This window comes from Papaver somniferum, unplaced genomic scaffold (genome assembly GCF_003573695.1).
Source record: "Papaver somniferum cultivar HN1 unplaced genomic scaffold, ASM357369v1 unplaced-scaffold_10, whole genome shotgun sequence".
Classification (NCBI taxonomy): Eukaryota; Viridiplantae; Streptophyta; class Magnoliopsida; order Ranunculales; family Papaveraceae; genus Papaver; species Papaver somniferum.
Genome location: NW_020618825.1, coordinates 1430048 through 1502136, shown reverse-complemented (window position 1 = coordinate 1502136; position 72089 = coordinate 1430048). Strand labels below are relative to the sequence as shown.

Sequence of the window (72089 nt, the reverse complement as noted above, 5' to 3'; positions counted from 1 at the left end):
GACGCACTTTATTTCCTTTACCAACTTTGAACTGGATATGTTTGAAAAAGTCATCAGCCACTTTTGAGACATTTCTCCACACGCCAACTCCATGAGCAGCAGAAGGAGTTATGGTTCTCCAACCTAAATCAGCGCAGCCGTGCTTTTGGAACATTATTTTTGCCCAAAGAGAATTTTTTTTCTCTTCCTAACCTCCCCCACCATTTCATGAGCAAAGCTCTATTCATAGTTTTGATGTTGCGTATGCCCAACCCCCCTCTGTCCAATATGGTTTGCGCGATTTTTTCCACCCAACCCAATGAATACTTTTCTTCTCAGCCGAATTATGCCACGAAAAATCTCTAATAATTTTTTCTATCTTTTGAATCACAGAGGAGGGAGCCATAAAGATAGAGAAGTAATAAATAGGTAAACTTAGAAGCACGCTCTTTGATTAGAGTAAGTTTACCAGCCTTAGATAAAGAGCTTCTTTTCCAGCTAGCAAGTCTGGATTTACACTTCTCAACTACCCTATCCCATTTTGAACTTGAAAGAGCATGTTCTCCTAGAGGAAGACCGAGGTAAATGGAAGGAAAAGAGTCACAGGTACAACCCAGCACATCGGCAAGAGTATCAAAGTTATTAACTTCTCCAACAGCAAAAAGGCTACACTCACTGAAGTTATAGTGGATAAGCCAGAAGCAAACTCGAACGATAAGAGCAAATACTTCAGAAATCTGACTTGCTCCAAATCAGCGTCCAAAAACAATAGTCCTGTTAGGATTAGGACGCGAATATTATGTTTTTTCTTTTTGTATTTACATAAGTAGGAATTGAGTATTAAAATAAATCAAAATGCGTTCTGCCAGACTTTGTAAAATTGCGACTACACAAACTTCAAACGTCGATTGATTCACTGCACAAAATTTTTGTATATCTTGATATTTTATAAGACTAAGAGAAAAAAAGAATGGGATGAGACTGCGAGGTTATCTCTTTTCTGCATCTGCTAGGCTCTTTCCTTCAATCAAATTTGCTCTGTTAGCCAAACGTACTGATTTTTTTTTTTTTAATCCTTGTGTTCTTGCCTTCTTGGCCTTTTACCCAAGTACCCGATACCCGAATCCTCTTAACGTGCATAAGCTTCTATATTCCATCTGTATTTCGCTAAGTGATGTATCCCAGTAACTTGACATTTTTGACTTACCAAGTCAAATAAAACTAAATAACAAATCCGGTATGGATATCCCTCGGTTGTCACAAATAAAACTTCACCATTCTTGAATTCCCATAGTAATTTTACAAAGCTTATGGATTTTTTCACCACCGGGAGCTGGAAAACGAACAATTTAGTCCATGATTCAGTCACATTATAATCCTTCTTCACCCATACTTCAGTTCCAGAATCACCGTATGGTCGTATTATACGAAAGCACCCTCCTAAAATACCCAATGCGTTGTAAACATAAAATTTGCAATTCAATAGTTCATTGAGTGGTGTGGTGACTGCTACTTCTTTGAAGTTCTCACCATGGATATCAAAGGAAACAAGACAGATTTCATTGGACCCAAGTCGTCTCGCTATCCAGTGAAAAGCTCCACAAGCAAATATGATTTCAGTCTTGCCATACACACTAGTTGTAATTTCATAAGGAAAGATGTTAGGTAAGGTCTTCCATGAATTCGATTCTTTTGTATAAAATTGAATTTTACAACCATGGATAACACCATGTTTAACAGTACCATGAGATTTAGCTACCACAATGATCTTGTAGTCAGAGATATCGGAATTATGACTAACCCCATACGTATGACTGCATTCGCTACTTTTGTCAAAAACTTTTGTTCCAAATTTAATTTTCGGGATTAAAATTCCTTTCAACTCACTGGTATATGGAGCCAATACCGATTCCTTCTTGTTTCATTGCTACTCATCAAAATCAACCCGTTACAAGAACCCCCAATGTCAATATTTTTAAGACTTGTATCTTTGAATAAAGAGTCCATTTTAACTTGCTCACACCGGCCATCTTGAAATACTGTATATAACGATGATGATTTTGTTATATGCATGTAAAATTCATTGATATTACTATCTTCAATTGAAAAACAGTATAATTTTTCGGTTTCAATGCTGTTTCTGAGACGACTTTCGATAATGTCAGGGTCGCTAAGTAAGTTTTTCCATCGTTTGCAAACGCACCTGAATCTACATATTGATTTTGCATGGGACATCAATAGTATGTCATCAACGATATCTCTTGCGAGGTACTTCGGCATGATCCTCTTTTCATCTCGTCGTCTTTTTCTGTTGGTATTCTTCATCTTCAAGCTGTGATGGGATATGAAGGTTTTGGTTTTGTGTTTTCGTAGTTATCTTGCACGACAACTCTCCTTTATAACCTCTTGGATTATCATGAGATTGAAATTATTTTCACTAGGGTTTGGGGATTTGGATTTCTGTGATAAGGAGGCGCATTTTTTTCTGTCTTTAACTCTTTTTGATAAAAGCATACCAAGTACATCCGATAAAATCGGAAAGGATAGAGTTCTAACATAGTCTGACCATATACCCTTGTTGGCTAGTACCCTTCATTACCAACACCGCATCTGTATACACCCTATTCAAAAGAAAATTATATTATGCGCCCAAAAGTTGCCACCCACCAATGCATGAATTTACATATTATGTACATGACAGAAGAATAAACTCAGAGTACCAAATTCCAAGAGGGGCTATGTTCAATCACCCTTTTATTACAGGGATTATGGTAATTCCGAGTTTCTCTCATATGTAAATTATTTGGTTTTAGCAGTTTGAACTCAGGTCATTGATATCATCATCCGATAACTTCACCGTTAGCAGTTTCACATATAATCTTTGATGAAGAAAATCCATCCAAAATGAAGAAAATCCATTCAAAATAATGAATTTCATATCAAATTTATCTAAAACACAAGATAAAAATTAACTAGTGTCTTTACTAGAACAAAAATGATTGCCATAAAAATTAACTAGTGGATACAAAATACAATTGTTCTCCTTCTACACCCTAAAATGAAAACCATAAATTTCACAGTTCACATGTAGGATTCTTTGTATTTCTGGGAATAGAAATCTATCCACGAGATTTTTCGCTTAAAAGTTACACCACGCCTCTTTTCGAGAGGAGCACTCTCGCACCGTTTCAAAAAAAGTAATATTTTCACTCTGTAGCAGGGAAAGAGCTATTGGTGGACTCAAAGAATGGAGGCATATCTACTACGAAGATCGAAGTTGTCTTCTGTTGGGATCTTAGTCCCACATTGGTTAGATAGAACTTAATTGGTAATTTATAAGTCAATGGGTTCCCTCATCTAGTCAACCGGTTTTCAAGTTGAGTTCTACCCATGGGTTTATGACGAGTTTAGGGTCGGTACTCTAACATTTGGTATCAGAGCCAACCACCACGACTCACGCCCGCCTCATGGAAAGGGTGACCTATAGGCTAGATTAAAGTGTTGGGGCACTTATGTATGAGCGTAGTCGTCACCCGCATTGAATACTGATAAGGGAGTGAAGTCGCCATAAGAGAAAGGGCTACCTTCGGGTCAATGTCGATAGAGTGGGCCAACGAGGACGTTGGGTCTGGAAACGTGGTGAGATGTTGGGATCCTAGTCCCACATAGGTTAGATGGGGCAATTGGTAGTTTATAAGTCAATGAGTTCCCTCATCTAGTCAATCGGTTCTCGAATTGAGTTCTACCCATGGACTTATGACGAGTTTAGGGTCGGTACCCTAACATCTTCTTAGGTGTGATTGCATTTACATAAGTGATTAACAGTGTTATTAATCACATGCGTAAGCCTAAAAATTAGTCTTTTAAAGAAATAATATTGTTTACTTTGGGCATTAGGGTTTATATTCTTTGTCCATGAAAAAAAAAATCTGGAAAACTAATACGAAATTAATGAAATCAGAACACTTCAATGTTATTAGTTTGTATGTTTGGATGATCAAATTTATTATTTTTGAGAAACAACATATGTGCATGGAGGCTGCACATAATCTGCAGCAAAAAGATTTAACGAGATGCCTCTATTAGATTTATGATAAGAGACAAGATCAAGATAAAATAGAGATAGGACAAAGATTAAAGTGGTTCGGTCAATAAGATTTACATCCACCGATAAAACCCTCTAGGAAACAAGAAGAAAATATCAACATAATTGAATTATCAATCCTTGTTTCTGAAATCTTCACGGTCTCTACATTTTGTGTGAATTCGCCAATATGTACTCCCAGTTCCCCCTGTAAGAAATCTCTGAAAGATCTGTTAGACGGGGTGGCCTCATATGATGTGCGTCCAGGTTTTATGGTGACGCATGTGAAGCAAAATGGCGTCCCAACTAAGGAGTATGAGTCAACTATTTCTGACTTAGACGTTGCTAAGAATTTACGAAGGCGAGGCGTACTCTCACATTATTGAGCAAGCATAAATTTTAGGTATTTATTCCATGACACTTTCTATCTGTTGGTGTCAATTCATCATGTAAATCAAATGGAGAAATCAGCCATAGCTGACTGGGATAGGGTGATTTAAGCCACCCTTGCCAATAGGGATCATGAAATTGCTCGCCTTCGGTCTGAAATAGCTCTTAAAGATATGGAAATTGAAGACCTCCAAAATGACGTTGATGAGAATCATTGAACAAGATGTATACTCCCTCCGTCCCACTGTTAAGTGACCTAGTTTAAATTTGCACAATTTTTAAGGCAAGTAATTGAAAAGAATATTTTTAAGTATATTTTACAATTATACCCTTATAGATAATAATTAATGAAATTTTGAAATGATTTATCTCTCAAACTACACCATTGATGTTCACAAACTTTATACCATAAAAGCATTTTAAAACACCTACGTAACGAATATAAATATGCCTATCAAATTATGCATATTTCATATATTTCTTATAATCAATTAAAAAGATAATTTAAGAAATATCTCATTGTTTTGTGATATAGGTCGCTTAACAATGGGACAAAATCTAAAAGTAAATAAGTCACTTAATAGGGGGACAGAGGGAGTATATTTTTTGTTTTTCCATTAGAAGTAGTTTTTTTTTTCCTTCTCCAGCTGTTGGAATCTTTCACGGAGACCTAGGTACGCAGGTGTTGCTCCATCTTATGGCCACTTGCATAATACATGAGGATAAATAAAGAGAATTTTGATAAAGTACCCTATACAAATATACTCACTAGAAAAATACCTCAGTTTTTTTTTGAAACTTGTTACAGTACCCTCACATTAGTTTTCCATCTAGTGTTAGTTAAGAGTAATTTTCTTTACATATTTGTCCTTTACTTATTGCCACATTGTTTTTTACATCATTTTCAGATTCGTTGAGTCCGATTCAGGATTGTTACATCGCTTTCAGGTTTGTTACATCATTTCCCAAAAAGTGTTCATCATTTCAAGTGTTTTGGAGTTTTTGGTTGGTGAAAAATCGACATTTTACGACATTTTTTAGGTTCTTCGAGCCCCGTTCATGTTCGGGATCGTTACACCGTTTTCAGGATCTTCAGATCATTTACCATCTCGATCAAGGAGATATGGTTCAGGGATAAATAAGATTTTTTATTGGAAAGATAACTGTCACCTAACACTTAACTAGATAGAATTTGCCATTTGAATAAAACAGGATACTTTAACAAATTTTCATAAAAACAGGGATACTTTTTTAATGTTAAGTAAAGTGCAGGGGTACTTTACGAAAAATCCCATAAATAAAAGCCTCTATTGACAAGGGAGTCTGGACGCAGTTACCATGTTTGTTTGATGTTGATCTAAATGTCCCGTGGATCTGTTCAAATTGATACCTTCACTTAAACGAGGAGTTCTTATGTACCTAACGATTTCCTTTACTTCTCCCTTTGGCGTGAGATCTCATAGAGGTACATCATGATTTAATTGTAGCAGGTGATGTTACAACTCCTCAAATTGCGTAATCAACATCGTTTTGAGTACCACGTACACTTGCATCGGCATTTTCGTTCCTATTATTCTGAATTTCTTGTGGTGTGGCCATGGCTCTTGACTTTTTTTTACTAAAGATTCTTTCTCGGCCCCATGGTCGGCAACAAAAGATGTTGTTGCAAAACGATTCTTGTAACACTCCTCGAGATTCGTTATTAAATTTGAAGATAACATCATCATCGTTAGATGGTTTAGGAACATTCCTTAAGATTCGTGCATGATTATTTAACATGAACCATTAGATGATTCAGTAGAATTCCTCGAGATGTGATATGGAGATTTCCGCTACTTGATGAATCAATTCTTCACTAAGTTTGGCACAAGAAGAAATATTGATAAATGGAAGTGATAGTGGGGATGTACTTTCAAGAATACTCAAATGCTTCCATGAGTGAGACCTCTTTGAAGATTTATGTGAAGAGAAAATGATTGGAAAATGTGTACCTTTTTATTTGAAAGTCTTCTTCTAATTATAGGTTGTAGAGGAATGCATTTCATAACTACGTATTTAATTAATATACACATTAATTGGGACCAAATGACCTCTCAGGTTCATCCTTATTTAATTAGAATGATGTATCTAGATACAGTAAAACTTCGATAAATTAATTAATTCGCTAAAATAATAAAATTATCTGGTCCCAGCTAGGTTTGCATAAGCTAAATTTTAACTCAATAAATTTATAATTTCACTAAAATAATAATTTTTTTGGTCTCAATGATATTAATTTATCGAGGTTTTACTGTAATATAAATAAAATTACTCCAATATTTAATCTATCCCCTCTCATAAGAGTGACAAAATTAATTAATGTATTTGGAATAATCGTGGTCTTGTCATCAGAAAAGTTCACTCTCATAAGAGTGACAAAATTAATTAATCATGATCTTGCCATCAAAATTAATTAACCTAGATAATTCTAACCTCCAGATTTCAATATATAATCGGTCTTGCCATCAAAACAAATCACTCTTTTCTAGGGATACAACGAATCAGGTCAACTTTTATGTATATAATGAATTTGGTCATGTTTTGTATAGAGGCTAGCAGATTAGGTTACTAACCTTGTATGGACTTTGACTTCAACCCATGACCTAATTAAGTGTTTTATTTAAGGTTTAATGATCCGAAGAGTAGGGGTGAGCATGGACCGGTATGGACCGGTTTTCACCTCATCCGTATCCAATCCAATACAGTACGGATTTTAAATTTGACATCCGCATCCAATCCAACATCCAATGTATTCGCATCTAATGGAGTACAGATGAACGGATTGGATACGGATAATCAAAAGGATTTTTTTAGCTAAAATTTATGATAAAGAAACAAAGTCAACATAAGTAACTTTTTATGGAACCTACATATCCTTTATAAGTATACAAACATATAAGTGCTATGAACAACACCCCGATGAAACATATTAAAAATTCCTAATTTATCTATACTATTTTCTAAAACTATATAAATCCCCTTAATTTAACGGATATGGATGCCCAACGGATTTTCAAGGTTGCATCCGGACCCAATCCGTCATCCATTGAATTTCAAAAATTCCATCCGTGTCCAACTCATTAGTGAAAGGTCCGGACATCCATCCGCAAAAATACGATTGGTCCCGATTAAATCCACAGATTACAGGCCAAATGCTTACCCCTACGAAGAGCTATCAGGACCAGTTCATGTATATGGTCCAAACACCCTACTTAGCTCATACTTAACAAAGGTTTTATTCATCGTTATATGATTTCCTTTTATCAAGCACACATATAACCTTCTCTAAGTCCTAAAAAAAAAAAACTCATCAACTTCTTCTTTCTTTGTTCAGATCTAGTCCTTTAGGGGCTAGATCTGAGCAAAGATTCGTTTGCTTTGAGTGATTTAAGGTTTATTTGTTGTTTTTCAATAATTTTTTCGCTATTAGAGTGATTTTATCTTCGCTATTAGGGGCGATTTTATCTACACTTTCAGAGTGTTTCTTTCTAACAATTTGTTCGTGTTTGGTTATGTTGTTACAAGTACATCAGTGATTCGGCGGGGTAAGATCAATTTCTTCTTCATCATAAAAATAGATCTAACGTTTTCCGGGTTATTCGCTGCATATGAAGAAATTTTGGAAAAATCACTCCTCAATCATGGGAGCATCTCCTTTTCTAGAAGAAAATCTATCAAAATGGTCGAATTATAATTTTGGGTACCATTTCTTCTCCAATCTCAAAATACAAGACTTGGGTGCTATCGTTGTTGATTGCTCTTTCTCTTCGCGATTTATTTTCGCTTTGCATCTTTCTTTGTATTTATTTCATATTATGATGTAGTTGTTCTTCTTGAAAACCATCATGTAAACGTTTCTGTTTGGAATGAAATACTTATGGTTTGATGATCAAAAAAAAAATAAAAAAAAAAACACACACATATAACCATTGTGCATACTACTTAAGCCAAAACAAAAACAATATGCAACAACACAAAACTTAGCTTTAATCTTGGTTGATTTTAGAAAAAAACATATTGGAAATATTAAGTCAAAGCATATCAATCAAGTATTAATATGCTTCCTTATTTAGCTTTTACGTTATTTTTCTTCCTTATTTTTTATCAATTAGTATAATTTGTAATTAAGAGTTATTGAGAGTGATTGATGTAATTACATATTTCTTTCCTAGATTGAAATTATTCTTTGTTGTAAATTTATTGTAATCTTCTCTATAAATAACAAATTCTTCATCACTGCTAAATATACATTGAACAACAATTAGATTGTGTCATTAGATTTGAAATGGTATCTTTCGTCTAGGTTGTCTAGGTTGATCATATCATCTTTTTCTTTTAGTTTTTTTATCTTTGTTTCTTCGTATCTTTTTTCTTTTTGTGCTATGGATTGTATGGATGGTTCAAAAGGAGCTACAACGATACTACTTACCTGAGACCAGTTAGTGGGTTTTATCGATGGAACTGCCGAGAAGCCAACTGATCCGATCGAGTTACGGAAATGGCAGAGTCATAATAACATGGTACGTAAATGGCTTTTAAATTCTACCAATCCTGATATTCGATCTAGAAAATGCTACAGCTTCCCATAAGGGTTTTAATCTCACACAAGATGATCTATCTGTGTCCGAGTACTATGAAAAATTCAAATCTTCATGGGATCAGTTAAACTCCACTAACTCATTTCCTCCCATTGAATCTGTTATGCTCAATGTTCAAGAAAGGCAACATGCTCCAAGTGAGTTTTAAAATTATTCTACCAGTAAGGTTAGATCACGCCATCCCAACAAAGGAAGACGTTCTCACTGTGACCACTGTGGTAAAATGGGTCACACTAAATACGCTTGTTACCAGCTTCATGGGAGTCCCCCAACAGTTAAGGAAGGAACTGTGCTCACTTCTTTCTCACAGAATTTTGAGATGAACACTCCATGTTCATACAATCCACTATTTACTCTCACTATTGCGCAGTATACTAACCTGCTGGCTCTTCTTTCAACTATGGAAGACCCTTCGATGCCAAGAGCAAATCTTGTAGCCGTACATCAAACTAGTGACTCTGCTATACCGATTATGGAGTCAGCTACAGATGGTAATAATTCTCCGACAGATGCGCCAACAGTCTCATCTGCCAACTTAGTAGGTATGGTTCTACCATCTTAATCCCCTTGGATTATTGATGTGTGCACATATTTCATCATCAAACACGTGTATATAGGAACATACGTGGAGAGCATGCGGACAAAGTCATCAAAGCATGATGACATGTGCCCACAACCAAGATGCTCATCCCGCCGACGTTGGATCGTTGCCCGAGCAAATCTAAGGGCAGAAGTTAAAGGATGTTCCGGTAACACGCTGTACTGCGGAGCACCAAATAACTCCCAAAGAGTTACTTTATCTCATCCCCAAAAGAATCCAAGATCAACGATGGAGAGAAGATGTACTGACATAGACGCGACAGAGGCAGAGAACACTTGCCTGACACGAGCAGGCGCCTCAACAACCCGCATTAAACACTCTGAGCAGCATACATGTCGATCAACCCGTGGAACGAACGAGGATGACTCTGCGTGATGAAGTTACGAACGAAGACCCCTGCGTGATGGACACAAAACACAAGAAGATAAGGTTCCAACGGCCTTCAGAGATGGGTCCCACACTCTAACCCTATAAATACCCCCTCTCCACCAAGAGTGAAGCGATCGGAAAAAGAGGGGAAGGAGAGAGAGAGAAAAGATTGCAAGTGTAAGTTAGTCCTTTACAATAGATAGACCAATGTAAACTACAAAGTCACTCGACTATCTTTGTAACCATCAAGTACATAGTGAAACAACAACCCCGTGGATGTAGGCCCTAGTGCTGAACCACGTAAATCCCGGTCTCATTTACACTTCAGCACTTTATTTTTGTCTAACGCTTCATGAGTTTTACTTTTATGCTTCGTTTTCTTTATCTCCCCTTGCAAACGCCACTCGCAGTATTCTTAGATGAGGCTATGATAAACCCGAAGGTTTTGAGCCAAGGAATCAATGCCATTGTATTATCAGCACGAGTTGGTACCTAGAGTTTGAATATTGTTTGTGAACATATAGATGCCTACGTGATTTACGTGTTCACAATTTGGCGCTAGAAACAGGGACTTCGTCCCGGTAAAAGATTTATCTTATCCTGTGATTTCATAATTAAATTAGCGTAAGATTGCTCTGCTTCATTATCTTTAACAGTATTTATCTTTTATTAACTTTGCCATGTTCAAAAACGCACCCGTTGTCTTCGGTACTACCGACAGTATCGTCGTTTACTGGTTAAAAGATTTATTACTTAGATCCACGGATCTACATTTTTCTAGATCTCGTACGGACCTATCTTTCCGTTGGGTTTTCGTAAGTTTTCAAAGGATTTACGTGCAGTTTTAAAAGGGGTTTTCTCGCGTTTCCTCATACTTTCAATGAATCCGCACTTTTAATAAGAATTTAATCCATATACTTTAACTCATGTTTGAATCAAATGGGCTACCCTAAGAGTTCTCTGTGGCCCTCGGGCAGTTTCTCCCTGTCGTGGAATTAGGAATTTTCGCAAACTAACCCGATCCGCACGGACATTTCTGTTTCCCGCTGTTTGAAATTCCCTTGTGCAGAAAGATGCAAGAAGTAGGAAAATCCAGAGCCACGTCGAAGGAAGCACCGAGGACAACCCCGGTCATCACCCGGAGCAAGCAGAAAGGAGACAAAGCCAAAATGACCAGTCAGAGACAGGACACTGCGGAAATCACTTCGCCTATGAATGCTAATTCCGTTGCAGCCGCGGCCCTCAGAGCAGCGGCAACAAAATATAATACGACAGCGGCAGTCCCGAAGACTACGGAAGCCGTGAAAACTCTTGCTACGAATCAATTTCACCAACCAAAAGAAAGGGTGGATGAATCCAGAACGTACCAACCCGCGCACCCGCCAACCTTCGGAATGCCATCAACCAATGAGCTGAATCAAACTGTGCAGGTGGCTCTAACACCGCAGATGGGCACTCCGCCCGATCTGGGAATGCCAACAATCGAAGCTGAACCTCCCCCGCCTTTAGTACAAACCATAGAAGAAGGCGGCACGGTGGCCGTAATAGCACGAGCTGGGACTCCCAATCAAGGGTCGAACCAATCAGACCGATTGATGGCCGAACTTGAAGAATTGAAGAAAAGCCAAAAGGTTTACGCGGATGTGTGGCTTTGTTGGCCAGAGAAAACCAGGATTTAAAAGACCGGATTGCCTTAAGCACAAAGACGAGCCAACAACTCGATGAAGCAAATTCAAAGGCACCCGAACCAAACCGAGACCGAAGAGTCATCGTAGCGGCCAATGGAAACGCGGCCAGAGGAAGTAGCGCATCCGACCCAGATTATAACGATGGAGAGTCAAGCTATCATGAGCAGAGGAATGTAGGGCACCACCGCGCGATGGAAGAGCTGCGTGATGAAATGATGGCAGAGATCAGGCAATTAAAAAGTAGACAAGGCGGAGGAAGGTTGGAAGAAGTCATGAGAGAGGCTAACTCCACACCCTTAACTCATCGCCTGGCCAACACACCTATTCCACTCAAATGCCCTGTCCCGACATTCGAATGCTATGACGGATCCAGCGATCCCGCTGCACACATTCGGTATTATAACCGTGTACTGGCTAGATGGAGCCAGAACGACGCAGTACTCTGTAGATACTTCCCATCGAGTCTGAAGGGATCGGCATTGTCTTGGTTTGATAATCTGCCGCCAAACTCCATCCACTCCTACGACCAACTCGCAGAAAAGTTCTTAAGAACTTACATGTACAACAAGGCTGTTAATACTGGAATGGATAAGCTTTTTCACTGGCAATCGGATATAAGGAAACCACGAGGGAATACACCAACAGATGGCACAAGGTCTGCCAAGCCATAGGAAGTGTGGACCCGGTGGTAAGTATCAACTGCTACAAGTGGGGATTAGACCGAATGAGTCCACTCTTTGTTGAGATTCATGGAAGCGTGCCCAAGACAGAGGGGGATCTTCGAATAATTATTGAAAAACACGCTCGTCTTGAAGAAATCCAGCGTGAAAACCCGAGGGCGTACCCACAGAGAACTCACCGTACGAATTCCGCAGAACAAACCACTGGAACCAGGAAAGGAATTGCTCGGTGGAACGACCCCACGAAGATAGGAAAGAACGAAGGGACGAAAGGCGAAAAGACGATCGGAAGTTCGAAGATCAAGTTTACACAAAGCTCAATGCTAGCTATGCTCGGATCCTGCGAGAGGTCAAAGGAAGGGAAAATCTGGAATGGCCATGGTCTAAGGGAAAACAACCCCCAAGAACCGAGAAATCCAAAGATTACTGTGAATACCACTGTTTCAACGGGCACCAGACCGAAAAGTGTAAAAACCTCAAAATAATGATCCAGAAATTGATTGATGCGGGCGAGCTCAAACATTACATACGAAAGGATGTCGCAGAGGATAGATCTAAACGAACCAAGCCAGTCCAACTTCCAGAAGGGAACCGCACAATCAACACCATCTCATGTTCTGAAACCGCAGGGCCCTCACTTACAGCACAGATAGGAAAGAGGTTACGGAAGCAGTTCGAGGACCGATGCGAATTGTATAAGATCGATGGGATAGAGGTGGACGAACATGAAGAGTGGATGGACTCACCTATTATCTTCGATGCTGAAGATATCGACGAAGATATGGAAGACCATAACGACCCCTTGGTCCTCACACTACCCGTGGCTGGATGTAACCTTAAAAAGATCCTCATAGACGGGGGGAGCTCAGTGAACGTTCTATTCTACGATGCATTCAAACGAATGAAGCTCCATGAAGAACAGCTAATGACCTCTTATTACACCATCTACGGATTTAATGGAGCACCCACGAAGCCCTTGGGAGACATCGTGTTGCAGGTTGACGCTGGACCCATGAAAGTAGAAACACGGTTCAGCGTAGTGGACGCCCCGTCCCCCTACAATGCCATCATTGGACGAAAATGGTTACATAAACTCAAGGGGGTGGCGGCAACGTACTACCAATATCTCAGATTCCCTACACCTGAGGGAGTAATGGAAATCAAGGGAGATCGGGTCTCTGCAAGAGAGTGCCAAGCCACTCAGGATCGCATCAACAACGAACAAGAAAAGCAACACAAAACCCGAGACTTAAAAATAAAGAAGCTGCGAAAGAGAAGGCCATAGACCAGTTCCTCAAGGAAACTACAGGAAGGGATTTGACCAAAGATGATAATGTCCGGAACACAGAGACAAGTACTTCAGCAGCCAACGCTGGACAGAAACATACCAAGTAGCAATTAAAGAACGCCCCAGTCCTCGGGGATCCGAAGCCGGTTTTCACGCCAGTAGAGCCCGTAAAAGAAATCAACATAGGAACGGAGGAAAACCCGAAGATGATCAAAGTAGGGACCATAATGGACGAAAAGAGAGAAGATTCCCTGACCAAGTTACTTAAAGAATACGCAGATGTATTCGCCTGGAAATTAGGAGATATGCCTGGGATTGACCCAAAAATAATCCAACATGAGCTGCGCATCAAACCAGGCACGCCACCTTTCAGACAGAAAATAAGAAAAGTCGCGCCGGAATATCATAAGGCAGTGGAAAAAGAACTTCGAAAACTACTAGACGCAGGTTTCATCAAGGAGGTCAAGTACCCTACGTGGATCTCCAATATGGTCGTCGTTCCTAAGAAAAATGGGGGGGTTAGGATATGCATCGATTTCACTAACCTCAACAAAGCATGTCCAAAGGATAGCTATCCATTGCCAAGCATAGACCAGCTGGTAGAAGCAGTAGAAGGATATGAAGAACTGTCATTCATGGATGGACATTCTGGCTACAACCAAGTGGCCCTGGCAGAAGAGGATCAGCCACACACAGCGTTCTACACACCACATGGTCTTTATTGCTACACTAGAATGCCTTTCGGACTTCGAAACGCAGGGGCAACATACCAAAGAATGGTCGATGCTATTTTCAGGCCATGGATTGGAAGCACCTTAGAAGTCTACGTTGACGATATGCTCGTCAAAAGCAAGCTGCGCAAAGATCACCACAAGGATCTGAGAGACATCTTCGAAGCAATGAGGAAACACCGCATGAAAGTAAATCCAGAGAAATGTACTTTCGGTGTCACCTCAGGGAAATTCCTCGGGTATTTGGTAACAAAAAGGGGCATCGAGGTAGACCCAGTGAAGATTCAGGCCATAGTAGAAATGCCATCCCCAAAGAATTTAAAAGAAGTTCAGAAGCTCAATGGGTCCATAGCAGCCTTGGGCAGATTTATTGCCCGATCTTCGGACAAATGCAGACATTTCTTCAATATTCTCAAAAAAGGGAGCAAGTTTGAATGGACCGCAGAATGCGAAGAAGCCTTCCAAAAAATCAAAGAACACCTAGCTTCGATTCCGATCCTGCAGAAGCCGGATCCTGATGAGGTTTTGGCATTATACATAGCAGCAACCGAAGACGCAGTCAGCGCAGTGTTGGTCAAAACCAATACGAAGATAGAACAACCTATCTATTACGTCAGTAAGACCCTCAATTCTGCGGAAAGGAACTACACAAAGATCGAACAGCTTATCCTAGCATTGGTATGGGCTACTCAAAAGCTGAGAACCTACTTCCTAACTCACTTCGTCCGGGTCCCATGCAAAGCACCACTGGAAGCAGTCCTCAAAAGCGGGGAAAAGTGGGCAGAATAGCCAAGTGGAACACCCACCTGGACCAATTCAACATCATTCATGAAATTCAACATTCTCGAAAATCCCAAGTTTTGGCGGATTTCTTAGCAGACCTTCCCCTGGACAACGACGATGAGATTAAGGGAATACCAGAAGCCGAGGAAGAAAGCAAGGATCCAATGGATATCCTCGAACCCTCGAGTCAAAGACAATGGGAAGTCTTCGTCGACGGTTCCAAAAATAAGGAAGGAGCAGGAATAGGCATTGTCATCACCACCCCAACCGGAGAAAGGATTGTACAGGCACTCAGGTTAGAATTCAAAGAGCATACCAACAACATCGTCGAATACGAGGCAGTCGTACATGCCCTCCGAATAATAATAGAGATGGGAGTAGCCGACGTAAGACTAACAAGTGATTCACAGCTTGTCATACGGCAAATAGGGCTCGAGTACAACGTGTACGATGACACCCTCTCAGCTTACATGGCCTTGGTCCAAACATTGGCGTCACAAATTCCGAACATCAAGTTCCGGCACTTATGCAGAAGGGATCTCAGGCACGCAGATGCCCTGGCATATATATCATCCATGCTGAAGGACGAAAGCATCGAAGCTATTAAAATAACAAGGGTATACGAGCCTTCGATTACACCTCAATTCTCCTTCGCTACCAATCAAGATACAGTGGAAGAAAATACCGAAGACCAGGTAGGAGAGGACATCCATAACGATTTCGACGAAGAAGATATCCTGTCAAGAGCAAATCAAGACGAAGACTTCAGCAACGAAGATGATTGGAGAACGGTGATCCATGCGTTTCTCGAAAAGGGAAGTTTACCCGCGGACCATAAACAGGCTAGGAAAATACTCTCCAAAGCAGGAAGATATGATCTTCGGGATGGGGTCCTGTACAAGAAATCCTTCCTCGGACCGTTACTACGTTGCTTATCTCGAAAAGAGGGGCACCGAATTCTAAATGACATCCATTATGGGGACGCAGGGAATCATAGCGGTATGAGATCACTAGCCGACAAAGCCAAAACGCAAGGATATTACTGGCCCACGATGATACAGGATGCCGCAAGAATGTCCCGACGATGCGAAGAATGTCAGCGTTTCGCCAAAAAGATACACGCGCCAGCAACAATGTTAAATTCTGTAGATAGCCCGTGGCCATTCGCAAAATGGGGCATAGATATCGTCGGGCCTTTCATCGAAGGATCAGGGAAAAGACGATTTTTGATAGTAGCCACGGACTACTTCAGTAAATGGGTGGAAGCTAAAGCCTTAGCTAGGATCAGAGACGTGGATGTGTTTACTTTCATATTCCAGAACATCATCTGCAGGTTCGGCATACCAGCAGAAATCGTATCCGATAATGGTAAGCAATTACAAGGGAAAAACATAGACATGCTCTTCGATGCTTTCAAAATAAGGAAGAACAAATCCACCCCTATATACCCTCAAAGCAACGGACAAGCGGAAGCCACCAACAAGACCCTCGCCCTTATCCTCAAAAAACAATTAGACGAACATAAGGGGCGGTGGTGTGAACAGTTACACAATGTGTTATGGGCATACAGGACAACGCGAAGATCTGCCACTGGGGAATCCCCGTTTCTTCTCACTTATGGAGCTGAAGCAGTCATCCCTACAGAGATACTCATGCCAACCACAAAGACCGAAGCGTGGGAGAAAAATCTCACAACAGACATGATGTTAGAGAGATTGGACGACCTAGAAGAAAGAAGGGAAGCAGCATTGCAGAAGATGGAAAATTACCAACGAAGACTTGCAAGGGAGTACAACAAAAAGGTAAAGCTTCGGAATTTTGTAGAGGGGCAGTATGTGTTGAGAACAATCCCACAGTATCAACGAGAGAAGAGATGGGGAAAGTTAGCACCTACGTGGGGAGGACCTTTTATAATACACGATATTGCGGGAAGCGGTTCCTACTACCTTCGTAATCTGAAAGGCGAAGTCCTCCGACATCCTTGGAATGCTAAGTGGCTCAAACCATACTTCCCATAGGGGCAACGCAGCCTTGCAACTGCGTGAAGGGTACCAGAAGAAGAAGGGAGCGTGACCACTCTACATGTTTCTATCTCTGGACGAGGAATTGCAGGCCTCAACCTATCAATCAAACAAGCTTTCTATATATCAACTAAACCTATCGACAATATTGGGGAAAGTAGTTAATCTACAATCTCTCAGGGCTCCCCCGTCAGTGTCCATAAGTGTAAGACCAGGGGGAAGGCACCCAGCAGAAAGAGATACCCAACCAATCTTAAGGCAACGGGTCGACGGAATGGGTGTATGTAAATTTTTTAACCCCATATCCTAGAACGTTGCCTCGGCCCCCACCGTCTGGGAATCCTCTGGCCAAGGGTTCGCCAGCGGGGTGACAGGTCTCAAGCCGATCACGAAGGTACCTCCCTTCGGGATCGCACCCAAACACTTCAAATCCTCTTTATTTTTAGAGTCTTTCATCACAATGACTAAAATAAAACAACAAACTGATATTGCAGGTATATCAAAAAAATGATCCATTTCATAAAGGTTGGTTAAAAAAGCGACAAGGCCATGGATTGTAAATATACACATCCAAAATTTACAAGGAATACACACCAAAAATATTCTCTTTTCACCAAAAATTTACAAGGAATCTCAACGGAAGGATAACGATGTGCGGTCTCTACTTAGAAGAGGCCACCACATCAGCAGGATTGTTCCGAAGAGTTGAAGGGACGCTCCCACCAGACGAGGGTCCCGAAGAGCCAGGCAGGGAAGCAGGCACTGGACGACGTGGATAGCTTTTCACAAGGCCATGCTCGGTCTTAAGGCCAAGCTCAATCTTCTCCAGCATCTTGTTTGTCTCCTCAGCCAATTGACACCGAGCCTTGTGCTTAATAACTATCGTCCGCTGTTGGGCTTGGGATAACAATGAAGACAGACGATTCACTTCTTTAGAAGCTGCACCAACGGCCTCTTCGCGGGACGCCGCCAAACTCTTAAAATGATTAGTCTGTTCTTCCTGCGTTAAGGAAGATTGAGCCTTTTTAAGTTTTCATTTGCAACGCGGAGTTGTCCCTCGAGCTCTGAAAAAGACAACACAAGGGAGTTAGCACAGTAAAGACACAATCACACTCGATGAAATAGAGTTATACCTTCGACACAAGCCGAAGCCTCTTCATACTCATTAACAACCGCATCTCGCGCTTCATCAAGATGGTCATATTCCGCGGATAATTTCTTATAATCTAGTTGAAGGTTGGTGAGAGTAAATTGACTGGCATCTAATTCTACCTGCTTCATCGAATCCATGTGACGAAGGTGGTCGACCTCTTTGTTTATCTCTGATACCCCCTTGCTCAATCTGTACATACACACTTCAAGATTTCTCTCAGACTCAGCCTGACGAGCTACTTCAGCGCGGGACGCGGCAAGGGCCTTGCTTAGAGCATCGGCTTCGGCACGGGCATTGTCCCTTTCTCTGGCAAGACACACACACTATCCTTAACTCCTGGAAAAGGGAGGGATCGAGCCTTTTGTAATTCCTCTTCCAGAAGTTGTATCCTAGACTCCAACAAGGAAGTACGCTCATGGGATTCCCGCAAATTCTCACGTGTCCACAACAGTGTACCGTTGAATAAAGCACGGTCATGGTTATACAGATTCTGCATATCAACTATCTGAACATGCCTTGCGCGCCATACCTCAGCCCGAGCGTCCCACTTTTTGGCTTCGCTTTTAATTTTCTCAACAAGCTCTTTGATACGAGATTTCTGCCGTGCCCTTTCATTGCGGAGCCATATCAGCTCGGGGATGCCACCCACTGAAGATAGCGTGGGGAGACTCAGACAGAACACCCTAAGTAATGAAGGAATTATGACACATTGCGAGGGAAAAAGAGGAAAAAGAGCCAAACCTGTGAAAGCTGAAACTTGGCCGCGAGTTTGTTCTAACTCGGCGCGAACGACTGCAAGCTCTGAACGAAGACCAGCCTCCGCTTCACCCAGCTTTTCTTTCTCTTTGAGGTTTTTCTTCAGCTCTTCAATTTCCACCTCAGCCGCAGATAATTCCTTTTCTCTGTGACGAAGCTTAGCCTCGAGCTTCAGAGATTTCGCTTTGAAGAACTGATACAGCACGTGGTTACAATGCTCACTCCTCATCATCTACACATCAAGACGACAAACATTATTTTACCGAAGAATTCGATCGTCACGAAGAAATATGTACGAAAATTTACCTCCAAGACACGCTGCTGAGGAAAGCCATATTGATACCCGTCGGCTATGGCCATCATATCCGCAACGGAAGAAGGAGGCTCAGACACAAGGGTAGCTTCGGGAACACTCAAATTTCTTCCCCAGGCCTCAGATACCCGCGCCTTGGAAGACATTTCCATCATACGACGGGTATACGCATCAGAATCCTTTTCACCAGTAATAACCGGGGCGGGATGAGGGACAAATAGCAGATCCTTTTTCTTGAGCCAATCCATTATGGCGTCCTCACCCTCAGATGTCGGCGAATGAGGAAGATCCGCGGCAGGCGAATCAATCACCGACTTCCCCTTTTCTGATACGGCCCCTTCAGCACAAATGTCGGCACCAACATGCGCACCATGCTCCTCCGCGCCACCATCCTGAACAGCAGCGTCTTCGTTATCAGCAACCCCGAGCACATCCCAATCGTCATTGGGGGAAAGTAGAGAGAAGTCCTCAGGAAAATCGAGGGCATCGTCGAAGAACTCCCCTGTGGAATACATCCGGTCAAAAGAAAACTCTTGAGAAAGGGTGGGGAGAGTATCCGCGGCATCACCAGCAGGGACAGAAATATCACCATTAACACCGCCATCAGCTACCACGGCGTTGTTTCTCCCTTCATCACCATCATGACCCGCACGGACCTCTTCTTCGACATTGAGAGGGGAAGTATCAGTACGTTCCTCCCCATCTGTAATCTCCTCATCCTCAGCAAACTCTTCGTTCACCGGACTGGTAACTTCTTCATGAGCCTCAGCCTCACCCATCACAATGGTAGAAGACTGCTTCGACTTAATCTTTTTCTTCTTCGACACCTGAACCAACACCACAAAAAGAGTTATTTTTCCCCGAACAGTTGAATTTCTAAAGAAGGAAAAGCGCAGCTAGAAACCGCATACCTGGGCAGTCGAGGCACTCCTCGGTGGAAGTATAGCACCAGAACCTTCCTCCTCGTCTCCCTCAACGACGTCAAGGGCATAAGGAAAATTCATACCTGAGAAGTTTAAACGCCAGGGACAGAAATCTCCATAACGAGCAGGAGGAGATTCACGTGGCCTGCTACTCTCAGTAGGACGCCAACCGCGTGGACCGGGAATCCAACCGTACGCCCAAGGACCAACAACTTCGATAACGGTAGCGTGCCACTCGTAGTCATGGTCGCGCTTGATCCTCTCGCGTGCCGGAAAAAGTTTCCGCTGACTAGACCCTTCCGTGCCGGGAACATACTTCAGCTTGGCATCGCTGACCTCATTTAACAGACGAATTTCGCCCCGAGGAGCAGCAAGATTCCGAAGGCTAACACTCCACGGCTTACGGTTCCTACTATTGACGTAATCACCGAAGGAGTTATTGAAATTCTCAGGAGTATACCATTCCTTCTCCGCGGGATTGGGAACGTAACAAGTCATTGTCGTCTCTCCCTTACTCCGCAGATAGCACTCCCTCAGTGCGGAGATAATTCCCCGATAGTTGCGATACAGAACGGCTGTGAGTATTGGTGGAAGAGCCTTCACGACTAGCAAGCACATCATAGTAGAAGGAATCACCTGACTTGTATAACGGCAGCATAAGACCAGCTTCGAACGCTCCAACCGTAGTCAACAAATGAAATTCATCGAACTCATACCTTGAGATAAGCTCATAAGTAATATCATCCTCAGGGGCATAGAAACGAACCTCGAAGGCTTGAAGCTCATGCTTTTCCTTGAATATTTCGAGATCAATATGCTTGAACGTTACTTTTTTCTTGCTGACCGAAACGCTGCGTATCAATGGGGCAGCCTCATCCTCCTCGGCGGGACCGGATGAACCAATGAAAGCCTCGGAAGCCTTTCTCTTCAAAGAAGGATTTTTTGAAGACTCAGCCCTCGGAACACTACCTTTAGTATTCTTCCCTTTAAAAGAACTTATAGGAGGGGGTGGCAGATGACCCTCGGGCTCTACAGAACGTAGTGGAGGAACATCAAAAGCGACAGCACGGGTCGGTGGCTGCGTACTCCTAATATCATCACGAGGACGAGACACCGCGCGATCGACAACTCTTCGAGACCCAGAAGGATTTGTCGAAGGAACCTCTTCCCTAGAAGATGAGGCCTTCTCCCCAGAAGAAACTCGATTTCTACGAACATCATCTTGAGACTCTCTACGCGGAGGAGATCTCGATAGACCAGAACCAGGAGTCTGATAAGGAAGCCGCGGACGGTCAGACATGGCTGCGAAAAGATTAATCATAAACAAGTCAAAAACAAACATAAGGACACCATAAGATCAAAAAATCCACATAAATAGCAATCCACACACGATAACGCAGAAACCCTAAAATTAGCATACATGCTCGAAACTCCCTAAATCACTACCCTGAAAGGCTCAAGCAAAACAGTGGCCTCCTTGATTTAAGACGAAGAACAGGGGCAAACTAGCATGCAAGCATTAAAAGAAGTTCTTCATCACAAACAAGGGACAACAGTAGCAGAAAATTTACAAATCAACATAGCGTAAAACAGTGGAAACAAAGAAAAGAAAAAACTTACCAGCAAAAACAGCAGCAGAAAGAACAAATCAGAAATAAAGAGGAGGCAAGTGTGATTAATGCTAAGGCGGAGAGAATTTAAGGACTGAAGAATGAAGACTGACAGAGAATTTAAATGAAGACTGACAGAGAATTTAAGGGCTGAAGAACAAGGAATGAAGAGCAAGGAATGAAGACGGAGAGAATGAAATTAATTTTTCTCTCTTCCTTAATATACTCGAAAGAAAGAGGAGGAAGTTAAGAGAGGAATGGGAAACGTGACCATTAAATGAGCAATTAATGCACGAATAAAGAAACATGCCAAAGTATCTAGGAGAAGTTATTAGGAGAGAGGAAGAATATGTAACGACTATTTTCTTCAATGCTCCCGCTAAACACTCAAGCCCGAAGAAAAGGGGCAAATTGTGTGCACATATTTCATCATCAAACACGTGTATATAGGAACATACGTGGAGAGCATGCGGACAAAGTCATCAAAGCATGATGACATGTGCCCACAACCAAGATGCTCATCCCGCCGACGTTGGATCGTTTCCCGAGCAAATCTAAGGGCAGAAGTTAAAGGATGTTCCGGTAACACGCTGTACTGCGGAGCACCAAATAACTCCCAAAGAGTTACTTTATCTCATCCCCAAAAGAATCCAAGATCAACGATGGAGAGAAGATGTACTGACATAGACGCGACAGAGGCAGAGAACACTTGCCTGACACGAGCAGGCGCCTCAACTACCCGCATTAAACACTCTGAGCAGCATACGTGTCGATCAACCCGTGGAACGAACGAGGATGACTCTGCGTGATGAAGTTACGAACGAAGACCCCTGCGTGATGGACACAAAACACAAGAAGATAAGGTTCCAACGGCCTTCAGAGATGGGTCCCACACTCTAACCCTATAAATACCCCCTCTCCACCAAGAGTGAAGGGATCGGAAAAAGAGGGGAAGGAGAGAGAGAGAAAAAATTGCAAGTGTAAGTTAGTCCTTTACAATAGATAGACCAATGTAAACTACAAAGTCACTCGACTATCTTTGTAACCATCAAGTACATAGTGAAACAACAACCCCGTGGATGTAGGCCTTAGTGCTGAACCACGTAAATCCCGGTCTCATTTACACTTCAGCACTTTATTTTTGTCTAACGCTTCATGAGTTTTACTTTTATGCTTCGTTTTCTTTATCTCCCCTTGCACAAACGCCACTCGCAGTATTCTTAGATGAGGCTATGATAAACCCGAAGGTTTTGAGCCAAGGAATCAATGCCATTGTATTATCAGCACGAGTTGGTACCTAGAGTTTGAATATTGTTTGTGAACATATAGATGCCTACGTGATTTACGTGTTCACAATTGACACTGGTGCGTCGAAAAGCTCCTCTAGATATATATGTGTAGCTGCCTAATGGTGAAAATCACCTTGTTTCTCATATCGGTACCGTGATTTTCTCTCCCACTTTTCAAATTCGAGATGTTTTTGATGTACCGTCATTTAAGTTCAACTTGCTGTCTATATCTCAATTAACAGCCTCTCTCAAATGTGATGTGATTTTTAATCAGTCGCATTGTGTGTTTCAGGACCCTTTGACAAAATTGGAAATTGGTCGGGGTAAAACCAAAGATGGCCTCTATTTTCTATGCTCAACAGCAAGTACTCCTGTTTAAGATTTAGTACCACTACAAAAAAACTGAGCATTGGCAACCAAACTAGTTTAGTTGCCTAAGATGACGTTTTAGTTGCAAAACAGAAAGGCAACTAATGGTAGTTGCGGAGTTTAAGTTGCCGTATGGGTTGTTTCCAAATGTAAAGGTAACTACTAAAAAAGCCTAGTTGCTATGTGTAACTTTGGCAACTTAAGTTTTAGTAGCCAAATACGTTATTTTATAAATGCTATAGTTTAGGCCCACTAGTTTTTGTAATTGTTAGTTACTTGCCAAACATTATAACAACTAAATTTTTGTAGTTGTCAGCTACTTTCCAAACATTATGGCAAATAAATTTATATCCTGTTGCGAACATTTTTGGCAATTAATTCGTAGTATCCAAATATCCATATTTCATAATTGCAATAGATTAAAGCAAGTAAGTTGTAGTTGGCAGATGCTTACCAAATTGTTCAGCAACTAAGATTGGTAGTTAGTAGTTAATTCCCAAATCATTTAACAACTAATAAGATCGGCAGCAACATATTTTTGGTTGCCTTCAAATTGAAAGTTAATATCACGTGTAGTTGCCAAACATTATATCAGTTTCCCTATATATCCGCGAATAACTTTTTGTAGTTGCCCGACACTGCCTAAAATTTCAGCAATAACTGCTTCTATTTTCAAGGTGTTATTTCCAAGTGCTGGATTAATTATTTTGTGCACCTCGTAAAAAGGTGCTTTTTCCAAGGTGCAAGATTAATTACTTTGGACACTGCAAAAGTTTGACCAATGAACACTTTCCAAGGTGCATGATTAATTACGTTTGACAAATAAATGTTCAGTGGTCAAACGTCTAGACCAACGCAAATTTAATTAATATTAAATAAATGTCACAGATAATGATGTTCATTCAGTCAAAAGTTTAAACCAATGCAAATTTTATAGGTTGCGGTGCCCGGAGTCTTTGGACCATAAACCAAACATTAATGCCACCAATAAAGCTGAATACAAAAATGAATTAAGAAAGTAATCTTTTATTCATTAATTATTTCAGTTACAACAAAGACAGAAGAGAAAAAATACAACACATTACAATATGATGGTACAATGACCCTCCTTGGTCAGCTGGAACAAATGGTCATTTCTAAGAGATGCACTGCAACACAAAAGCCACATAAAAAAGAGGATCAGATGAAATGGTAGTATCCAATGAATACTTTCAAAGATTAAATTAGATTATGGTTATTGAATAAATTTTACCAAAGGTGATTACGAGACAAATTTAAATGCTAAAGGTTATCATTTTTCGAAGCTAGAAATTTAGTGTATGAGGGGATTTTAGGATTAACCTTTGGTAGACGCCTGGCTTAAGCCTATAATTTAGGCTTGTTGTATCGCCTCATCACTAAATAGGTAATGGAAAAAAGGGAACTTTGGGCTTTTAGGGGTGGCTTAATCCAGGTCTAGCCTGGTTGTAGCTCTGCCCCCAAAAAATGGTGCAAAATGTAAAATGAACAACATAGAGCATTCAAAAATAATAATAATTCTCACTGATGTCATTATTGATAGCTACCAATAAAAGAAATCCTTCATATCAGAGTTCCAACTTACTAATTATCACAGGCTTAGCATGGATAGCACACAGCTGAGAAGCTTCAAACTGGTTCACCAGAAAAACGGCAGTTACCTACAATTGCACAAACGCACAGACTAGTTAGAGGGTTCATATAATATAACGTCAGTTTACAACATATTCTAGGTCAAAGACTCCTGTCTAGTTAAAACAACAGGATAGACCTTTAGTAATATGTCAACAAAGAACTACTAGTTTGAACCATTTTACAAGTAAACAATCAGAAGGACAACGAGCCAATTTTTTTATACATCGACACACAACTATGTGTATGACAGAATAGCACATTCAAATTTACATGACAACAAGTTCTCTATGCAGCAAGATACAAAACACAGGATAAGCTACAAGCCTACAAGAAAAAGAATAGTTCAACTATATTTTAGTCAAAAACCAACAAGTGAAATTGAACGCCTTCACCTTAAAAACACTCTGGTTAGATTATTGAAGGCATGAACACCTCAACTTAAGAACATACTTAAAATGAACTTCATGAAAAATGCATGGAAGTATTACAATTAAACTTGTTCATTGCTCATTTAACTTCCTGTCAACTCAAATTTGAAAACAACAATTAAGGCTACCAAAATCATGCAAGAACCATTTCAATTATCAAAAATCTAAACGAACCGAGGAAAAAAACCCATGAGAAAACCGACAGACACAGAATATGCGGGCCCTGCTTACTTCAGGGGGTAGGGCCCAATGGGACCCGCAAGTTATGGAAAACTGTGAGAGGCGGGTTTTTTTCCGTTGTTTTTCCCTCGGTCAGTTAAGAATCACTCTTCAATTATTGCGAGGCTAATATGATGAATAAAGAAGCACATGAGTCTATAAAGCTTATTATGAACCTAATAATGGTGATTAAAAGAGATACTACTAGTATATGGAAACCAACACCAGCTGATACTAGTTTAAAGCAAAACGTGGAAAACACCAGCTGATACTAGTTTAAAGTAAAACGTAGAAAAATTTCAAACAAAACCTAAATGATACACACAAATAATAACAATCAAGAACAACATGAACTAAAACAATACCAAATAGTGTATTACGGGGAGGGATAGTATTGGTTTCTACACATGAATAGTAATCAACACTTAAATGATATACCTAAGAAAATCAACATACACAAACTAAAGATTTTTAATAAATTTAAGATTCAATGACTAACTAGCATTACATGGGAGTGAATAGACAAGATTCAATTTCATTTACAATAACACTATCATAATTTTGAGCTAACGGAACAAAAGAAAATAAGCGAACAAAATTTGGAATCTACAAACAAGCTATCAGATCATACAATGTACATATAAATTTTTTAAAATTCACATAAATCTAATTAGAGTAAATCTTCAAAACCGTAACTCATGAAAAAATAAGGATCCTAAACATACACAGTGAAGAGATGCAAGATTTACAGGGAATCCACAACTTTACCAATTGATTCAGAGCGCTTTACCTCAGGCTTCATTTTGTTATCTACAAATCAAGAAATTCCAACCAAATTAAATAAGTTAGTGACACTATTTAATCAATTAGAATCAATCAAATGACAACCAGTAAATGGGACTTAACCCATCAAAATCAATCAAAAGACAACCAGTATACGGGACTTAGCTTTGGTGGAGGTGTACTATCTTGTACATCCTTAAACTCCTTCCAATTTTGTGGATTTAGGGTTTTGAAAACAAAACGAAATTGCTCCAATAATTTCACAACAGGCCCTTAAATCTCCTTTGTTTTCTTCACTTGAACTAGTACTCTCAACGAATCTCAAGAGAGAGGAGTAGAAGAAATACGAAGAGAAGAGAAGATGAAGAGAGGTGAGAAAGCGGCGCAGAAATGGGATAGATAGCGAAGAACTTAGGGTTATTGGGTGATTATATATCTAAGGGGGTCATACGGTGTAGCACGTTGTATGATTACACATGCTCCGACGCCTATTTGATTGGTCGAGGAAAATTCAACGGTTATTTTACAACCACGTGTAAATACATCAAAGGATCTTTGGTATACGGTATACCTTTCCTCGCTTGGACAATTGAGGATTTTTTTCCCTTTTATTTAAAAGGTGCAGCTTTCGATGTCACGGTGGCTCACCGGTGAAATTATTGGGTAAAGGTACAATAATAAATCATCCATGTTAGACCGAAAATCTCAATTGTAACCTACAATCCGATAATTGAGAATGAATTTTGGAAAAAAAAAATGAACTCGAAAATTGTTATCGATCTTTGACTCGTCGAAATTCTGAATAATGTATGGGAAGGAAAATGAATTCGATGAAAAAGGAATAAAAAGAAAAGAGTATCGAGACTGAATAATATAATGGTGGGTTTGGATGTAGAATTTAAAGGTGGAATTTATGGGTCCAGGAGATTTGGTGGAATTACGTTTTCCTCGGTACATTTGGTTGCTCGAATCCTTGGAATCACATTTCTTACGGGAATCAGTTTTCCATCAATTCCTCCATATGGAGTCCGACCCCTCCCCCTAAGATTTGCTGGGAAACTTATCAAGGTATTTGTGGACACACTATTTTTTTAACTCTAAAACCCATATATATGCAATTTTAAGATTTGAGGGGTAATACCAAACGGTACAAAGACTTTAAAACAATAAAACTCTATAAATCCTTAGAATTATAACTGGGTAACCAAACGCACAAGGGATTTACATGTATCCCAGAATTTGTAATCCCATGGGATTATAAATTCCAGGAAACGTGAATTCTGCAAACAAACCCACCATAAATGACTTAATTCTTATCGAGATTCATATGGAGATCCTGAAAATATCGATCTCCATCAAGTGCATCCAGTATTTTTCGACATTATTCAATTTCACATGTTAGCTACATCCACCTATTGTATCTTGCGTGTTAGCTAAATTAATAAATATATCCTATGAGATCGAACGAATTCTGGAGTTAAGTAAATATTTATACAGATTATGGAGTGAGGTAAATATCCGTATCTTATCGGTTTCACCGATTATCTATCAGACCTATACAACGTTGGTCGAGCTCACTCATTTCCACACGGATTTCAATAGTGATAGTCAACATTGAGCGAACTCACTCAGGGGGATACATATGTGAGTGCACTTTAGTGGTCTAAGCCATACACTGAATCCATTTTCTTGTCTTTCTTAGCGGTCTAAGTTTCGTTATTAGTTTGATGAGTTTAGACAGGGAAAAAAATAATGTTGAGTTATGCCCTTATTTCTCATTTTTAGATTTTCTGAGTGAGGTTAAGGGAGAACATATACAAGGATGAGAGGATAAGAGAACAACATAAAGAAAGATAGTTTTTCTCTTTCTTTTCATATTGTATGATAGATATTTTAAATAATAAAGTTCTGTAAATCTTTTTCTTGAAATCGACTTATGTAAATTTCTATGCACATATAGTGAGATTGAACAGATTATAGAGTCGTATAATCTTGTCTTGGAATTGATTTATATACATATCTAATCATATCCAATGAGATTAAAGGAATTCTTGAGTTGGCTGAATATTTCAACGAATTATAGAGACGCCTAACTAAATTACACTCTCATTTCATTGGTTTCTCCGCATATCCACCTATTTCACCGAGTGTCTATCGGCCACACTCATTTTACTTGTTATCCACCAAGCTTACGCAATATCTCTTGATATTACTCGTTTCCATCGATAATCCATCCATTTCCTCGACTAATTTCAACTCGGTTAATCGCTACGCGGTTTCCAAGCAATTCCACATATATCTCTCGACTTCAGATTCTCACCCGATATTATTCGTTGAAAAATTAATATCTTAAAATTATATTGTCAATGTCGCGTTACAAGTTAGCACTTCCAACTCGTTTTTTGAATGGAATGATTGTTAATTTCTTATTGAGACTAGAAATTGATGATCACCTCGGATAAACCGGACGAGTTTCATTAATTTTTTGATATTAGGAATTGCTAAGTAATTTAAAGGACATAATCAATCACGGTCACACAAAGTTGTAACAAAAATGTAATATCTTTCTTGGAATCAATTGATGCAAATATCTAAATATATTTTCAAATTACGAAATTGGACGAATCCGAGCATGTTAAATAAGATGGAACAAATTATGAAATTGGAAGAATCTTTGTTGTAATCGCCCATGTTTTGTATTAGTTTCCAAATTTCCACTTCCCCAAATTTCCAGTTAATCCCTTTTTTTGTCAATTTTCATTTTCTTCACTACATTTTCCATGGTGTGACACAAAATTCGTCTAGTGATCCAAAATTTGCATCATAAACCATAAAATCTGCAATTATGAATAAAAATCTACCATCTGCCAGACTTTTTATTGAGCCTGGAATCTCATTCGTGAGCCAAAATTTTCCATTGGTCCCGAATTGACTCTGGTATCAATGAGATGAAACAAATATTAGAGTCGAATAATTTTTATTTTTTTTTGGAATTATCTTATTTAAATATCGAAGCATGTCCGATGAGATCGAACAATTTACGAATACAAATGAATTTGCAGAAATCAGATTAACCAATACATGCTTCAGTAATTACACGCCATAAACAACCCTTAACGGAGAAACCTTATATATCAGGAATTTAGGTAACGCTGCAAAAAAAAGTTGTAAAAATGATCATAATGTATTTGGACCGAGCAATCATCATTTTGCAAAACTTTGTAATTAGATCCGTATGTTATTTTTCCGACCAATAGGAATCCATATTGTCTATCACATGGATTTCCAACTCAGATATAAGCTTTCCGCCATAATTTTTCATTTAGCGGTAATTTTTCCCTCTTAAGTTTGTAAACTTGCCGCCACAATTTTCCTTGGGCGGTATTTTTTTACTGCGAAAAATTGGATTTGGTAATTGGTGTGAGTTTTTCCGTACAAGCGGAACTACAAACGATGGTTTTAGCAGCTGGTTTCTAACCATAAGATCCTTAAGTCTCAAACTTTGGATCTTTATGATGGTGATACGTGGCTTCGATCGATGGCAGTGAGGTAGTCCAATCTTATAGTCCAGCCACACCAAATAATACGCTGGGTGAAACATAGGTCACTCCGTACCACTATTTCTTCTCCTCCTTTTCATCTTCAAAGTTCCCCGAAATCCAATTATCCAAATACCCCTAGTCACCATTTCCTGGTTTGATTCCTCTCTTCTCAACTACTACTTCCTCCGGTTCCCATATTCTTTCTCTCAATTTCCGGTGTTTTCTCTTTTACTTCGATCAGATGAAAAAGTTGCTTAAACTAGCAAATCGAAGGATTTCACCCGAAGTTAGGACAAAAGGTATCTTTCTACTGTAATTTTATCTTATAACTTTGATTTCGATTTTCAGTAATATTTTTCTTTAATCGATTGTTGAATAGAACCCTTTATTTGGTTGTTGATTTATGGGTGTGGGTTGTGATTTTGGTTCAGATTTTCATGTTATTGTTGAAACAGAAGATTTTTAAACCTAATTCCCTTAACACTCTCTAAAACTATATATAAAGTGATTCAGAGTTTAGAGATAACTCTCATATCAATCTCTGCCCTTCTCTTCGATTTAGCTGAAGGAGTAATTTTGCTTTCTCAATTTTACTGATCCGTATGCTCTTTGTTTGTCTACTATCAGGTTTCCAGCAAAGCTGGAAAAGGCTTTGATGTGACAAATTTCTGGTAGCTTCATCAATGTTTGATTATATATGCCCCACAGGCCTGTGTTGGTCATGCCTTTTATGAGGTAAATCTTGATCAGTTTCTCTCATTAATTTGACTTGCATAGGTTGCTAAAATTTTGAATTTGTATACGATGGATTCATATTATCTGTTTGCTGGTTAGGGTACTATAAGCTAGCTTTCAATTTTGCACCATACAGTGTGTAGGTTGAATAATTGGTTTTTAAGAAACATATTGTCGCACTGATTTAGATTCAATTGTCGTAGCTTTCAGTTAACATTTCCGTTTGATTGGGATTTGACTGGATCTAACTTTCTTGTAAGATTCAAGGGTTTTCTTAACTAAATTTATTAAGACTTCAGGGATTTAAGATAAATTGGGGGTTATTCTTTGAATCTGGAATTTGTTGGGGATTTTAAGATTTTCATGGTTCTTAACTTGAAAGTGCTTTTTGGTGAGAGTGTTTTCTTCTCAATTGTTGTTGAGATAATTGTTCAGTTATCTATGTTCAATTAATCTAAATGTCACTCTTACAGTTGAAGTAAGATGACTAGAGGTGAGACTGTGAGTTCAGGTTTTGCATTCACCCTATGTTTTAGTTTTTAAATTGATCTCTACTGAGACTGAAAAATTGACAATGGCTTTGTTGTAGGTCAATGGCTGCATCACTTGTAGTGTGTTCTCGTATAGTAGGTCCAATCCGAGTCCTCATGTCATACGTGATACCATATTGGGTGAATTCACTAGTTCTTTGTTCTTGTTGAATTTGTTTATCTTGTTTAAATTTTGAATCATGTAAAATGTTCTTACTAAACGTTCAATTGCAAATGCAGATCTTTGTAATGTGGTTGGATATGGTTACCTACTTGCATCACCGCTGCCACGAGCAAAAGCTTCGTCGGCACAGAGGGGAGGTGAGAATCGGTTTCGATTAGACCCATTCTGAATTTTTTATCCTCTTAATGTTCAGGAACTAGGAAACATAATCTGATTTCTTCATACCCAGGAAAAATTAAACATGCTTAGCTGCAATTTTGTTCTCAAACCACTATAGACCCAAACAGAAGAAACTAAATTGTTCAAATTACTGGTATGCAACAGGAATGTAGTTATCTAAGTGGAGGGCTCACAAAAGTTGATTGTGATTATGGGTGGATTAACAACATTCATCACGACATTGGAACTCACGTTATCCATCATCTATTCCACCCAGATTTCACATTATCATTTGGTAGAAACAGTGAGTACCCATCTACTTGCCCATCCCATCTTTTACATTTTTGAATGACTAAAGAAAGTGTGCTAACCCTCAAGAGGCTTTTGCTTAATGGCTGTTAAATCTGTTTTTGCAGACCAAGGCATCTAAACATGTATTTGGTAAGTATTAACATCTAGTACCAAGTAGATTTGCTGCATTGTCATTAGACACTATTATGTTTGTAGATGTCTCATAGAACATCATATGTTTTGACTTCTTCATCTTTTTAGCTCTTATGAAGGAAGTTGTTAGAAAAAGTGGAGTGTATGGACAACCATAACATTTCTCATTTCATCACTGTTGTGTAGGTGCTTTTTAAGTTTTGTTTTGGATTTTGATTTAATTGGGTAATTGTGGTTCTGTGAAGTGGATTTTGTTAATAGAGGTGAATTAGTTTTTATGTTTGTGTGATTTATGTTCATAGCGACTCAATCAAAAATATTGACTGTCTGAATCATTCTCTAGTTTTTGTACGCTTTTACAGTAGATTCACTCTCTGAAGTCATGGTAGCTGCCCTGGTTTTCCAGCTTTATGAAAATGGATGTTCTCTTATCCTCCCTATAGATCTCAACTAAGTTTCTTTTTCATTCTCAGCAAAATAAGATATGGGTTTTGTTAATCAGCAATTCATTTTCTTAATCTAACCCCTTTTCTTAATCTTCCGTCACCAACATATTCATTAGCAGGTACTAAGATCCCTGTCTTAATTAGTGGTACCCAATGAAATTGTTAGTCCTTGGAAACTATAAATACTTGGTTAGATGTTTTTATGTTCAATGCTTCAGTGAATTTGAGCTGAATGAAATTGTGTTTCAGTTGATTCTAAGTGAATGGTTATCTTCAATTTGACAATGTTAATAACCGTATCCCTTTTCCTACTTAGATGCATCTCAAATGAATCATGTATCAGTGAAAGAATTGCTTTGGAAGTTCTTAATCCGTGTATAAATATGTAGGTTTGATTTAAAAGTGTTTACTCTTATAATTTGCTATGTAGATTGTGATTCCTTGAAATGAATACCGAATTTTTATAATCAGAATGAAGAGTTTTAGGTTTTGAAAGCTCAGTGTCTTTATGAAATTGTTGGTTTTAGGACTGAACTTTGTCGATTCAGTGGTGCAAAGATCTACCCTGGTAGGGGTATTAGATTTATCAGGAGCGATTCTCAGGTACTCTATTTATGTGCACACAATTAATTTTTACTTGTTTTGTTTTTATGTTGCACTCTCCTGTATGGTGCACTGGGTAATGAGTTTGTTGTGATCTTTTGCCGTAGGTGTTCCTTTTTGTCAAACTCTAAATGTAAGAGGTACTTCCGCAACAAGCTTAAGCCAGTAGGTGGTTCATTAAGAAAAGCTTTTGATGAAATTTTTTTAAGACAAATTGCTGGATGTTAACATTCTCTTGGGTCTGACATTTGTTAATTTGAAGTTGTGTTATTTATAAAACAATTGTTAACATCTGTATGAACTCATTGTTCAGGTATCATGTATTCTTCAAGTAAGCACTAGTTAAGTTTCTTATCTATTTGAGTTTTAAGTATTCATTTATATTGTGCATTTGTGATAGCAATTTGCACCACTTCTTCCGTAATTCATCAAGTTAAAGGTCAGTGAAAGAGTGATCTGATAGTTAAAAAGACTCCACAAAGCTTACAAATCTGGAACCTTGTTAAGGATGGTTGTTGACTTAGACTTTAAGCCGACAATGCCAGAGTTCAAGTCACAACATACTAATCTACTTGGTTTTGTGTTTATAAACTAATGGAAACAATAGTTGTGATTAAACTGTTGCCAGAGTATTCAGGAACTAGAAGTTCTAGCATTTGCCTTTTCTTAGTTCCGAAAGCATTAGGCTACAAGCGTATTTTATGTAATTGGCCTACATTTTTTGCTAAAGATTCTGGAAACTAATGAAAACTGGAGTTGCCATTAACATGTTGCCAAAGTGTACAGGAACTAGCAGTTGTGTGTGCCTAGTTCCGGAAGCGTTAGGCTACTAGCGTATCTCATGTTGTTGGCACATGTTCGTTGCTAAACAATTCAGAAACTAATAAAAACAATAGTTGCGATCAACTTGTTGCCGAAGTATATAGGAACTACTAGTTTCCTTTGACTAGTTCCGAAAGCCTTTGGCAACTAATTTTTCTGGGCAGTTGCCGGATTTTAGGAGCCTTTTCTCATGTTTTCGGAACTAGTCAAAGGAAACTAGTAGTTCCTATATACTTCGACAAAGGCTTTCTGGGCGTAAGTATTGATGGGAACTGCCCAACTTCCCAGAAAAATTAGTTGCCAAAGGCTTTCGGATCTGATGTACAAGCATTACCTGTACACTCCAAGTCCTTCCCACTTGGACGTAAGTATTGATGGGAATTCTCCGCCCATATCAAATTCAAATCCACGTTCTCCTTCAACTTTGGAAGTTCAAATCCCAAATAATGATGTAACTTTTAAATGCCAAGAAGGTTCTGTCATACCGAGCTGTGAGAGAAAAAGAGGTTGCAAAACTTGTAACTGTTCGTCTTCTTCTCTCGGTTGCGTCCGTAAAAGGATGGCCACTTCACCAATTAGACGTAAATAATGCTTTTCTACAAGGTGATCTTGAAGAAGAAATCTATATGAAATTACCACCCGGATTTTCTCGTAAGGGGAAGAATTCCGTTTGCAAATTGAACAAAATGAATGGCCTTAAACAAGCTTCTCGACTATGGTTTTCAAAATTCTTAAACACCTTTATACAAAAGGGTTTCACTCAATCCACTGCTGATTATAGCCTTTTTATATATAAAAAGGGTTTAATTTCTCTTTGTGTACTCATTTATGTGGATGATATCATCATTACCGGCAATAATGAAACATCAATTTCCAAACTTAAAACTTATTTGGAAAAATTGTTTTCGATTAAAGATCTTGGTAAACTTCAATATTTTCTAGGAATTGAAGTATCTCATTCAAAGCAAGGTATATTTTTATGCCAACGAAAGTATATTCTTGATATCTTAAAAGACGCGGGCTTGACAGGTGCTCGCACTTCTGATTTCCCTATGGAGCAACAACTTCAGCGAAAACCCGATGATGGTCAACCTATGTCTGATCCAACTGTCTTCCATCGCCTCATTGGTCGACTATTATATCTTACCGTAACAAAACCAGATATCACATATGATGTTAATACTTTGAGTCAATTTATGAGTAATCCTCACATAGCTCACATGGATGCCGCAAATCGCATTCTTCGTTATCTAAAAAGTACTATTGGAAAAGGCCATTTTCTATCATTTAGCAGTACTCTTCATCTAAGTGGATATTGCGACTCTGATTGGGTTGGATGCCCAACAACCAGAAGATCCACCACATGCTATATTACCATGCTTGGTGGTAGTCCAATTTCTTGGAAAACCAAGAAACAAGCAACAGTTTCCCGCTCTTCTGCAGAAGCGGAATATCGTGCTCTTGCCACACTTACATGTGAAGTTCAATGGTTAAATTATATCCTAAATGGTCTTGATATACCTCATTCAGAACCAATTTCTATTTTTTGTGACAATCAAGCTGCAATCCACATTGCCGAAAATCCAGTCTTCCATGAACGAACTAAACATATTGAATTGGATTTCCACTTCATCCAAAAATAAATAATATCAAAATTGATCGCACCTAGCTATGTTCGCTCCATTGATCAACGCACCGACATTTTCACGAAGCCTCTAGAAGCTGAAGTACATCGTCGACTAACTTCCAAGTTGGGTGTGGTCGACCGTCCTTCTCCCACGCCAACTTGAGGGGGAGTATTGGAAATATTGGGTCAAAGCACATCAATCAAGTATTGATATGCTTCCTTATTTAGATTTTACGTTATTTTCCTTCCTTATTTCATATTAATTAGTATAATTTGTAATTAAGAGTAATTGAGAATGATTGATGTAATTACATATTTATTTCCTACATTGAAGTTATTCTTCATTGTAAATTTATTGTAATCTTCTCTATAAATAACAAAGTCTTCATCACTGCTAAATATATAGTGAACAACAATTATATCGTGTCATTAGATTTGAAAAAACAGGACATCCAAATTTAACTATTGTTGTTGTTCTTTATAAAATAAAGTTCATCTATCGTTTTTGGATTAAATTATCAGCCGAGCTGGACTTTGTAACAACATAATGAAATACGAAAGTGGGTTCATCTAGGGTTTTGGATACATTTATAAGTTGAATTTGGCATGTAACTACAAAAAAAAAAATCTACTTTTTATCAACTCAAACTCAATTTTTCAATCAAACTTAAGAAAAAGAACAAGGTGTTGGGGTATTTGTATAAGGAGGTGGGTTTGAGAAATCAACTCCTTATTCTTAAACTTTTTCAATTTTTGTTCTATAAAAGAAACTAGGTTTATAATTTAGTCAAAAAGGTATTTTTGTAAATTTAATTATTTAGGAGTAACCTAATAACCTACTTATTTCTAAAACACCCTTATACCATTCACTGGACATGGCTATTAATATTTAGAACCTGGTTAAAGTGGGGACTATGCCATTTAATTGGGGCCTATAACAACATGAAAAAATAGGGTCGCTAAGAAGTAATTTCTAAAAACCCCTTAACCAACTATTTTTTCAATTGGCTAATTTATCCCAGATTAATTAGTGTTCATTAGGGTGATTAATGGTAAAATAACGTGTTAGATGTGAAATTAATTTTTGTTAATGAATCATATGAACTTAAAAAAAATTAAAATTTTGAAATTTTTTGAAGAACACCAACTCAGAATCGGTTTATGTTGTCATTGGTATCAACCGATTGTAACCTCAGAAACATACTGAAAAAGCGGGGGTACAACAACCACACCCAATATTTCGCTTAGCAATCTGTATGGACAAACTCCAATACACTTTCAAGAGAATCAACTAGACTCAATCTTAATAAAGTATATCAAAGAGTTCTAATATCTCTTTTTCACAAATGTAATCAGCAAATCGAACAGATAGAAAACCGTGAGCCTGATTATTATGTGAAATAACTTGAACGGTATCAAAAACCCATAATCAAGTGTCAATCAATGTAAACCAACAACCAAAGGTTGGATATCCTAATTGATTGATCTTTAGCGCACAACCTGTGATATTTCAATTATAAAGATAAACAATATAGTTCGGAAGTAGAAATAACACAAACACCAAAATTTTGTTAACGAGGAAACCGCAAACGCAGAAAAACCCCGGGACCTAGTCCATATTGAACTCACACTGTATTACGCCGCTACAGACACTAGCCTATTACAAACTAACTTCGGTCTGGATTGTAGTTGAACCCCAATCAATTTCACACTGATCCAAGGTACAGTTGCGCTCCCTACGTCTCTGATCCCAGCAGGATACTACGCACTTGATTCCCTTAGTTGATCTCACCCAAAACTAAGAGTTGCTACGACCCAAAGTCGAAGACTTAAAATAAACAAATCTGTACCACACAGAATAGTCTACAGTAATAGATAAATATGTCTCCCGCAGAAATACCTACAAGTTTTGTTCCGTCTTTTGATAAATCAAGGTGAACAGGAACTAATTGATAACCCGGACTTATATTCCCGAAGAACAACCTAGAATTATCAATCACCTCACAATAATCTTAATCGACGAGGCAAAAGAAGATATTGTGGAATCACAAACGATGAGAAGAAGATGTTTGTGACTACTTTTATATCTTTCCTATCAGAGATATCAATCTCAAGCCAATCTTTGCGATTATACTCGTACAATAGAAACAACAAGATCAGATCACACAACTACGAGAAAGTAGTATTGGTCTGGCTTCACAATCCCAATGAATTCTTTAAGTCGTTAACCTGGTTTTTAAGAAGAAACCAAAGGTTAAAGGAGAATCGACTCTAGCAAACACAACTAGTATCACACTTAAGGTGTGGGGATTAGGTTTCCCAGTTGCTAGAGTTCTCCCTTATATAGTCTTTCAAATCATGGTTTGCAATCAATGTTAGATTGGCAACAAAATATTCAATATTCACCATTAGATGAAAACCTGATTAGATTCAAGCTAATATCTTTCAACTGTTAGATCGAAAACCTAGCTTGTTACACACAAATGAAATGCACTTTTATAGGCTTGTGTAATCGTACCCAAACATGTACATTTGTTGGTTCAACAATAGTTAACCAAATGGTTAGCCATATGAGTACTTTCATATCAACCATATTCTTCCTCACCATAACTAGTTCAAATGACTCAAATGAACTAGTTAGAGAGTTTTTCAATTGCAAGGAAATCTTATGTAACTACACAAGACACAATTGAAAAAAAAACGATTTGATTCAGTTGAATCGGTTCAAGAACATAAGTTCAAAAACACAATCATCTTTAGATATAACCTAACGCAAGCTCGCGGACAGGGTTCGCGGACTTAAGTTCCCGGAAGAAGTTATAAAACTCCATCATATTTTCTCGGGTCGAGAACTTTCGCCAGTTCGCGGACTGGGTTCGCTGACTGAGTTCACGGCTCTTGTTACGGTTCTCTTGATCAACAAAGTTCGCAAACTTCGGTTCAAGGAATAAGGACTTATACATATATGTGTTTCCAAAACAATGCTTATATCCAACATTGGTTTTATAATCTAAACTCTCATTTCAATCATTGAAACATTCTTAGAGGACGTTATATTTTTGTTATTCACAAACCATTTTTCGTCAAAGAAATTTTCAAGGTGATTGAAACATAAAATGACTTTCGTCACTAGGTAAAGATGAACTTGGTTAAAGCGAAAGCTTACCAACACATATTTCGAGAAATAGATAGGAGAGATATACTCGGCTCGAAATAGCAAATGTGTATAATCAAAGTCTATATAGCAAAACGACTTTTGTCTCAAGATAGGAGATATAGTAGGTAGACTTTTGAGTGATAGGTAAGTTCAAGTCTCCACATAGATTTTTGTCGATGAAGTTCCACTAGTTCCTTGAGTAGTTATTCGCCTTGTATGATGATCCTTCATGGAGTTCTTGAGCTCAACTACACTTTCTATCCTAGTCCGAGACTTAGCTATAGTAGATTAGAAATCAAGACTTATAGTTTTGATCACTAACATTGACAAACATGCTTGAGATATCAACGCATGCGAGTTCGACCGAGCAATGCTCTAACACATAAAGAGATTTTTTGAAACTTGCTTCTACCCAGAATCGGTTTATATGGACATGAAAATCAACCGATTATCCAGAATTGGTTTATATGGGCACGGATATAAACCGATTGTGGGTAAATTTTTTCTTTTTTATCTGTGAATTATTTGTTATACCTGAGTTAAGAATGAGTATGAATTCATACTCAATTTGTTTAATAAGTTATACTCATTTCCAATTCGAGTATAAAGTTATACTCGTTTTCAATTCGAGTATAAAGTTATACTCATTTTCAAATTGCGTAAAATCATACAGAACCATTTTAATTTTCATTTGTAATCGAAATGAAACCTAGTATTATTTCACACTCATTTTATGATCGAGTATTAACTGGAAAAAAATGAGTTAACCAGAATCGGTTTACACGATACATATGTAAAAACCGATTCCTGACATTGCACAACATGATTCAGTTTATAAAAATGCTCATGTAATCCGATTCTAACAAAAAAAAACACAGAAAAATAATTATCTCTTCCATACCAGAATCGGGCTATGTGGGCATTAACGTAAACCGATATTCTGGTTCAATTTCATCCAACCAGAATGCGCATCCAGGACAATCGGTCTTTGTGGGCATAAACAACAGTCGTTTCTAAATGAAATCGGTTTACAAGTGCATTGACGTAGACCGATTCTTAGAAACCCAAAAAACTTTGATTTAGAAAAATTGAATTGTTTGGTGATCATCGACAATGCTTTTGTTTGATTTGAAATTCTTAATTTGGATGGATATGAAAATGGAAATGATTTTGATTTGATTTTAGTTTTATTTTTTTTTGTTATTAGGATTTAATGAGGATTAATTGGTAGTATTAAAATTTCATCGAGGGTAAATTGGTAGTTTCATCAAACTTAAACACCCCTTATCCTTTTCTATTGGATGGATGAAGAAATCCATTAGCCCCAATTAATCCTTATAGGCTCCAATTTAGCCAGGATTTAAAACACAAAAATAATATGTAACATGCACTACACCGTACCCTGGTTTTAGCAACGTTTCATTTTCGGAGGTGTGCAACGGATACAAACATTGCATAGTTAACAACGTTAATATCCGTAGCACGAATTATTAATATTTAATTTATTAATATTAACAAGTGGTACAACGTAGGTCGACGTGTACAACCGTTGCACATCACTTGGTATTTTTGGTAATATACGGTTTTTTTGTGGGCTTTTAGTAGTTTTTTTTCTGATATTTTTTTCTTTTCTTAAATTTTCTTAAAATGATTAAAATTACTCTCTCTCTCCATTTTTATTTACACGGGGTTAGTCCTCGAGTGATTTCGGGGGAGTTGAGTGTATTTTAAATCTCAGGAATTTTGAGAGAGTTTGAGAGAGTGTAGGGAGTTTGAGAGATTTTGGTGTTTTTGAGTTCAGGGAGTTTGGGGGAGTGTAGGGAGTTTGAAAGAGTTTATTAGAGGGAGTTTGGGGGAGTTTGAGAGAGTATTTAGAGGAGAGTGGTTGAAGAAATAGTGATGATGTTGTTGAGAACTTGAGATTATCAGTCTAACAGAGAGAGAGAAGGGGTTCTCTTACAGTGCATTGATCAAAGAGAGCTTTCACTTACACTCTTGTTACACTGAGCTTGCTGGACGATGCCATCATGGTCCATCGATTTACTCACTCGTCACCAGTGTCAGTCTATAGGAGGAAAAATCAATTATCAAAGTGGTAACTGTTCTGGAAAATTAGAGTTACATACTGCTTGCTTGAATTCTTGATGCAAACTGTTCTGGAATGATTCCATTTTTCAATTATTTTGTTCTGTCTGGACTGCGAAGTCAAATGGCGTCTGGAATTTTGGATGTGTCAAGATGGAAAGGGCTGGTAACTCACAATCAATCTCGTTGGGGAAAGCTTCACAATCCATCAATGTAGCAGTTACTGAAGTTGTTGCATTATCAATTGCCAACAAAATAAACTCAACCCGTCATTTGTCTTCACATCAGGATCATGATGATACTAGAATCTTCCTGCCAAAATTAGTGATGAGATCCAAAATATGGTGTCTGAAACAATTGTCAGCCCAACACTCGAAAGTCGAACCCCTATAGTGATTCTAGTAAGTGGTACAATTTAGAGTCCAAATACAATTTTCGCTTCATGATTTTCATCTTTAGGAATGTGAAATGTACGAGGAAACCAATCCCACGAAAAAATGTAGTATTCTTCCGCTTCCTTTATTGACTCATCAATTTGTAAGATAATTTGTAATGCAGGTGGGTATGATTTATCCCCAACGACAAATTCATAAGAAACACACCATTAACATCAATCAAAATACAACCTGGACTTTTCCTTGAACCGGTTTCCTTCATTTCTCTATTCACCATAACAACACCATCCCATCTCTTCGCTGCTAACTCTCCCGCTTCGACATTCTTATGAACTCTACATGCGTTTAAAAGTGAACCTCATATAGCTTTCAGTGGCATATTGTTCACGAAATCAACCTCTTGTGCAATCAATCCTGCCCGGCCTAGAAAATCGACCACACAACCGAAGTGTTCAACTGTGGGTTCAATCCCGAACTCGGATTTGATTCTCTTGAAATACATTAACCCTTCCTTGACCAATCCTGCATGAGTGCAACCAGATAAGAGGCCGACAAATGTGATTGCATTAGGCTTAACACGCGATTCCACCATGTTTTCGAACAATTCAACAGATCTCTCTCCAAAACCATGCATTGTTATGCCAGAAATCATTGTTGTCCGTTCTCCCACAAGCTTCTCCTTAACCCCTTTAAAGAAAAATACCCCATCTTCGACGCTCCCACACTTAAAATAAATACCAATCAGTGCAGTATTTATCCGACTGTCAAATCGATTTCCATTCTTATTCCTAATATAAGAATGAATCCGTTTACTAGTATCTAAACTTCCCAAATCAGCAGAGGCAGAAATGACACCCATAACAGTAGAATCATTAGGCTCCAACCCCTGAATATGTAACTCACGAAATAATTCCAATGCTTCGTTAAACCGTCCCTTTCTAACATAACCAGTAATCATCGCACTAAATGAAACAACACCCTTCTCAGGCATTTCCTTGGACAACTCACATGCAGTTCCCATTGACCCGTGATTAGCATAACAAGAAAGCAATGTAGTCCAAGTAGCAACATCTCTTTCGAGAATTTCATCAAACAGTTTACGAGCAAAACTAAATTTATCATTCGACCTGTGAAAATGGATTAATGAACTCTGAACAAATATATCAGTATCAAACCCATGCTTAACAGCTTGACAATGGGTTTCTTCGCCTTTACTAATGACACCAAGAACCGAACAAGCTTTGAGTAGGAAAAGGGAACGTGTATTTATCAAGTGAGGGTCGTCCGTTTCCGTGCATTTGGTTATACATAATGAATGAATCTTTTGGATTACAACTTGAAGAATAAGCTCGTATCATAGTGTTGTAAATGATTTTGATCGAAAATTAAGCGTGCGTAATGGCGAGTAGACGGGTTAGAAATAATGAGTTTTCGAAGGTAAATTTCTTGGCTTTGGAATCCAGTGATCTATAATGTGACATATCCTCTTCTTTCTCCTATGGTTTCCTACGCACCAAACTCCTTCCCAAATCTCTACTCTTTTGAGAGATTTGTTGTGAGACCAAAACACACTAAAAACTCCTTCGAACTCCCCAAAGCAACCAACTCCCAAGTATTGTAGGGTTTTATGACTAACAGGGAGTTCAAGAGCTTTTTTTAAACTCCCCAGCGACTAACAGGTGTTTTCTAGGGAGTTTAGGAGACTCCTCTAAACTCCCCCACGACTAACGGGGATTTGAAGAGACTCCTTCAAACTCCCACACAACTAACGGGAGAAAATCTAAATACATTAGAATCTCTCGAACTCTCCGACGACTAACCCCCTGTTATTTCATCGAAACCTTTTTCTTTTCCAGCGGAGAGCACTTTTCTCTTCTTCAATCTTCAAGAAATCTGCAGAGTACCCCATCTTCACTAGATTTGAGGTTTCATCAAGAAATCCATCATCTAATGAAAACCCATCATCAAGAAATCTCGATCTACAAATCCATCATCTAAATCTAATCAAACCCCATCTTCAGCAGATTTGTTCCCCTGAAATCTAAAAATCAAATCATTCAACCTCCGATGTAAACTAGTTTATAGGATTATCAATCATCAGGTATAAACTAGTTTGTGCTTAATTTTGTTTTCATCTAAAATCATCTGAAATAGTTAGGGTTTTTGATTTTGACCTAACTAGTATCTGAAATAGTTAGGGTTTTTGATTTTGACCTAACCATTATCTGAACGTTTTTTTTTATTTCAATTCTCTTGTTTGTAATTTATTTGTTTGTTGTTGCTTGATAAAAGATTTCGTGCATAACCAGAACTGGTTTTATTCACAATTCCAATTGATATGGCTTTTGCATCTCTTCTTCTATTTTCTAATCAAGTGTTGATTGTTTTTTGATATGTAACTTCTTCTTCATCATCTACGTCTGCAATTTCGGGTGTTTGTAGTTAACCTTGTAATTGATGTTAATTCGTGAAGGCAATTGTGACAGAACATGAGCAGATAGCATCTCACATTGTGGGTTGGCTAAACAACTTTTTTAAAGGTTCCAGCCACAAAATATCTGAAGGGCAATATCAAGGGAAACATGAGGAGGAGCAAGTTTGGAATGAGCCTTCTACTAATGCAGAGGTAATTTCAGTTCTTTTTTGTTTGTTAGGATATTATATGATAATGTGTCCAATACGAATAATAACAGCTTTGTTACATGTTCATAGACCCTGAAAGGGACAACAATCTCTGAGTGTTCAATCACGCATACCTTGGGGACGAGTCTCTCTAGAAACTGATTTAGGGTCTTATATAATTTGACATCTCAGAAAACCATTGCTCTGTCTTTATCAGATTATGGCTCGCTATGATGGCTACATCTTCATATTGTAATTCTGTTAATTATTTTCTGAGTTCTCAAATTCTCTAGTTACTAGCGCCACATTGGTGAGAGTTGATCGAATTGTTTCTGTCCCTTGTAATAATACTTTGTTACTTTTGATTACATGCTCAGAAGATCGGTCTTGAGTACGTCGATGTTGAAGGTCTTAAGAAGGTTAACAAGAACAAGAAGTTGGTCAAGAAGCTTGCAAAGAAGTTCCATGCTTTTCTAGCCTCAGAAGCTGTTATCAAGCAGATTCCCCGCCTTCTTGGACCTGGTCTTAACAAGGCAGGCATGTTTTTCTACCAAGAACGACTCAATCATCTCCACTACAACTTAAGTGGGACGTGGATAGTGCTACACTACAATTTGTGGAATGTTTAAACTTGAAGCATCCAAGCCATTTCATGACTAATAAATAACATGCACCACATCTCATTTCTATCAAAATAAAAGAGCCCTTTTCCAACCTGGGGACATCAGTTCTCTACGAAATTTGGTTGTTCATGATGGCTGAAGCAATGCAACGTGGGCAACAGAATTTGGGTTGTTTCTGTGGTCGACGTTGAGGGATGGATGCAGGTATGGACAGATATGTGAATGAAGATTAGGTTTGGGGTTTCATATGCTGTCTGAATTTGGTGGGTCTCGACTGAAATTAGTGCTGAATGATGGTGGTCATGTATAGAGTTTAAACGGTGATAAATCTGTATTATGAAGTTACATTTCGTTGCTCGATCTGTGCTGTGGCCGGAATTCCATCGAGAGAACTCAGGGAAAGAAGGTTTTGCCGCTGCCTGAAATAAGAAGAACTGATGGGTAGGCGATGGGTCATTGAAAGCAGCAGAAAAATGGGTTTTGTGGTTAAATGATCTGGTTCATAAAGATGGGTTTTGTGTGTTGTCTGGATTGGATTAGATTGAGAATTGGCAGCGAACAAAGGGAATGGTGGTGCTTCCCAGTATCTAACAGCTGCTTCAATTCTTGAGAATTCTCGGAAGAGAAATGGCGTGGATGGTGATCAACTAATCTGGGTTGTGGATGGTGTTTACGTTGAGAAACTGATACTTACAGCCATGAGTTCAATGGGTATTCTCTAGTGGCAAAGAAATGTTGTGTGTGTCGACTGCGATGGATTTTGAGATGGATTGTATATGGGTTGGTTTGAATTGGTCTTATGGTCAGTTGGAAGGAGCTGAGACTTGGTAACTGGAAGTGAAGTAGGATTGTGGTTCATCTGTTGAAGCCAATGGTTCTGAGATGGGAGAAAACTGAATCTAGATGGTGTTGGTTAAGAGCAGCAGTAGGAATGATGTTGGTGGTTATCGAATGGGAGTTGTGCCTAGTTCTGCGAAGGTCAGGGAAATGAAGTTGCTGGAGCTTCCAAGAGTGGTTTTGGTGGTTGCTGGGTCCGTATTATGAGAGCCGAATGGAGGTGGCTCGGATAGTGGCAGTTCGAGATAGAAATTTGAAGCTACAACTTAGGGAAGAACTGGTGATCAACTTCCTTGGTGATCAACTGGATGTGTATGAGAAGGTTAAGCTGGGATTTCGAAGACAAGATGCTCATAAAGTTCAGAACTCTGCAGGTGTGATGACTCTTGATAGCTCGACTGGTGGGTCTGAATCTTTCTCCCAGCATCAGCAGCATTGTGCATGGATGGTAAGACCGAGGAAATGGATTAGTTGGTCAAGTTATGCAGTCGGTGGTGAAATCGACAGAAGCTTGGTGCTGTTACCGGATTAAGGTCCAGCGAATAGAGATTGGTGATGTGGTCAGTCTAGGTAGGAGTTGGATTTGGACATCGGTGGATTGAGCCTTGGCACAACTAGGTGTTAATTGGACTTCCTCAGCTATGGTTAAGTTTCAATTGAAGAAAGTGCTATGCATGGGTGTTGATGTTGGTGACCTTGGTATGGATGACAAGCAGATCTTCCAGAACGATCATCTCAGTGTCAACTTTCTAGTATCATTGCTGAAAATCAATTGGCAAAATGTGAGTTTTCTTAGCTTCATTCTTGGTGGTTTTGAATCGTTTATTCATGATTTTGCTTTGTGTTATATGCCCTCCTTAAATCTACATAGTATGATTTTCAACATAATTGTCTATGATCTGCCATCTCTGAGAATATATTTGTCAAATATTGATTGTTTTTTTTTTGTGTTGTTTGTTGGATCAGATGAGGTTCTTGTACATGAATATTTCCATGGGAAATCCAGTCCGTATCTTCTAAGAATTACATTTCTATAATTGTAATGGAACAGGTGGGTTTTCTTAGCTTCATTCTTGGTGGTTTTGAATCGTTTAATCATGATTTTGCTCTGTTATATGCCCTCCTTAAATCTTCATAGTATGATTTTCAACATAATTGTCTATGATCTGCCATCTCTGGGAGTATACTTATCAAATATTGATTGTTTTTTATTGTGTTGTTTGTTGGATCAGGTGAGGTTCTTGTACTTAAAGAGTACCATGGGAAAGCCAGTCTGTATCTCCTAAGCATTACAATTTAATAATTGTAATGGCAATTCCTATATGCTATTCATGTTTCGGGAATGCCCTGCGAGTCTGTAACCAGATAGAGGTAGGAGCTGTTTAGCTTGAGCAGTAGACTTTTTTAAAAATGCTCAATAATCCTTTTGTTTTTTCTATTTTTTACCCGTAGTTCAGGGATACTTATATCTTGAAAGATAATAATGATTTGGCTTTTCTTTATCGACTTGTTAAATAGATGGTTGGCTCATATTGGTATGATTAAGCTTAAGATTCTTAGCAATTAGTATTGATGTGTTATTATTGCTGATTTTACTTCATTTGGTAGAGTTTCTGTAAATCTATACTATTGTGAAATCTATGATGTAACTCATCATGAATTGTCTACTACTGTGCTACATAATTGCATTCACTTATCAATTTGGGCATTGCTGTAACTTGTCCTGCCTGCCTGCCTGCATTAAAGCAGATCTTCCAGAACGTTCTCGAAAGTGCGCTTGCTCAAAGATTTAGTTTTACCCTCTCAATACTCACTATGCAGTTCATTTTCCATTGCATTCTTGTTTTTTTCCTTCAGTATTTCATGCTGTTAACTTTGTTGGTGCAGCCAACGTCGAAACCTCCTATCTCCGAGCTTGGTCCAGATGCGCTGCTGGAGCCTATGACAACATATGAGTTCTTTCAGTTACTGAGAAAGAAGAAGATTGCTATTGAGCCTCTTTTACTTTACCAGGTTAGATGAACTTCAATATGGATTCTAAGCAATCAAATGTTTTGAAAATAGAACATCATTTGTATCACATCAAAAGGCAACCTAGAAGCCCAAAATAAAACATTGGATACAACAACTCAGAAGTCTTTCTCTGGTGAGGCTAACAATTTGTAATTCGATATAGGTTTTAGCACAGTTTTTTTTCGATAGAAAAGCACATGGTTACAGATTAGTAGCATAGATATACTTTGGTGGTCCTTTATACATATAGATCCTACGTTGGTATGCTAATAGTTGTATATTCCGGAAGCACTTTTCATCCTCATGACTTGTAATATGGATATGTAGTTCAATTTTGATGATCTGCACACCCACTAATAATAATCGTTATTTATTCCTGGAAATGTTGATTATAATGCTAAGTTAAATCCAATTAATGTTTTGTAGGTAAAGAGCATATTTTGAATATGAGATCTGCTGAAAATTTCAAGTGGGATTTTGCAAGACTTCTCAGAATGTAACAACAGAAGTTAGGGTTTTCATAGTTTCAAATTCAGAAACTTGTGTTTATAACATTTGGGATTTTGCAGGATTTTGCACAAGTTGTTAGATATCGTACGAGTTTATGGTTCATTTATCTATTTTATTATGTGGATCAATGAATCGTACTTGATGGATTTTGATGTTCAATATTCTTGATCAATTTTAATTATATTGAGGTTCTGTCCTAAATTGGGTCTTCTAGTTCATCTAGAATAGTCTATGCATGCAGGTGCAAAACCAGTTTATATTTAGGTGCCGTAAATACATGAAAATAATTTCGCAACGGATATAAATGTAAGAAAGTATCCGTTGCACACAACACCTGAAATGAGAAACGGATATAACCGCAATCAACAAATAAACAGTCGACAAAAAACCAAAACGGGACCCAGAAAAGTGTTATATTATTATTAAGAACTGTTGCACAAATAGGAAATATAAACGGTTGCACCAACAATTGTGCAACATTTATAAGGGTTGCTCAAATTGTTTGTGCAACGGATAATACGTTGCACAGTATTTACGTTGCACAAATTATGCGCAACGTTTATAAACGCCACAAATTGGCTGTTTTGGTGTAGTGTTTGGAAATTCAAAAGGCCTTGGTTCAACATCTTCAGCCAAGAAGGTTTGTTGGTACGGCCGCCGGCGACCTGCTGCTGTAACCGTAGCCGTAGAAATGACGGAGCCGGAGCAGATGATCATCGCTGGAGATGATAACGCTGTAGGAGACGACGCTGTAGACAGAAACGAAATATTCCTATGAATATTCTCCCAGCGTTAACATAAACGGAATATACTTAGAATATTCTGACGGCGTTAACGTTAACGGAACATGCTTACAGTAACGGGTTGTGCTGACGGGAACGGAATATGCTAGGAATATTCTGACGGAGTTACTAAGGTTGACAGAATATGCCGACGCCGTTAACGGGATATTCTGGTGATGTCATCCCTGTTGACGTCATGATGATGTCATTAACCACTAACTGCTGATTGCGTTTCTATAGATGGCGTCGCAGCTTCTGATTGGCTCTTACAGATGACTGTGTCAATGGTGACGGGGAACCCCCTTTTCTTGATTTGGGTATGGGCTTACGTGTGTTGCTATTGAGGCCTAGTTAGCCTTCTTTGGATAACAAGGAGAGCCTATGAGGCCTAGTTAGCCATATTGGGCTAATAAGAGAAGCATATTTGGCCCAATGAACCATAGTTAGCTAATATGAGGAGTTTTTTTAGGCCTAATCTAGCCCATTTTTGGTCTAGAATATTAGGGGTACAAACACATACGATTAAGATTGTTGTGAGGTGATTGATAACTCTAGTCTGTTCTTCGGGAATATAAGTCCGGATTATAAATTGGTTCTTGTTCACTTTGATTTATCAAAAGACGGAACAAAAACTTGTAGGTTTATCTGTGGGAAACAGATTTATCTATTTTGTAGACTTGTTTGTGTGATACAAATTTGTCTATTCAAGTTTTCGAATTTTGGTCGTAGCAACTCTTGGTTTTGGGTGAGATCAGCTAAGGGAATCAAGTGCGTAGTATCCTGCTGGGATCAGAGACGTAAGAAGCGCAACTGTACCTTGAATCAGTGTGAGGTTGATTAGGGTTCAACTACAGTCCAGACCGAAGTTAGTTTGTAGTAGGCTAGCGTCTGTAGCGGCTTAATACAATGTGGTGTTCAATGTGGACTAGGTCCCGGGGTTTTTCTGCATTTGCGATTTCCTCGTTAACAAAATTCTGGTGTCTGTGTTATTTCTATTCCGCATTATATTTTGTTATATAATTGAAATATCACAGGTTGTGCGTTGTATCGATCAATAGTGAAATCCAACCTTTGTTTGTTGATTGGATATTGATTGATCCTTGGATATTGGTCTTTGGTACCATCCAAGTTTATTATCCGATTTGGTAAAGACTCGCAGATTTCTATTTGCTTGAGTACTCAAATCAAGAGATTGATATATTAACTCATTGATATACTTTTTATTAAGATTGAGTCTGACTGTCTAGTTGATTCTCTTGAAAAGTATATTGGAGTTAGTTCATACAGATTGCTAATCGAAATTTTGGGTGTGGTTGTTAGACCCCCGCTTTTTCACTTTCTCATAAAAGATCGCTGGATGTCTCCCACATACTGCGTTAACAAAATGATTATTAAGAAATTGCACAACGGTAGATCAGACAAGTTTTTCAACTAAAAGAAGTTGAAGCTACTAAAGTCATTAGAAGATGGCTCGTGATCTATATGCAATATCATCGAACAGAGTGATCAACTAAGACGCTTACTCATCAGGGGGAGTTAAGCCAAAAAGGACTATGGATATATGGTATGTTGGACATTACGTCGTGTACTCGTTTTTCTTGGTCAAGGTTTTGTCCCACTGGGTTTTCCTTGTCAAGATTTTAATGAGGCATGCGAGTCCACTGTCATCCGCAGTTCGAAATATTGTACTCTTTTTCCTTCGTCTGGTTTTTGTCCCTTTGGGTTTTTCCGGTCAAGGTTTTAACGAGGCAACATCTGCGGGTTTATCATTGTTCTGAGAACTCATGTGTTTCCTACGTTCAGGTTTTGTCCTCTGGATTTTCCTGACGAGGTTTTTAATGAGATAACAACTTAGAACGGTGAGCATCATGTAAAGAGATGGATATCCGAAGAGTTTTTTGGCGGAATCACTGACCGAATTATCACACTTTACTCTTAAATCAAGTTTTTACCGCACACAATTTTTCCTAATAATTTCTACACGAAGCCAACAAACTGTGTCGATAATATTGTTGCGAGCTTCCAGAGCTCAGGTTTTCGTCCTAAATGGTTTTTCCTGACGCAGTTTTAACCAAGGAGAAAGTTTATGGGGGAGACTAAATTCATTTATAAATTTCAAGTATTCAGGTTTTATCCCAAACGGTTTTTCCTGACATGACTTTGACGAAGGGAAAAGATTTTATGACAATCCACATCGTTTCGGAGCTACTGAGTCAAACCATTGAGTTTTACAAGGAAAACTTTACCTAGACAATATTTTGAGCGGTGGATTATCCGAGGGGAGTGTTGTATAAATATCGTTCCGGGTGGCTAATCCACTGATCAACACATTTGCGTGGGATCCATAAAATTTCCAAGTGAAAGACACTTAATTGTCGATATGTCTCGTGTTGTATAGTCGGTTAAGTCCAATCTCTCTTTGTACTTAGCTTATATATACTCAAACTACAACTCGAGTATGATGGAAAATGTAGAAACAGAAGAGTCCCACTTTCCCCGTTCTATCTTTCTTTAATTGAAAGTTGTACGTGAAAAGGCAGTGCATGATAAGAATACCGTTTATCACTTGACAATAGTTATTTAGTTGCTACTTAATTTAATTGAATCTTTGCACTTGTTTTATCAGTTCTGAACCGACTAAGTACATCCGTAATTAGATGAATATGTAAAAAGGAAACTTATTTTCTGCATTTCCACAAACACACATATATATAAATCCAATATCGGATACAATTTCGATATTCCCATAGGGATGACAATGTGGGGGTAAATTGTGATTACTATACAATCTCATTAGTTACCGTGTAAGAAAATACTGTAGAACGAAAATTCTTGGTGAACCGTCCAAAAAACAAACGGACAACATCCCTAAAAACCAACCCCGTTCAAATCATGGGGAGCAGATCCCACAACGTAAATATCCCAGCTTCAACTAACCCTAAGTGCCTCTATAAGATAGGTAGAACCGTAGAATATAGATCACCGACAATCATAGTTATGCCTCCGCAAGGTATGAATCAAATGGGTGGGAAATAATTTATTTAAGTCTACGGATTCAATTCTATTCTGACCGATATGCTAGCGGCGGATTCAAAGAATGTAGTGCTTGACATATAAAGAGAGATTTTGAAGAAAGATGATAATTGTAGTTGCAGGAAATCCCACAACTAACACCCCTTAAGAACTGTGATATAATTCCTAGATCTAGATATGGATTGTGTTTAAATTGAGATAAAAGTGCTTAAAATGTAAAATGGACACAAGGATTTTTTACATAGTTCGATCATTGTGATCTACATTCATGGTTCTTCACTATGATTGTTGGAATTACATGAGTATTACATTTAGAATCTCCATTAATGGGTTTTAGGGTAGAGATCTAGATCTAGTTTTTGGGGAAGAAGATGATAAAGAAAATAAAGTCTATCTTTACAAAATGTGTCCCCTTTTTCTCTCTCCTGCCTTTCTCTTTATATAAGTGGTTACATAATGGATGACAACTAACATGTACTGGAGTACAACTAATATTGTCTCACGCTCGTGCTACGTTCTCTCGCGATCATGCTATGTTCTCTCACGCTCATGCTACATTCTCTCGCTTGAAATGAATAAATGACGTGCGCTAAGGAAATGTAAATGTCGCACCCTCTTGTTTTTGTTGTGCTTTTTTATGGGTTGTGCGATAGTTCCCCCCTACATTTTTCCTTTTTTTTCTTGAATATTGCTTGAAGAGCGATCTTTAAGAAAAAATCCGTTGTGGTAGTTGTTGGAGCAGGATGTGTGATGTTGGAGTAGTCTTTGATCTTTGTTGTTGAAGGAACGAGCGAAAGAATACTAAACTTGAAAAGTAAGTACTTGCCTCTATTTTTTGTGAAGTTCCGAAACATTGAGAAGTATGAAGTATCATTCCTTGAAGAAGTATAAGAAGTATCCGTCTTTTCATGCGAATAAGAAGTATGCGAACAAATTAAATGAAATTACTACTCCATATTCTCTTCCTCATGCTATGTTTTAATCCAAATAAGAATATAAATTAGTATTCAATGTTTCAAATGTCAAAAATTTCATATATGTGCGATTCCAAATCGTTTTTGTTAGTTTCATTTCCTTTGTATGACTTGTTTCGTCTCATTTGATAGATACCTCCCATGGAAATGATCCTAATGAGGTCTTATGCAGCCTATTATATAGGTCTTATTTTCCCCCTACTACTATCCATGTTAAATACCATATCATTTAAAGCAAAGAAAATATTCAAAAGATATATTAATAAATTGATATATGCGAGATTTTCCTCGAATTTTTATAATTATGAAATCTTTGTAGTTGTGCGATTGTATCGCGTTGTAGTAAATAAAACCAAAAACTTTTTATTTGATGTAAGTAAAATGTTCAAGAAAAGTGGTACTTAGCTTTCATGTGATTTGGCATAGCAAAAATAAGTGCAAGGGGCAAGACTTGAACCCCTAAACCTGCCTTTTGCATTCTGCTGCACTAACCAACTGTGCTAACCCCCTTGTATGAAATAATCAAACGATCGCACATATTTATCCGTATCTTGCTCTTAGTATTCCAAAAATGTGCGAAAAACTAAACTCATTAACTTCGCGCTTCACCAACTGAGCTGGCTCCTGTTTGTGTTGGTGCGGTAAGATTCACATAACTTATTCCTTGTTAGGCCTTTTGTACCTGTGCGAGATAATAAAAGTCCGTGGACCTTAAATACGTGAGTGTTGGGATTCGATCACGTGACCACGAACGCACATTTTATGCTCTTGACCATCTGTTCAAGCACCTTCATGCGAAGTAAACACATAACATTTTTCTCTTACTCTTTTATTCGCCCTTTGCATTTCATCAAAAATATGCGAAAAATATCGCGCTAAGCAAGACTCAGACGCGTGACCTGTGGCCTGCTCTTTACACCTTGGACCATTTGTGCTAGAATGCGGTTGTGATGGTAGATGTAACGCGTGTAACTTATACTCCCTTCTCCTGACAGACTAAACTATCGCCCTTCCTTTGTTTTCTTCACAAATTTGCCTCTTGCTTTTTCCTGACCATGAAAAAATGCTAGAGAAACTTTTTTTTTTTTTCTGAATTTTGTAGATCCAGTAAGATTTGTTGCAGGTAGGATAAAATCATTTACTCTTTCCCTGTTTCTAGACGCCAAAATGTATATGAAGGAAATCCCACAACTAACACCCCTTAAGAACATGTGATATAATTCCTAGATCTAGATATGTATTGTGTTTAAATTGAGATAAAAGTGCTTAAAATGTAAAATGGACACAAGGACTTTTTACATGGTTCGATCATTGTGATCTACATCCATGGTTCTTCACTATGATTGTTGGAATTACATGAGTATTATATTTACAATCTCCATTAATGGCTTTTAGGGTAGAGCTCTAGATCTAGTTTTTCGGGAAGAAGATGTTAAAGAAAATAAAGTCTCTCTTTAGAAAATGTGTCCCCTTTTTCTCTCTCCTGCATTTCTCTTTATATAGGTGTTTACATATTAGATGACAGCTAACATATAGTGGAGTACATCTTATATTGTTTCACGCTCGTGATACGTTCTCTCACGCTCATGCTACGTTCTCTCGCTTAAAATGAATAAATGACACGCATTAAGGAAATGTAAATGTCGCAGCCTCTTGATGTTGTTGTGCTTTTTTTATGGGTTGTGCGATATTTTTCCCCTACAATAATGGTGTGTAGAGAAAACTGTAATTGATATACTTTTGGCTTCTCTTCTCTGATTTGGAATTCTGGTTAAATCTCTTTTGTCTCCTTCTAGTTTCCTAGTAAGACCAACTTCCTTTTTTCGTGCTTGTCAATCATCAAACAGAGTATAGACCTTCCAGTGCCAACGATGTATGCCGGTATTCTCAAATCCTGTTGTTTTATAGGTATTGAAGGGTCAATGGATTCTGTGATGCATTCATACGAGAGATAAATTCAGTAAATGCAGTCTCCCTGGATTTCACAACCAATATATTCACAATTCTTCACGTTTCATATCTACCGTCTTTCTATATTTGGTAGTTGCTTATTAGTCACGAAGTTGTAGTTTTGAACTTGATAGCCCAAGTTTCTGCTTAACACAAACGATAAGATTCTGTTTCTAGGACGAACTCCATAGTTGGTTTAGAATCCAAACGTTCCTTGTAAGTTTCAGAACGTTCATCTTTTTTTGAAGCATAGTTTCCATACATGTATTACTTTTCAGCCTATATAAAGAAGTCATTCTATCCCTATAAACCACAAAAAATCTACTTCTGCATTGTACTTGCCTCCCAAAACTCTTCCTGCTATCTTGTTTTTCTTTCTCAAAACATGAAGTTTCTACAGGTTATTTTCTCTATGTGATTATTGCTTCTTGTTCCACTGCTAGTTGTTGAATCCTCCTCATCTTTGAATGATACCTCCGCCAGCAACATAACAAGAGGTTCATCTCTTTTTTCTAATGATATAATGCTTCTCCTTATTGGCTTTCTCCCTCGGGTAACTTCGCTTTTGGTTTCTACCAGTTACCGTGTAAACCTTCTTCATCCAACTGTACCGATCGATATATCGTAGGTATATGGCTTGTTAAGTCGTCACGGAAGACCTTAGTTTGGAGTGACAACCGTAATGATATTCCATTACACAAACCATCTTTAATTCTCTTCACGGACATGGGAAAGTTGGTGCTGCGGAAATTGCCAGAGAATCAGGATGAACCCTTAATACCCGAATTAATGTTTAATCAAGTTTTTCCTGGCCCAGTTACTGGCTAGTCCAGTCCTAGAAAACTTTTACTAGCTAGTCCAAAAACATGTTTTTGGACCATATTATTTACTTTCTAGTCCAAAAATTTCGTGCATATTATAAAGTGTGTTTTCTAAATGCCTAAAACACCCTTCCAGATCTAATTAGTATCAACACATGTAAATGTTACTAGTAGTATGTTACTATATACTAGTATCAATATGGTGATACTACATATTAATATGTACTATACTAGTAGTAACAAAAATATGTTACTAGTAAATTAGGTAACTACTTTACTATACTAGTAGTAACATATGTACTAGTATACTAGTTTACTAGTAGTAACTAGTACTAGTAGTAACATATGTAGTATCAGTACATAATAATTTTTGATATGTAGTATCAATATATAACATACTACATATCAATATGTAGTATCTATACATAGCATAATAGTATTGAACATATTAATATGTAGTATCAATATATAACATACTACATATTAATATGTGGTATCAATATTAATATGTAGTATCAATACATAACATAATACATACTACATATTAATATGTAGTATCAATATATAACATATTACTACTAGTAACATATGTAGTAATATACATAATATTATATGTTAGGGTTAGTAGAGTAATTTTACTCTTTTCAAAAAAAATTTGGACTAGCGAGTAAATATGTTTTCCTTCTGGACTAGCCATTAACCCGGGTCGGGTTTTTTGTACTAAACAACAAAGTTCTCTATGCAAAGATGCATGGTGATGACAACTTTGTTTCATATGGTTCAGAATCTCAAGTTGTTTGGCAAAGTTTTGATCACCCAATTGACATCCTTCTTGGAGGCCAAAAGCTAAAAGATGTAGTTGAGCTGGTCTCTAGTTTATCTTTGTTCAATCACGGCTATGGTTCGTACGATATATCAATTAGGCAGAGTGATGGTCTAGTTGCAATATACTACGAATCTACACAAGTTAGGCTAATATCGGATGGGTTTGGGAATTCAATAAATAGTCCAGTAATCTTAAAGTTAGATAATACCGGTAAGTTGTATCTTGTTGGTTCTGATGATGTGGTACTTCGATATCTTTACCCAAATAATAATCAACAACATCAAGAATATGATGATGAGGACTATATATACAGAGCAATATTGGAGTCAGGAGGAGATTTTGTTTTGTACAAAGAAAGATTTGATGGAAATGTTGAGCTTAACGAGAATTCCTCTTCAAGTGTGGTACTGCGACGATGGTCCTCTGCTCAAAAGTTTAATGAGACTTGGATTTTTCAATATTTCGAAGTCTATGCGACCAGTTTGGATTTTTATATCGATGTATTTCTAGTGATTCTGATATGTTTCTGGACGATATGTTGTTTCATACGACGACGACAGCGCCACCAAAGTAGACAACTGGAAGTGGTAGTTTAGAATAAGGAATATGTATTAAGTGTTTTCGTTTTTTTCGGAAGTGTACCATCTTTTTTTTGTTTTTTTATATTGGAAATATTATCTTTTTTGTGCGGATCGGTGACTGAATTTTTTTTAAGTAATTTTAAACAATTGAAAGCTAGAAGGTTTTTGTTATCTTGTGCAACACACGATCATTACATCGGGAAGGTACAAAAACAAATAAAAAAATATAAAAGATGTGTTTTCTTACATTGGAGAGTGCAAAACTTCACTTTCAATAAATGCACATTTTGTAAATCTATGTTAATTTGCATTCTCCAATGCAAGTTTATACCATCTCTCCTATTTTTTTTATTTGTTTTTGTAACTTCTCAATGTAATAATTGGGTGTCATCTTGTGCATGGATGCACAAGATAAAAAAAACCCAAGCAAGATTCATTTGCAATTTGAACAACTAATACGATTATATAAATAAAAAACAACGTACTGAGATTATGCATGGAGCCAATGGAGTTAATGGATGAAAGTAGTACATAGGTGTTAGTTGTTGTCTATCTGATTGATGGTTGCATAATCTTTTTGGTTCATCTCTTCAAGACTTGGGAGATGAAGAAATTTTGTTTTTACCGACTTTGATTTGGCAAGAAATTTTAGATTTTGGTTTTCGCAACTTTTGCGACATCTATTTTCCACCCCTGGTAGTTTTTTGTTCTTTTTAATATGTCTTGGAATTTTGTATACTTTTGGGCTTCGAGTATGAGGTGCTTTGCCATTCATGTAATGCCAGATAGTAATTTGGTGACAGATGCGATTCACTCTTTTACCATTTCACTAGAGGAGTACAATATTCAGGGCATATGGTTTGAATGCGACTCTATAAACATCTTGCTAGCTGTCCGAAGCTATAATTAGTTATTTCTGTTGTATTTGAGAATTTTTGACAATGATAATTCTGACTATCTATACATTTGATTTGACATTTTTCATCTTAAGTAAGAAAAGTATACGATTTGGCAATCGTACCCCTATTTTATTTCTCCTATCGAGAAGATCAGATTTCATCAATTGTTATAAGAAACTTAAAAACAAAGCCTAATCTTTGTGGGAGTAGGTCGTTTTCTTCTTCCCACACATGACAGTGCCACCTCTTACGCTACCAAAAAAGATTTTGTTACAGGTAATTGAGTATGAATAATTGATTATTTTAATAAATTATAAATTGAATCCGTGTTTGACTATCGGTGATTTTTTTTTGATAAGAGTGAATCAGGCGGCCTTGATTAGGTTGTTTTTGTTACTGATATAAGATTACTTTGACATGTTACTTTTAAGCTTGAGATCCTCCGGAGCTGACGACTTATGTATAATTTTTGTCATAATTTTTGTTTTTTATATTTGAAATATTATCTTTTTTATGCGAATCGGCGACTGAATTTTTTTTTTAAGTAAACTTAAACTTTATATTGAAAGCAAGGTTCGTTTACAATTTGAAAAACTAATATGATTATACAAATCAAAAATGTAGAAAATATTATATCAAAGACTTAATGAAAAATAAGACAAGATACTCGAAATAAACTTCTTTCAATTGATGTGTTTAGACTCATGGATCAACATCCTATTTATATGTTCAACAAACTTGAATCTCAAGCAATAAACACTTTCCTAACATAATAAAACTCTAACAAAGACTCTTCTAGAAAATTCTCACGTAAACAAACTCTAAAAACATAATAACTTGCAACCCAAGTATTTTTCTAAATACCGAACCATCGTGTCAACCAAACTAGTTGATCCATGCATTGTGTCAACAACACTTGTTGACCCACTCAAACTATGTCAACTCTCACAGTTGATCCCTTGCAACTGTATCAATAATACTTGTTGATCCCTAGTGTAATCTTCACATTATCTTGGTTTAACCTTCAACATCCTCCCTTAAACCAAGATACTCTTTCCCAATCATTCATAATTTTCCACGCAAGTAAATAAAAGTGTTAGACTTCAAAGACTTGGTGAAAATATCATCCACTTGATTTTATCTTTTACAAAACTCCACAGTTATCTCCTTGTTGCTGACAAGCTCTCTGATGTAATGAAACTTAATATCAATGTGTTTACTCCTTCCATGAAGCACAAGATTCTTAGTTAGTGAAATCGTAGACTTATTATCACAAACTATTGTTGTAGGTGTCTTTTCTTCTTGGAATAATGATTTCAACATCATTCTCAACCACACAGCTTCTGTAGCACAGTCTAGCAGCTACATATTCAGCTTATGTTACTGATAATGCAACAAATTGTTGCTTCTTAGATGACCAAGAGAAAAAACCAGTTCCCAACTGAAATCCATAACCTGATGTACTCTTTCTTCCTTCTGTATCTTCATCCCAATCACTATCAATAAAACCAACCAACTTTGGATCTTCTGAAACAGTATAAAATATTCCCAAACTAGTTGTTCCTTAGACATATCTCAAAATATGTTTTGTTGCATGTAAATGAGATTGTCTAGGTGATTCCATAAATCTACTAACAAAACCAACTGCATACATAATGTCAGGTCTTGTAGCAGTCAGATATCTGAGACATCCAACAAGACATTTAAAGTATGTTGAATTCACTACTCTCATGTTCCATCTTTTATCAACTTGAATCTCTACTCTACTGTTGTTAAAATTGGATTACAATTATCCATCTTGAAACGCTTTAATATTCCTTCTGCATACCTTTGTTGATTAATAAAAATTCCTCTTTCAGTTTGTTGTACTTCAATACCAAGAAAATGTGACATTAAACCAAGATTTGTCATCTCAAAATCCTTCACCATATCCTCCTTGAATTCCTTGATCATCTCAGAACTATTTCCAATAAAAACAAGATCATCCACATACAAACATACTATAATATGATTGCCAAGAGTATCATCTTTTAAATATAAATTATGCTCATATGGACATCTTGTAAACCTTTTCTTAATGAAATAAGAATATATTCTAGTATAATATGATTGCCAAGAGTATCATCTTTCAAATATAAAGTATTCTCATGTGGACATCTTGTAAACCCTTTCTTAATGAAATAAGAATCTACTCTTGTATACCAAGCACGTGGTGTTTGTTTTAAACCATGCAAATCTTTATTCAGCTTGTATACTTCATTATCCTTCCCTTCCATAATGTAACCTGCTGGTTGCTCAACATAAACCTCTTCTTCTAACACACCATTCAAAAATGCTGACTTCACATCCATTTGAAAAATCTTCCTATGTTTTTGTGCAGCTAAATCAATAATCATACGTGTATCAAGTCTTGCAATTGGTGCAAACACTTCTGAATAATTTATTCCTTGTTTTTTTCGACATCCCTTAACAACTAACCTTGATTTCAAACGAACTACTTCACTATTTGACTTGTATTTTTTTTTTTATAAACCCACTTAACACCAATAGTTTTTTTACCTGGTGGAAGAGTAGTAAGTTCTCAAGTGTTATTTTTCTCAATTGACTTCAACTCATCATTCATGGATTGAATCCAAAGTTGTTCTTTAGAAGCTTCTTCATAAACTACAGGATCACAATCTCCAAATAATGAAAAATTCACCATATCATCATCAGTATCCTCATTGTCACTTGATAAAACATAATCATTCAACCTAGAAGGTATATTATATTTTCTTCTTGGTCTTGTAGTTTCTTGTTGTGATACTGATTCTGTTCTTGCTTCTTCATGATGTTTTTGCACTCATTCTTCAACTATTATTTAGAATATCTCTGACAAAAGTAGATGGATCAACATTTCTTGTTGATCCAGTATGTGGATCAACATCCCTTGTTGACCCAGAGTTTGGATCAACAGTGTTTGTTGACCCAGTTCCAATTCCATTGTGATTCTTCATCAAAGATCACATCTCTACTTGTAAACACCTTTCCTGCTTCTGGATTGTATAAATTATATCCTTTGGTTACCGAACAATAACCAACAAGAATACACTTCTCATTCTTATCATCCAACTTCTTTCTTAGTTTTTTTGGGTACATGTGCATATGCAATACACCGAAAAATTCTCAGATGTCTTACACTTGGTCTTACACCTTTCCAAGCTTCTTCTAGTGTCATCTAATTCAAACTATTTATAGGACATCTGTTAAGTAAGTACACTATTATATCTACTGCATAACCCTAGAAATTATTTGGTAAATATTTTGTTCTCCTTATAGTTCTTGCCATCTCCATTATTGTTTCATTCTTTCTTTCAGCAACACTATTCTGTTGTGGTGTATATCTAGCTGTTAATTGATGTTGAATACCATGTTCTTCCATTGAAAAAGCGGGGTCTAACAACCTTACCCAATATTTCGCATGGCAATCTGTATAGTAGAATAAAATATGACTACCACATCCGAGAAGATCTTAACCATCAAAACACATCAAACACACATAAAGGAAGATAAAGTGCAGGAATGTAAAGGGAGACAAATATTTTTACGTGGTTCGGTCTCTTCAGACCTACATCCACGGATTTCACTATGATTGAAGTGTTATATAATATCCATTGGAGAGGCTCTCATGGAGCTCTAAGGAAGAAGAAGGAGGCTATCCTTAGCTAGAGACCATCCAAAGATCCGACCCCAACTTCCCTATTTCTCTTTCTCTTTTATAGGGTAGGTGGTTACATCAATTACAAATACGCCCTTAGGGATGACTAGACAGGATAAGACTAAGTGGTTAGGTATACATTGTGTATATGGTTGCATTTTAGTAGGATACTTCGGCTCCTAATCTTGCGCCATGTAGCGAGCTCATCTTTTGCCCTCATATTTTGCTCCTTTGGTTGAGGGTTGTTGGAACAATAATTCTTAAGAAAATCAACGTCTGTATGGTTTTGAAGGCGAGAGAAGTGGCTGAGCGAGATATCTGAACGTGCTTGGTTTTGATCTGGCTTGTGGTTAGGCTTCACTTCTATAGAGTGTTTGGTTGGGTCGTCCGAATTGGTTGATGCGATGCTTGTGCTTCACGATCCATGATCTATGTTACGCGATGTAGATGTGTGAGTTGAAATTCTAAGTAGCAGTGCGAGGTCGCTATGAATTCTTGGTCATTGATTCTTTGCTGGAGTTAATTCATGACTTCAGTTGGTGATGTGTGTTACCGAGCTTCGTGGCTCTTTTTTGTTGCTGAAGGGACTTCACAGAAGAATATAACCATCTTTTGAAGTATTAATACTTGCCCCTGTTATTGTGTTCGTGAACGTTGTGCTTGATCCTTGGCAGTTTATGCTCCAGCTCTGTCTGGCTAGGTTGACATCAGTTCCTGACGACTTGTCGTGGAGGTGTCTATCGGAGCCATCATAGGTACCTGCTGCTCCTGGGCGAGTCATAAATTTCTTCACAATTGGCTGATTGCCTTTGCATTTGTAGCTTGCTCCGAGCGATGAGGATTCATCAGTATGGGTACAGTTCAACATGTATGCTCCTGTTAGCATTTGAGAGGATAAATTTTTTAACAAATCTAAGGTGGATTTAAATGAAATCAAATGAAATAGATTGAGATAAGCTTTGAATCATGTAGCTTTTTACTGGGTGTAAAAAGTGTTGTGTATAATTCATCGTTGTGGGGTCTGCCAAATGACGTTGGATTGTAGTCCAAGGTCTTTCCCCGAGGGCTTACTGAATGCCTCAAATCGTGCTGCTTCGCGACTGATTAGATTCCTTCGGATGGTGGTCCGAGGTCCTATTGTGTGCTCCGAGATTTATCGAATGCATGTGTCTGTGGGGACTCGAAATGCCTTCGGATGGTAATCCAAAGTCTTGCCCTGATGGCTTACTGACTGCCTCAAATCGCATGGGAGTGATATTTTATTTTTTTCCTTCTGATAGCAGTCTGAGGTATTACTTCGTGCTCCAGTTGGAGACTTGTTTATGTGGGGACTCGAAATGTCTTCGGATCGTAATCCGAAGTCCTACCCCGAGGTCTTACAGATTGCCTCGATCTGTGATCCGAGGATCTAAATCTTTCTTGAAGGTACTGAGGGTATGCACTTCCCCCTTTGGTTTTTGAAATCTTAATAGCTTATAGCTTTTGAAAGCCGAAGTCAAGGTTTTTCCCCTAACTCCATTTTCTGAATTATCATTTATGATGTTACTACCTGTAGCTTGTACCTTGATACAATTTCGCTGTTTCACTTGTGTGCGATTTTATATGAGGGTCACACCATAGTGATAACCCTTTCGTCCTTGGAAAGGTTATGGGCTATAAGTCCAGGAAGTGATCAGCTTCCCATTTGTCCAGGTAACCACTTACAATACAAGTCGAGAGGATCTCAAGGATCCTTCTGATGCCGAATATGTGTCCTTATTGAACATTTATTCTTAAATTATATATAGTGCTTATCTTTAGGAAGGCACTTGCCCCATAGTCGGCTCGTGGAACTAACTAGGGTGAGGGCGATACCTCTGATATTTGATTCGCACTTCAGCCTAAAGTGAGTCAACTACAGGGTACCTCCTGAAGTACATGACATCATCTGACTCGCGGTCGATATGGAATTACCCTAGGTCAATGTGTCCGTCTCGGGTAACTTGAGAATTGCTCGCATCATCCTTTTTGAGGATGGAATGGTGTGGCTAGCACCTTACCATTCGTGATGGTATTGAGGAGATGTTTTCTCGCATAGGGGTCGTGCCCCTGTTACCATTCGTGATGGTGTCGAGGAGATGTTTCCTTGCGTAGGACTACTATCCTGATTCCATTTATAACGGATCAATACTAAGCAAGTGATCCTGCAAACAAATATATATCGTACATACATTCAACAGATGAAAATAATAAATAAAACATTCACAAGAAAACAAATCATATGGCATCGAGAGGAGGTTTTCTCGGATGGGGCTCATGGCCCGATTACCATCGTGATGGTTTTGAGAAGATATTTTCTCGCACGAGGGTTTGGTTTACCCAGATACCATTCGTAATGGTCTCGAGAATATATTTTCTCGGATGGGGATCGTGCCCCAATTACCATCTCGAGAAGATGTTTTCTCGGATGGGGATCATGCCCCAATTACCATTCGTGATGGATAAATTTCATATTACCATGCAAAAAATACACATTTGACAAGAGGGAAATATTTATATCACATTGATTCATCATTCATTCAGTGTCCCTGCAAGCAAACACATATTCTCTATATAAAAATAGAGTTTTTTCGAGCGACGTGGCTAATCGGAGCTTCTGGTTGATTGTGGCCCCACCATTTTTATTTTTATGGCAATTGTAAAAAATTCTGGAAATGAAATTCAAGAAGAAATATTTTTCCCCACAATATATTTTATAGACAATCACATTCAAAAAAAATTATTTCCGAAAACAGCTAAATCTTGAAAAAGTCGTATAAAGTTACCAAAAATATATTGAAAAATTAATCATAATATATTTTATTTTAATTTAGTCTAACAAACAAATTAAAATAAAATCACATAAAAATATGCATTATTAATCATGATTTCATCACAAATTAAATCAATCATACAAAAAAATCTAATGTCCATTGTTCAATTACATTTATTCCAATGAAACTAATTTTAATTATAGTTCTCAGCTACTCATAATTAAATAAATTCTAATTCTAATTGAAATTTACAATTACAACTCCAAATGAAATTACAAAAACAATTCAACAATGAAGCTAAATCATGATTGAACCAAATATGAGTCAGTATCCCAAATTAAAAATAAAAATGTTTAGAGTCGTGGATACATACCAATAATTCGAATTTTCCTCCCCTTTGCTAAAACATTTAATTGTTGGTCCTGTAGAATATTAAAGATACAAAATAATTAATAGAAAATCGTGATGATCAATACATGATATCAAACAAAAAGTTTAGAATAGAAAAACAAAAGCTTTAGTAGAAAAATGTACATAATAAAAATACCAAAAAAGAAATTGCACATAAGTGCGGAAATAATATCTTTTTTCTTTCGAATATCCTGATTTTATTACTATACTTTTTAATATTGCTTATTCAGAAAAATATTAAATTAATTGCACTAATAAAGATACTTTCAACTATGATTGGAAAAAAAATATACTTCAATAGGTAAATTTGTGATTTTCTTTGCTTGAGGTTGCCAAAAATATTACAATAGATGGATATAATCGGGAAAAATATAGATATTGCTTAATATTATGTTCAAAATAAAAAGGAAATTCCAAATAATTTTAGATATTAATTAATATTATATCAAAAATAAAATGATTTTATTTTTGGGTCCGGTGTCTCTATATAAAGCAATCAAACAAACCCAAACTCCATTTTTAGCCAAACCCTTTTGTTTCCACATTGCTTTTTAAAATTTTGTTGTTATTTCTTTTCTTTTTCCTGCGATTTAGGATTTTTTGTGATATTTGTCATTTTGTTTTGTAGGTATCCTCGATCATGCACCTATTGCAGTTGTTCCAAAAGAAGCAACATCAAGGTATACCCCTATTAATTCTTGCAAATACTTTTGCGATATCAAACCAAACACCATATGTTTTGGGCGTAAAACGTGTTTTGATCTTGCCCTTGTTTATTTAGGTTGTTACTTCTTCACATGTTGCTAAATCATCAGGAAATTAAGGTTTTTTTGATCAATTTTATTATCGATCGTGTATATATGATTGTTGTTTGTTTATTTTTTCCCTTTTTATGTTATTACATGTAACTAAATAGATCTTGATTGATGTAAGAAAGGTAGAAGTAGCAGTGAAGAAGACTCATCTATTATGGTTGCAAGATTTAGTTTGCCCTTTTGTAGTTAGATATCTAGCATATACATTATCTTCGTGCGATAATGGCTGGTAATATATACATACATGCATATGCTTCTCATCTATTATTTTGTTATGTTTTAATAATTTTGTGATAATAAAAATATGAAGTCATCCTCTTTTTCTTTTCTTTTCTTTTTTTTTGCAATTCTTGATGATATTTTCAGCGTGTGAAGGACCAAGGGTATAATTTAAGTTGGATTCCATCTGCTGCTAAGTTTTTGTATGTTAACCAGATCATCTACGGCTATGGAGGTTAGTCGGGCTGTTTTTCTTTCCCTGGTTTATGCTTAATTAGTTATTTGTTCAATGTTTTATATAATCTATGTTTGTTAGAAATTTAATTAATTATGACAAAAATGTAACTACAATATTGGTTGAGTTTGTAGAGGGGAATGTATTTGGGTTTGTAAAGTGCCGCATTTGCATACTCGTGATTGACTTTTGGAGGGAGGCAGTGTGCATGGTGTTTTTGTTCTTCACTTCCACTCATAAGAAAATCCATAATTTTCTTTTGAAAATAAGAATTTGTAGCTGTATTTTTTTTTTCTTTACATATAATTAGATGGAAAAACAAAAAGACCACTGCAAGCGGTTGCATCCAAATCCCCGCCGCCCACACACACAATAAAAAAAAACTACCTTGCAGGACAGGGTATCTCAAGAGCAACAAAAACTTGAGACACCACAGCCAAATACAAAATCAAAATGCAAGTCCACAAATTAACGCTAGACATGAGAAAAAGAATCACATTAAATTTCCACAATGTTAATCTCCGTGTGATTATCTGCAAGACTATTAAAAATATATTGCCCCTCTTTCTTTGAAGAGGGAACCATTCTCATTGCAGAGAGATATTCCATCAGGCATGCAGAAGAAACTTTATAAGAATATTTATAGTTTTTAACGTACTAATTGGAATTACACTTTCAGTTGGTATTAAAATAAAATACAAAATTTATATTGATGATTAAATGAAAATACTTGATTTGTGGATGTCACACATGAGTCAAGAAATATTCTTTTGAGGGTTCTTTTAATCCTTTATAGATAAAAAATAATACAACATCAATAAGAGTAAAAATCACCAGAAAATAAAATTTGCAGAGAGGAAAAAAAAAGAAACAGACGGCTAAAGGATTCTTAACCCCACAAATTAGGAAAGTTGTTTCGTCAACTTTATCAGGAAAAATGAAATTTAGGAAGTTGCATTTTTTGTCTAAGATGGAATCTGATAAGCATATAATTTTTGGACGTCCAGAAGATACTCAAAATTGGAAAATAAATACTCAACCAAGATATAACTATCCAAAAATAATATTTACTTACTTAGTTATGGAAATAAAATATTACATAAATTAGGTAAACTCTGATTTTTATAGTCTGAACTTGCCAAATGTAATCCAAAGTACACAATATGGGAAAAATAACAGCTAGCCAAAAATAAAAAAAATCTCAAATATATTTAGATATTGATTAGTATTCATTTCAAAACAAAATCCTTTTATTTATGGAAAGTGTCTTTATATAAATTATTAGACCATAAGCCAAGCAGCATCTTCAATGCCGCTTCTCACTTCCTATGACGACTTCGTTTTTTGTTTTTTTCTTTTCCAATATGTTATTTAATCCGCCATCTGGTAATTTGCAGGTATCCTTGAAACCTTGGCGCTGCAAATGTCATTCTAATGGGATTCCTAATATATTTTCGCGCATGGTACTCTTTTTGTTTTGTGCCGATTCTCGCTTTACTTTTTTTTTTTGTATTTTCTTTTAGGGTTTTGTCATCTTATTTTTATTTCTGAAGCCATTTTTTTTTTTGTCATCTTATGTTTGTTACTATTTTTTTAGCAAGTATCATTCAAATATGTATTCGATTGCTTCTTTTTTTTTATTGTCTCCAGCTGGTGTTGCTTCTTTTTTGCCCGCTGATACTATTGGGTATGTAACCTATTAGAAATATCTTGATTTCTGTTGATTTTTAAGATTTTTGGTTTTTCTCATTCCACTGTACGTTTATTTTTCTGAAATCTATTGCAAATCAATTCAAGAATTTGGCGCTGTTTTGTAGAATGCAAATAAAAGAAAACTTTGCTTCGTTGGTGGCATGGAAAGAATGATTTACAAGATGGATATACCAAAACTATTGTCCATCAACACATTCGTGAAAATACCGGGTCTATAAACCGTAGTACTCTCCAAGCAGTGACCTATAGGAATGAGAATCATGAATAGAAGGTTAAAGTGATTTAGGTACTTAATTAGAGATTTGCTTTTATTTTTTGTTAGGAATGAGTTTTGCTTTTATTTTTCTTTGGAATAGATTTTTTTAAATGGGATTTTTAGAAATCACAAACAATTCCAACTTTGTTATGGTTTCCCTTTTTGTAAATGTTATAGTTCTTATAGTTTTGCTCCTATGCTACCATTTTCAGAATAGAGAATAAATTATTTTACTTGAAACGTTATTGTGAAGTAGTTTTTCGTATAATAGAAGATATTCTTTATTATTTATGGACTGAATTTCCAAACAATGACGCTTCTCAAAAGTCCTCCCAGCGCATTGACCCTTAATTTATTAGTTTTGTCCAGAATATTTACAAACTGATTGTAGGGTAATCAATTTTCCCATCATCCTTTACATGGTGTGCGATAATTACCATATGAATTTAGATATTTACTGCCGTAAATTTTAAATAGTAAATCAAGTAGTAAATTAATTTCAATAGCTACATTCTAGATTAGGGTAAAATAAACCACGTGTAAAACGATATCTTTCTTACCCTAAATAAACCATGTCTATTTAGAAACCCTAAATAAACGCGAAAGATATATTTTGAATTTAACCAAAAATTAGATAAAATATGGAAACAAAATATGGAGTGAAAAAAAACATTAAACCCGAATTATCTTCTGTATATAAAAACCAAGTGTAAGTGATCTTTAGCCAAAAAAAAAAAACGATAAAGCTAGAAGAGCTTCGTAATATATAAGTACGAGTATCACTACCTACACGCGGTAATCAAAAAGAACAACAAAAATGGCAGAAAACAACAAATTCACAAAAAGAAGAACAGAGAAGACTTGCGGAACAGTATGAAAAGGCAAAGTAAACTTATCTCTACCTTGAAGAACTTCACATCGACAAAAGAAGAAGAAGAGACATACAAAGACAACACAGAAACCATAGGCAAAAGGAGTGTGAATCTTCGATTTGATACGAATGGTATGGTTTTATTCAACCAGCGAAAAAAAGTTTAATCCCGACCAAATAGTTTAAATTTACCTTGCTTGCTATTTTCAATCAATTCTTTGTTATTTGCGGAGCTAAAAAAATAATAAAATTTTATTACTATCAAGAATTTTGAATTGTGCTTTAAAATTTGTTTTGTTTAACAATAGCTTATAATAAAGATAACTCTGATGAACTTATGAAATTTTGTTTATTTTATTTTCTTGCATAATTTGGTTTTGTAATATATTCCCTATTTAAAAAGAGCATTAAATATTCCATAAGCAATAAACAGATCCGTGCATCGCACGGGTGAGAAACTAGTATATATAACAAGAGCGGGATGTATGTATGATACACCAAGTAACCCTGCAGGAAAACACATAAATATAACAAGCAGATGTACCATACATACATCAAGTGTACCTGCAAGCAAATACAGATATATGTGGGGAGGAGGATGTATCACACATACATCAAGTGACCCTGCAAGAAAACGCAAACACAAAAATGGCTTTATTGCGGATTACGACTAATCCGACTCTAACCTTAGTGCATGATAAGCATGCTTTTATGCGGATTTCAACTAATCCGACTCTAACTTTATCTAGCATAATGTTAGTTCCTAATGCATGATAGGCATGCCTTTATGCGGATTATGTATAATCCGACTTCACTTTATGCGGATAATTAATCCGACTTAACTGAATTCATCCACCATATGGATATTTTGCTGCAAAACATCAAACGTTAATCCATCGTAATGTTAATTCAACATACTTAATATTAAATCATTCATCATACTTTATGTAAACATTTTATATCCATTTTCATGCGATAAGGTGTCGCATTGTCGCTTATTGTGATGCTCATTGTGGAGCAGGTGCGCTGGATTGCGGCACTTAATTCTGGATGTATCAGTGCGATACATATATCGTCTTAAGTCTTTGTGACTAGCTATTCTTAGCTTGTTTTTAAGCAAAATTGTGCCTTAGCTTGTTTTTAAGCAAAATTGTGCCTTGGTTAGGCGTACAGATACTCATTATCGAAGACAAATAGTTGAGTTAGAAACTTCCTTAGTCGCTCTTAGACTGGCAGGAATAGAAGGAGATCGTATCGTCCTTGAGCTTTGTAGCATTTATCATGAGGTTGTGTTTTGCCTCTCAAATTCCCTGGAAATTCCAATTATTGGTTAATGACAGGAAATAAAATATATTTATAAATGATTATACTTCAAATCAGTGATTAGGCATGTTTAAATTCATTTGTATAAAATGATAGATTCAGAGATAAAAAGATGAAAATGTCCCCTGTTGTGGACGTTGTTTGCAAGCTAAATCGTGAGTTTGAGAGCATGGACCACCATCGTGGATGATCCGATATGATTGCTTCTGAAAGCATACAGTTAATGGTCTTGAAATGACCATCTAGGATAGACGTCGTAGCATAGTCTGTGTAAAACATATCATCATGCACCTGTTGGTCATGAAATGTATCAAAATTCTTTGATTCAAATTATATAAGCATATATTTAAGTACAAAGCATCTAGTTGTTATGCAGTAATCCAAAAGAAATCAAGAGATGAGGTAGGAAAGGTATGTTATCCGAGTTGCTGCTTGGAGATGGACTGATGAGTCTGAGTTCATGCTCCATCCCGATGATTTGGGTAGTCCGAGCTCTGGTGGGCTCTTATCGTGCTGGTTGCTTTGCCAGTACGAGATGATGAGGGTTGCCTGTCCGATCCAATCGTGAGGATCTGTTCGAGATGGCTGGTCCGAGATACGCCTGGCGAGCATGGATGAACCATCTAAGATAGGCGCAATAGTTGTGTTCCTCCATTGAACAATCAGAGTGTACCTGCTGTTCAAGAAGTATATCAGTTTTCTTTGAATTCAAAACATTAATCATTTATTTGTGTATGAAGCTTGTAGCTATAAATAATCTAGCATCTCATGTATGCTATTAGAAAAGTAAATCAGAAAGTAGATGTGGGATCGGGTGACAAGTCCGAGTTAATGCTTCTGGTACGATGTCACTGCCATAGTATGAGTTCGTGCTCCTTGTCCAATGGCTCGGGTTGAACATCATGGTTTTGATTTCTTGTTCACTGCACGATCTTAATCTTGGAGATTGTCTTTCCGACATCGCCTCTGTTACGATATGGTGGTCTGGTTTGAGATGTCCGATATGGACTGATATTGCTTCTGGTCCGACATCTTTGAGCTGATGGTTGCTTTATCATTATGGTCACTTCATAACTGCATGCCCAATTGGCAGTTTTCGTTCCTCCATTATCAGCACGAGTTGGTGCTTCTCCAATGTGGTTGGGATTACACTGATCATTTAGCTCGTCGAGGCAGCGAGACTTGGTATCATGTACTTCTCTGTTCGTCATATCAGAGTGGAAGCAAGTTTATTGCTTTTTCAAGACTCCAATAGGAAATTTAGTTCCGTAAGTTTTGAAAGTGATTGGTGATTAACTCCAATCAATTATTCCATCAGATGACTACTTCGTTTACTATTAGCGGCACGAGCTGGACCCGCCTTGGCATCATTGTGGCTTCGTCTTCACGACAGGTGGATCCATCTATGTCCATTATGATATTCTCTCCTGATATCGAATAACTTCTTTTCTTCTCAGGGTATTGCTTTCACGAGATCGGATGATCTCTTACGTCATTGGAATTATTATATTTCATGAGAGGTCAGATGATCTTTTAATCCCTTAGGAGTATTCCTTCACGAGATCGGATGATCCCTTTCACCATTAGGTTCATGCCTCCACGAGATCGGATGATCTCCTTCGTCATTGGTCTTTTCCTTCACGAGGTTACTCATCGTCATCGGGCATATGGTATTTGGCTGACGCTAACAAATGATCCCTTTGGCCATCGTTGGTGTTTTACCTTTATGAGATCCGACGATCTCTTTCACGCCGTCGATTTTTTTCACAACTGTCAGCACGAGCTGAGTTCGTCTTATCGTCCTGGGAGC

The 72089-nt window shown here is 37.4% G+C and overlaps 4 protein-coding genes and 1 long non-coding RNA gene across 10 annotated transcripts; 4 read left to right on the top strand and 1 right to left on the bottom strand.

Annotated features, from left to right (window-relative positions):
* The first annotated feature begins 30379 nt into the window (after nt 1-30379).
* Nucleotides 30380-33767, top strand: LOC113326150 (temperature-sensitive sn-2 acyl-lipid omega-3 desaturase (ferredoxin), chloroplastic-like). 5 transcript variants are annotated; one of them, XR_003348341.1, is made up of 9 exons: nt 30380-30588; nt 30917-31024; nt 31614-31695; nt 31795-31875; nt 32063-32201; nt 32314-32338; nt 33104-33172; nt 33315-33390; nt 33498-33767. XR_003348341.1 is itself a non-coding variant. In XM_026573930.1 (7 exons), exons 2-7 carry the CDS (start codon nt 30987-30989, stop codon nt 33616-33618), a joined length of 537 nt encoding a protein of 178 aa, XP_026429715.1. In that variant the 5' UTR covers nt 30381-30588; nt 30917-30986; the 3' UTR covers nt 33619-33767. The 5 variants fall into 5 exon arrangements, 1 of the variants encoding a protein (XP_026429715.1); XR_003348339.1 differs by having other exon boundaries at nt 32314-33172; XR_003348340.1 differs by lacking the exon at nt 33104-33172 and having other exon boundaries at nt 32063-32338.
* A 710-nt stretch (nt 33768-34477) lies between these two features.
* On the top strand, nt 34478-35855 carry LOC113326863 (uncharacterized mitochondrial protein AtMg00810-like). Its single transcript, XM_026574534.1, has 2 exons — nt 34478-34576; nt 34686-35855. Exons 1-2 carry the CDS (start codon nt 34478-34480, stop codon nt 35853-35855), a joined length of 1269 nt encoding a protein of 422 aa, XP_026430319.1.
* A 5979-nt stretch (nt 35856-41834) lies between these two features.
* On the bottom strand, nt 41835-42497 carry LOC113326862 (pentatricopeptide repeat-containing protein At5g66520-like). Its single transcript, XM_026574533.1, has one exon. The coding sequence runs from the start codon at nt 42495-42497 to the stop codon at nt 41835-41837; it is 663 nt and encodes a 220-aa protein (XP_026430318.1).
* An 818-nt stretch (nt 42498-43315) lies between these two features.
* Nucleotides 43316-48154, top strand: LOC113326976. 2 transcript variants are annotated; one of them, XR_003348646.1, is made up of 7 exons: nt 43316-43577; nt 43963-44102; nt 44476-46340; nt 46525-46609; nt 46791-46929; nt 47446-47571; nt 47998-48154. It is a non-coding gene; the product is annotated as an uncharacterized LOC113326976 (long non-coding RNA). The 2 variants fall into 2 exon arrangements; XR_003348647.1 differs by having other exon boundaries at nt 43950-44102.
* An 8234-nt stretch (nt 48155-56388) lies between these two features.
* On the top strand, nt 56389-62534 carry LOC113326861 (EP1-like glycoprotein 1). Its single transcript, XM_026574532.1, has 2 exons — nt 56389-56871; nt 62466-62534. The coding sequence occupies exons 1-2, from the start codon at nt 56389-56391 to the stop codon at nt 62532-62534; spliced, it is 552 nt and encodes a 183-aa protein (XP_026430317.1).
* Nucleotides 62535-72089: the final 9555 nt, after the last annotated feature.

Coding starts and splice junctions, on each gene's coding strand:
- LOC113326150 (XM_026573930.1), top strand. CDS start 30,987: ATGCCCCACAGGCCTGTGTTGGTCATGCCTTTTATGAG. Junction 31,025..31,613: donor TTGGTCATGCCTTTTATGAG/GTAAATCTTGAT, acceptor GCTTTGTTGTAG/GTCAATGGCTGCATCACTTG. Junction 31,696..31,794: donor CATACGTGATACCATATTGG/GTGAATTCACTA, acceptor TTGCAAATGCAG/ATCTTTGTAATGTGGTTGGA.
- LOC113326863 (XM_026574534.1), top strand. CDS start 34,478: ATGGGAACTGCCCAACTTCCCAGAAAAATTAGTTGCCAAAGGCTTTCG. Junction 34,577..34,685: donor CAAGTCCTTCCCACTTGGAC/GTAAGTATTGAT, acceptor AATGCCAAGAAG/GTTCTGTCATACCGAGCTGT.
- LOC113326862 (XM_026574533.1), bottom strand. CDS start 42,497: ATGGGAACTGCATGTGAGTTGTCCAAGGAAATGCCTGAGAAGGGTGTT.
- LOC113326861 (XM_026574532.1), top strand. CDS start 56,389: ATGCATGGTGATGACAACTTTGTTTCATATGGTTCAGAATCTCAAGTT. Junction 56,872..62,465: donor AGAATTCCTCTTCAAGTGTG/GTACTGCGACGA, acceptor TTGCATTTGTAG/CTTGCTCCGAGCGATGAGGA.